The sequence below is a fragment of the Eptesicus fuscus genome, chromosome 12 (genome assembly GCF_027574615.1).
Source record: "Eptesicus fuscus isolate TK198812 chromosome 12, DD_ASM_mEF_20220401, whole genome shotgun sequence".
NCBI classification, from domain to species: domain Eukaryota; kingdom Metazoa; phylum Chordata; class Mammalia; order Chiroptera; family Vespertilionidae; genus Eptesicus; species Eptesicus fuscus.
In genome coordinates, this window is record NC_072484.1 from 52,579,605 (window position 1) to 52,651,693 (window position 72,089).

Below are 72,089 nucleotides of genomic sequence, written 5' to 3' on the forward strand. Positions count from 1 at the left end.
AGCATCGTCCCAGTGAAGAGGGTACTGTACCTTTAACTTAGTAGAATGTGCTGACCAACCCTGATAAACCAGCCAGGGACCCATGTCTGAAGCCAGAAAGTCCTGAAGTCAGACAGCATTCCTCATGGTTTCAGGATCTGTGAGGGTCTAAAGGAAAACAATAGGATCCTCAGAACAAACACTAAGATACAATATTGAGAATAAATACAGATGATAGATAAGGCTTTTTTGCAAGCATGGATTTAGAAATGCTTGTCGATATTTGAGATAAAATGGTAAGAGAGGGGCTTAGCAAAGTTTTTGTTTTCTTTTTAATCTTGCCAGTTGTGTTTCCTTAGAGAATTTCAGGATTGTACGTGCTGTGAGCATTTCTTGTATGCTTCCTCAGAATGAAAGCTGCATTTTTAAATCACTCAAAAGAAACTGGCCTCTTCAACACAACTTTCAAAGATTTCATGGTTTAAAATTAAGAATATTTTGTATATATTTAATTTAAAAGTTAAAAGATATTACCAATCTTGAAAGAAAGGCAAGATTTTATGATTTCTATAGGCACAGCCACACTTCTTGGGTTGATATACTATCAGAAGTCTTCATTTTCTTAAATGTGTAATAAGACTAGAGGCCCGGTGCATGAAAATTCATGCACTGGAGTGGGGGGGGGTCCCTCAGCCCACCTTCCCCCTCTCACAGTCAGGGAGCCCTCAGGGCGGAAGGCGACCCAGCGATCTGGGGAAGGCGACGCCCCCATCACACCTCTGCTGCTGCCACTGCTGGCAGCGCAAGCCTCCGCTGGTCCTGGTTACCTGAGCCTTGGGCAGCCCTGGGCAGCTGGGAATCCACCATTTGAGGCTTGCCTGAGCCTTGGGCCAGCCCTAGGCGGCTGGGGGGCTGAAGGGACTGGGGAACTCTGGAGGCAGGCATGCGCTCCAGCGGGGCTGAGGGGACTGGGCGCTGAGCAAACTGGGAGCCTCCATCTTGTGGCTGTGGGCACCGCCATCTTTGAGGGCGGGGCAGTCAATAGTATATTCCCTTCTTATTGGCTGTGGGCGCTGCCATCTTTGCAATGGCATGAGGGTCAATTAGCATATTTCCTCTTTATTAGATAGGAGATTTATTAGTTAAACATTGGAAATCTCAAGTGTTGCCTTGCTTTGAACTAGATATTATGAGCTCCAGTATCCTTTTTCTTTATGTCAAATATATTTATGTGTACGTGTGTGTGGAAAAACACACATTCATGGTGTTCATAACATTTGTATTGGTTCTAGGATTTTCATTATATAAATTATTTCATGAAAACAGACAGTACATTATAGGACAATTTATCTTTTATAAAAAAACAAATGTCCATGTCATGTTAGCTATATTTCTAAATCTATTAATGAAACAGAAATTCTGTGGTTGTGTTCAGTTTTCAAGAACATGCACAAAATCCACTTCCTCCAAGAGACAGTATAACAGAGACTTGAGTCTTTCCTTCCAACTCAAATATCATGAACTTCTAGACAAGTAGAGGAAAGCACCTCAGCCACACAATGTTGAAATGTGTGTGAAACTATGAAAAGCAGAATCTATATTCATTAAACACTTAACTGAAAGCATCCTCTGTGCCAGGAGTCTTGCTGAGTCCTGAGAAAATGATGATAAACAAACACACATGCACACTGACCTGAAGGACTTGTGGTGTGTTTAGGAGGTGGGCAATCTTATTATTAATTATAATAAGGAAAGAATGAAGATGTGGTTCCAAGATATGGAGGAAGCTCAGGAAAAGAGTGACCAGCTGAGTTTAGTGTGTCAGGAGTTGCTTCATGTTGAAAGGTGAAGGGTGGGATGGGTGGACACCTGATCTAGGGAGGGCTTTGCAGGAAGAAAGAATGTGAAGGCACAGAGCACCCTCCATGTTCTGTGCCCCTTTCTCAGTGTCCCCTAAATCTAAAAACAAAGAAGGACCATGGGGTGAGACCAGAAGACAGCAGGACCCAGGTCGATGTGGGGATCTCTGCTGAGCTTTGTAGCCAGGAAGACGCAGTGTGAAACCTTCCATAATGGTTAACTGTCCCAGACTCAATATCTGCACTTCATAAAGGGACTTCTCTCAGATAACAACCCTTCACTTTCCTTAATTACTGTGATTACTAGTGATCTGGTTGGAACTTGAAGCTTTATTCTTTAGGTAGTGAAAACTCAAAGATCTAAGAGTCATGAAGTTGCATGCACAACTCACGTGTACAGAGGTGCACAACGTCTCAGTGGGGCAGAGGTGGGGTACCAGCAGGAGCAAAAATCACCCACATGCCATCACTCTGCAGCTGGGATTTGTTAGAAATTATGAATCTGAAATTTCTTTGGATGCCTATAGTGTGCCAGGAACTATGCTATGCGTTTCACATGAACTATATCTGACATTTCCCAGAGGATCCTCCCACAAAACAACTAATGTCTGCAACATTGTAATAACTGGATATGTCCCATTAAAGATGAGAAGCAAGTTTGTAAATCTATAATTTACTAATTTAAAGTTAGAACAAAATTTTGGAAAAATAATGAAAGACTAACAATGTGCACAGAAATATATATCTTTGTCTACATTTATTATGAAATAATATAGCCTATTAATGGATTTATTGAAATAGCATTGCCATGTGAATATTGTACATATTGAAGGTGTACAATGTGGTGTTTTGACAAACATACACATTGTGAAATGATCACCACAATCAAGCTAATTAACATCCATCACCTCCCATTGTGTGTGTGGGACAAATACAGAATTTGAAATTAAAAGAATAAAAGAGGTATTTATGTATTGGTGGACTTATTACTCTGGTCTAGATCCTATTTTTTAAAATATAGGTACTCTGTTCTCTGTGTCTCTCACTCACACATACACAGAGAAACACAAACCATCTTGGCTATACCCATTGGGCATATCTTTGCAAACTTAATCCTAACGATACTAATCTATTTACCTGAGAGTGGGAAAAAGAATAAATGTTACAACAGATTAGAATTTCTGCTCTCTCAATATGTTTAACTGGGAACCAAATTAGTGAAAATCGGTTGGAGCCAATTCAGTATCTCAAAGGGTTATGCAAGTCTTTTTATAAAAAAGGGCACTGAGATGTCACGTGGAACAAGCACAAGAGAGGGAACTCTGGAGTGTAAGAAGGTATAGTTATTATGATCCCTTTTATTTAGAACTAGAGGCCCAGTGCATGAAATTCATGCACTGGGGGGGGGGGGGTGTCCCTCAGCCCAGCCTGCACCCTCTCCAATCTGGGACTCCTTGGGGGATGTCCGACTGCCAGTTTAGGCCTGATCTCTGTGGATCAGGGCAGTTGGACATCCCTCTCACAATCCGGGACTGCTGACTCCTAACCACTCACCTGCCTGCCTGCCTGATTGCCCCTAACCACTATGCCTGCCAGCCTGATAGCCCCCTAACCGCTCCCCTGCCAGCATGATCATCCCCAACTGCCCTCCAATGCCGGCCCGATCGCCTCCAACTGCCCTCCCCTGCCGGCCCGATCACTCCCAACTGTCTTCCCCTGTGGGGCTGAGGGGACTAGGAGACTGAGGCTGGATGAGGCAGGGCTGAGGGGACTGGGCGCTGCCATCTTGTGGCTGTGGGCACTGCCATCTTATGAGGGCATGGAAGTCAATTAGAATATTCCCTCTTTATTGGCTGTGGCACCACCATCTTTGTGAGGGTGTGATGGTCAATTAGCATATTCCCTCTTTATTAGATAGGATAGGACAGGAGTTAAGGCACTCTTTGTGTGCCTACTGAAGGCTATCATTGTACCTCATTTTTGCATATGTTGTCTCAACTTGAAAGATATCTCCTAATGTTATGAACCCCAATGAGGCAGATGATATCATCCCTGCTTTACATTTAGGAAATAACTCTCAGAAGGCAGGCACACCTAGCCAGTAACCATGGGGCTGGGTTTCACGTGCTTGTCTCTGAATTCTGAGGTGAGGCGTGCAGACCATCAATGGGCCTCCATTTGCAGTGACCATGGATATAAGTTAAGGACAGGGCCCTTGGTCAGGCAGATGGGTTTCCAATCCACTCACAAGCTCTAATGCCTTGGGACATTAATTCTCTCAAATACTCATTTTTTTTTTTCATGTTTAAAGTGTAAAGAGCAGATTTCTTATAAGGATGAAATAAAAATGTTTGCCAAAGGAGGGCCATGTTTAACAGAGTAAGTACAATAACTGAGATAAATATTTGGTGCTTGTGATTTCACTGTTATCATCAGCTAAGTATTTTTTGTGTGGTTGTTTTGTTTTTCCTACAATATAAGCTCTTTTTACAGTACTGGCCTTGCTATTTCTGATTTATGTCCGGTTCCATTGGAAGGCTCATAAAGAGGCTTTCATGAGCCCAAGAATCTAGTGAAAAGGTGTGCCCAGCCCTACAGATTTGCAACATGTTTGAAAGCTCATGGATTTATTTGTATTCAAGGTTCTCAGGATTGAATATGTGCATAGATTTGTACTTCTGTGTGCATACTAGTAGTGTCTGATTTGCTTCTATCTGGGCAAAGAGGCAAAGGAAGCATAAACCACAGGATAAGACAGAACAAGTATTTATTTCCCCATAGTTGAAACTTCAACAAAAGTAGCCTAAGCTTCTCTCTCTCTCTCTCTCTCTCTCTCTCTCTCTCTCTCTCAGTGATAATTCTAAACCTGTTTTGAGTAAGATCACTAGAAGTTGACATTGCTACTTATGTTTGATTATCTGTGCATGTTGCTTATTAAAGCCAACAGTGGGTCGGGGTGGTGGGACCTCAAACAGGCCTCAGAGGTGCTCACAGTGGCGGCCAAGGAGGAGGTCAGGAGAGGTCCCCTGCCGATGTGCTTGGGGATGAGGCTTGGATCATGCATGGGTCAGGACAGGGCGACAGGATGTAACTGAGACATCGATCCCCACAGGGTTGGGGAGGTGGCTGATACATTTAGGGAAAAGAAGGGCAATACAGGAGAGGAATCAGCAGGTGGGCAGTGAGCATATCAGCTTTGTAAAGGAATGTTATGTCTATTCTATGGGATTCAGCAGGGCCTCAATTCTATCCACTCTTTAGGAATGTCACTGGAGTGTGGTATTACCCACTATCCTCACAGTCCCCTTCGATCTTTCAACAAAAGCCCTTCTCTGGCGATGCTAATATTTTGCTGGGTGCTGAGGTGTTTGACGATGTTTAAGGAATGGCTCCTGTTTCATGAAACTCATGAATTGCTTTTTAGTTATGTCTAAATAATTAACTAATAAAGTGGTTTAAGAAATTTGTGGGGAAATATTAAAATAATTTCTTTTGATGAATTCAGTAGGAATGGTGATCACCGGAGCAGTATATTTTCTAGCTCTAGCAAGCAGCATTTAAAGTTGAGTGTTAATTGTTTGGCTTAAAAGTGTAATTTATTTTTCACTGCTGAATTAGCAATACTTAGGCATATTATGCCTGCTTTGGCAGAGAGAGCAGATTAGTGAAGCTTTAGCACATGATTCTGAGAGGTTTGCGTTTGAAATTGAATGAGAACAACATAAGAGAGCCAACCTGTAACAAAGACAGGAGTTGTCATTACATAAATTAAGCATCTGTTTTGCACATTGCCAAAATTACTGAGCTTTATTCATAAAATATTTACACACTGTATTCATAGCTGCTATTGCTCACTGCCAACTGAATGCGTTTTCTATCTCAAGAAGCAAATTAGTTCCCAACTTGTTAAACTTAACCCTCAATGTCCATATGTTTCCTTTATTGTTGAGTGGTTCATGAATATGAAGTGAGTAGTTTTCATGTGTTATGGTCATGACTTAGGGATCACTGTAATTGTATATGGAAAGATAGATAAATTTAAAAACATATTTATTAATTTCTGGTAGATGAGTAACAATAGGAAATTGTAACCCATCCCACTATTCTTTTGACACTGTTTCTATAAATGCTGACTCTGACTAATATGAAGCTTGTAGATAAACACCATGTTTGTATAAGAATCCTAGGAACAACTTTAGAAGATGCAGACTCTGAACTTCAGTCTTCCAAGTTTTGGAAGATTTGCTGATTTTCAACCATAGAACCATGATGATGTAGAACCTAGAATGATGATGACCAGGATGAGGCACACCAGACCATCACTTCACCAGTATTAAGGTCCTTATCAGGATGGACTCTGCTGGTCTGCAGGTAGAGCACTTTTCAACAGCTCCCTTTGATATCTTTGTTCTGCTTTCCTTCTCCCTCTTGCTTTCCTTCTCCCTCCTTATAAAAGCTTCTGCCTGCTCTGAGGTGGGGAGATGGGATTTGAACAAGACTCCCAACCTTCTGAAGTTACCAGACCTTGATTAAACCTCTTTCCTTTTTAAGCAGCACCTGTCTCAGGAGTATGGCTTTCATGCAAGCAGGCAGCCAAACCTTGGTTTTTATTCCAGATGTACTAGAAAAAAAGGTTACTTGGGAAATTTGGAGTGTCTTTTAATGACTTTCATGGGTCCATTCGCTGCAGAAAATCACGTACTCAGTTATGCATCGTAAATGCTTAAGCATATTTGAAAGTTCTAGGGGGCTATAACATTTTATTCAAATTCTCAAAGACCTATCTGATAAAGAAAAGTAATTAAGAACCAATCCACTCTTTAGTTAGAGTGTGCATAATTTTAAGAAATGGAGATTAATTTGTAGATATACGTCAGCAATCCAAGAAAAGTCGTGCATCATGACTGCAGCTCCAACATTGATCTTCACCAAGTCTCCACAACTCAGCCTTTGCCAAGCATCAGGTCAGGGAGGTAAACACAGATTTCTGGCTACAGATAATCACCTCCTATGATAACTGTGGGGAAATTAGGATAAACCTGAATGTCCCACAACAGGGACAGCATATACACCACAGCAAGCAGAACAGGGTATTTACCAACATGCAAAGCAGCCTGAGACATACTGATAACTGAAAAAATCAACTCAAAAGCACTGTGTGTCGTTTACTGCCATTCATGTAAAATGAAGGAAATAAGGTCTTTGAGTTGCTATTATTTTCTATATTAACAATTTTAATAGGCTAGATTCAAATATTATAAAGTTTTTTACTGAGGAGGAGAGTTGAGTTTGACTGGGAAGATATCTTCATTGCTCCATTCTAAAATTTGGGTTTTATAGCAAACATGAATCAGTATTACTACTTTGATCTAAAAACAAAAATGAGAAAAGAAAAGCAAGGAAGACTATTCTGGTCCTAAAAAAAGCATGGGAGATTTGAGTTCCAATAGTTGTCCTGGGAACCGATATAAAAATGATTGTTTTACTTTGACCTAGTTCAAATTTCAACTACCTAACATGGCAAGTAATGTTTGTTTGATTTTAAATTGGTGCTAATTCATTCAATCTCACAAACACCCACATTCTGATATGCTGACTTACAATGAAGATAAAGGCATGATCCACAGCAGTGACATGGGGAAGGATGTCTTTCCTGCTGTTGGTAGTGCTGTGCAGGTGAGGCCAGTTGCCATCTTCCTGGATGAGCAGAGGTTGAGAATTATAGGCACCAAAATCAACTCCTAGCAAGACACCCTTGTCCTCCATGTTGGGATGGCTATGCCATCCTTCTTCTCTGTCTAGAATACTCTGCTCATCTCTCTACTCAAACACTGTCTCTGTGATGTGTTCTCATTTCTCTCAAGCACAATTACTCAGGTATACTCATTCTTCCCAAACCATAGCATGAATGTTTCCCATCTGCATCTGTTCACAGCATCTAATTCTCTCTATTAAACCATGAGCTCTTAAAAATTATGAATGGATTATGTTTCATCATTTGTGATTTTATTCTTCATCCTATCCCTTCAAAGGAGCTCAGTAGCATACAATGAATAAATTTTTAAAGTCTTGCGTCTTCATGGAATACGAAATTTATCAATGAAAATAAAGCTTTTACCCTCTGTGGGAGACTAGCAGATTTATTTGAAGAGTTAAATAAACAATCAAATTCACCTAAAAATGATGAATTGGTTTTAGTATAATTAACTCTAACCTTGGATATATTAGTAGATCCACAGAAACATTTCATCCTTGGAAGTGGACTTCTGTCAGCCTTAAGGAGGCAGAGTCACAGACATGAACCATGGTGGCACCCATTGCAGAACTGCTCATTGGAGTGCTTTCCCATGATGCTTTGAGCATTTCCTGTCTCTAAAATAGATATGAATCTCTTTATAAAGCACCATACTGATATTTTGATGGCAACCTCAGCTTAACGTGCATCACAGTTGGTGTTAGTTTTCAGAATCTAACTGATGAAGTTTGGGCATTAAGTCTCTGGGTCTTTATGTTGGGAAAACACAAATTCCAGCTGTGTCTCCCTGACTTTCAGAGCTCCCCCCAAGGTCACAGAGGTTCGGTGGCTAGTTCTCTAGATGTGGTCAGAAGTGTTCCAAACCATAACCAGAGATGTGTACCTTTATTTGTTGTTGTATCAATTTAGGTTTCCCTATGTGAGATGCTCAAAACGTTTAGCAACAGGGAATGAATGCTGGCCATAACCCCTGCCATTCCCACGGGCCTGCACTGGATGAACTTTACCTTTGGTTCCACATATAATGTCTCAGGGATGGGTAGGGTAAGGAGAAGAGAAGGTTTAATTGCTTAAAGACTTTAGAAAAGCTTTGCTTTAAAATGCCCTGTTATTCTATTTCTAGCTTTATTTCACTCTACCCATTTCTATGTTAAAACAATATAAATTTGAATTAGATGTAAAAACGGCTATAAATTCAGAAGACAGAATGTTACTATTGACTGAGTAACTAGAAAAGAAGACGGAAAAGCATTTTAATTTTTTTAAGGGCAGTCAGACTTTGAACACTTAAATATAGAGACTAGATTAATTTAAGCAGAAAAGATAAAAATGTTGCCTAATGATTTTGGCATCAGGCTCTGTAGTGAGACATCAAGCATTTAAATTTGGATTTTAACACCAAATGTGTAAACTTGCTAAGTTACACAATCTTTCTAGCCCTCTATTTATTTATCCCTATGATGGGAATACTTAAATTACCTCATAGAGCAGCTGTGAATGAAAACTTGACTTTTTCAGGATCTATGAAAATTCTTGGAAGCATCTTTTAATGAATGATTCAGCAAAGGCAAACTTCATACACTGCACACACTCACACACACACATACACACCAAAGTCTTTCTCACCCCAATTTTTATAGAAAATATATTCTAAAAACATATAAAATTAGAATCAAGCCACACAACCCTTCCATAACCTTCTTGTACATCCACTCATCCCAACTCTGACATGCACCTGGGCAGGAGACAGAGCAAGGACAAAGGCTGACCACGGTAAGGAAAGCCTGGTCAGAGTGATGGAAGCATCAGATGCTGGGGCCTGGGCATCAGCTGTGTAGAATGTGTGCAGACTTTGGGGTGTAGACATTTATTCTTCCTAAAGTCAACTATAAACTGCATTTAATTCTCCAAGCACTAAGGCTTCCAGGGGTGACAAAGTAGATTGTATCATATTAACTCATTTGCCAAACACAATTATGAACTCTGGACAAAACATTAAGAAGTAAATTATTTAAAGGCACTTGAGAGTTATCCAAAAGAATAGAAACTGAAGAGATTTTTTTTTCACTAAAAGAAGAGAACTACAGAAAAGAGAGTCACACTTTACTGTCTTTCCCTAAAGGACACTTCCAATTTTTTCTAGGTCATGAGAGATAGAGCTCAAGCAGAAGGCATCAGTACTTTAGGGCTTAGAAGTCAAAGGTAAGGTTTAAGGGAAGCTAGATCTGCTGAAATTGAGGGAAAGAATCCCAGGAAGGAGAGAGAAACCAGCCCCTACATCTGAATCAAATTTCTCTCAAATTATTGATAAAAATATGGAAATATCTGAACTAATTACTCAAGGGGTAAACATTAATGATCACATCTTAAAATATCAGCTGGAAGACTAAAAAGTTCTGAGAAAAAATATTTCAGAGGCTGCCTGTCACTGGGGAGCCAGTTCTTGTCCAATTATAGGGACTTGCTAAGTATTTCAGGCTTTCCATTAGATCCCAAAGACTAAATTTTATGCATAAGGGCCATGCTCTGGGATGAAAAGCTATGTGTTAGGACTAATGGATAAAACAAAATAGAGTCACTAAAATAAATTGCAAAACCAATCCACTTGGAAGATGATATATGTAATTCACTGGTAATTTAAATGCCTGCTAGAAAAATAACAACACTTTTTAGAGAAAGATAACAGTAACCAGAGTTCCTACAAAGTATTATTTACAATACATACACAGTAAAAGCAAACAATAAAAAATATATTTTAAAAAAAGGAAGGGATTGTCAGAAGGGATAAAAGAGCAAAACAAAATTATGCATTATTTACAATAGTTTTACTTAAATTTATAGACACAGAAATGTCAAGGGTAAAAATATGGAAAACACTAAACATAATAAGCCTATATTAATATCCAAGAAAAATAAATCTCAAGATAAATAGGTTTATTGTATAAAGATAAAAGGTGACTACATCAAGAAGATATAATAATATCATATTGGAGATTCAAAATATTTGAAGCAAACTAGATCTAAAGAAAAAGACAAACTCTCAATCACAATTGAAGATTTTAATACCCCTCTCTTTATAAGTAAAACAGGTAAACAAACAAACAAAACCAAGAAGTATATAGAAGACATCATTGTGAACACATTTACCTAAGCAATGTACATGGAACCCTACACACAGCAATGGCAAGTACATACTGCTTTCAAATGTGCCTGGAACATTACCCAGAATAGACCATCTGTGGTGCCACAAAGCAAGTCTCAATAAATTAAAGTGGTTGAAGTTATACATAGTCTGACTATAACAGAATTGCACAATAAATCAATAAAAATGAAATACTTCTAAAATCTCCAACAATTTGAAAATTAAGCAAGACACTTCTAAAAAAAAGTCCAACAGAAATTTCAAAGAATTGTAACCTATTTTGAGCTAAATGATCATGAAAACATAGCATATCAAAATTTGCAGGATGTGGCAATAGCGGTTCTTAAATAAAAATGGATAGTTTTAAATATTTATATTATAAAGAGCAAGTGTAAATTCCAAGATGTATGCTAAGAAAACCAATAACAGAATGGTAAATTAAACAACAACAAAAAAAAAAAAGCAAAAGAAAGAAAGTAATAATAGAGTGGACATATAATGGAGTACTTTATGCCAATTAACTAAAGAATTAGATGAAATGGAACAATTTCTTGGAGAACATGACAGTGAAATTAATGTTAACTGAGATATAAGATGGTCCAGGTTCAATACAGTTTACCCAATGCCTGCTATGCAAGAGATAGCCAATAACCATTATCCATGGACCTATAAAGTCTAGGTCAGCAAGGTAAAAACATCAACACAAAATGGGTTATAAGGACAGTAAACTTATCTAGCATCCAGTAACAACTTTGAGTTCTTAAACATACAATGAAGATCATGAGGAAAACAGGGTCTCTGGAAATTTTTTTATAGGAATAGGAAGATTTAATAATTCGGTGTATCATATGTTAAAATAGAGATAAAAATAATTTTGTTGCCATCGAAAGGAGAGGATTTAAATAGAACTCATGCCCATTTTTCTCACACTGTGTTCACACTGGGATTTGCAAGGATTGGACATACTTTTCCTGAGTGAAAGGGCTGTTCAACCCACAAATGCTTAGGAGATTTCTCTACCTCAGCATCTCTCAGATTCTCTGATTTGCAAAAGGGCCTGATGAGTCCTCAACAACTTCTATACAGAGGACTTCTTCCTCACCCTAATTGGACCTCAGACCTTTCTTTCCCGTAGAGGATCTTGTGACATTTACACCGTGGGAAACCACCATTTGGGAAGCCCTGTGGTGGTGTTTCACTCTAAGTATTGGATCAGATGTTGGTTCCAGGTGTTTCTTACGGGGTAAAGGAAGCATCAAATAAATATGTTCTTTAAGAAACTTTTTCAATGATGCCCAGAGGTCGATTGAAGAAGCAGCTTTTCTGGCTTCTGCTGTCCCCAGGGCTGCATTTTCCCACCGGGTCCAAGTGGCACCTTAGGATGGCACACACTGGCGCTCAGAGCATCTGTCTGGATGTAGCTCACCTCCGCACTCAGGCAACTTGACAAAGTCCTGATGCCTCTCCATAGGGCACCACATGCACTCGGGGGCCACATACAAATTTACTGCAGGAGCTCTGGGGACATTTAAACATTTTCATTTAATACACAGCAGATCCATTTACAACCAGAGTGCACCGTGCACACATCTCTGCTCCTGCACGCACTAGCTCTGCACCCTATAACCGCCCTCCTCCTGGCTTCTTGGTGCACAGAACTGTGCGCTCATTTGCATCCCCTGTTATTTAAGCTCTGTGTTATGGCATAAGGTCAGATAACGGTTTTTCTGCCCTAAAACGCCTCATGTATTTCATATTCAAGAATCTTAGTTTTAGGGCTTCATTCAGCAATTTTATGTGGAATTCATAGTATCTTTGTGGCGAGGCAGCTGTCGCAGGTCCCCCTACGGGGCGAAAACCTGTGATAATCCTTGCTGGAGAGAATGTTCCAGGCGCTGGAACCAGAACACGGGTCAGCTTCTGTAAACAGAAGGGAAAACTTTCCAGACTCCTGACATATTTTTATTAGTTCTCTTCCTCCGTGAGTGATCGGCAAACACTAAATTAATAGTCAACAAATTTACTTTCTCTTCCCAAATCATTTATCATAACACTGCTATCCAGGTTGTTGGAGAATTCCTTAGTTTTTACATCCTGAAGAGCGACCACATGGGCAGATCACATAGGTCACTTCCATTAAAGAGCAGCTGTGAGGTACAGCCCTGGGAAAGGAACCCCGAAAAAGCGCAAAACATTCAGATCCTTTCTCAGTGAAAAGAGTTCCAGTCTGCTTCATTTTAAATTAAATTTTTGATGATTTTTTATTGTTTTAATAAGTGGAGCATAAACTCTAAAATTAGTTTTCCTAATTCCTTAAGCCCCATTTTAATCACAGTTTATTAAAAAAATAACAATACATTTGAATCATCTCATTGTAAATATATTATACTCCTAGGATTTATGCAGCTGTACAAATTCTTACTGGGAGGATGTGTTATGAATGAGATTCCAGTGAAATTCTTAAAGTCCTATGACATTCTAAAACTATTAGAACAGAATAGTAAATATGAATATTTTTATTTGTTTATTCATTTGTATATGCATCAATTTATTCTTTCATTCAAAAATTTGTTTGATTCTGTGGTTACAGACCTACAGATCTGGCTTAATGGGAAGGATGTGGGTAGGTAGCATCCAGTGTGATGGGGTGTGGTTCCGAGACTCCTGAGTCCAAATTGCTAACACATTCATCACTTTAATAAAAAAACGATTTTCCTGGTGTTGTCATAGGACAATTGTGCAAGAAACATTCATGTCTTTGTCCCTCCTTCAAGGCAGAGGCCACCTGCTGCCCTGCTGCCTCCTGCCCAGGTGACTCGTTCTGGCCACTGGAACAGGAGCAGACACAGGAGCAGGGCACTACACGTGTGCTGGTGGTCGGAGGCCCTTGCGCTTGGGCCACCTCCTGCACGAATAAACCAAGCCTGGGAGCCATCTTCCCCATAGAGGAATTCCTAGAGCCGGCCTGACAGGAGGCGCATGCGCAGAGCGCGCAGAGGTGGCAGCCTGCGCATCTGGGCGAGGAAGGAACTCGGCTGTTCCACGTCTCAGAATGACCATCATTGACCTTGGCCAGGGTTAGGAGGCTGTGCAGTCTGTGTTGAGAGGTAGAAATGATGCAGATAACGATGATGATAGTAATATGAGCTAACATTCATTTGGGGCTGATGGTATCCCAGGCGTTACCCCTCGCTGACTTAATCCTCCAACAGCGCGATGAGAGAAGTACCAGTCTTTCCATCCTGATCTTAGTGAGGCCAAGCCGAGGTCACACAGGAGGCCAGGCCTGGAGCCAGCGCTTTCCAGAGAGCTGAGCTGCATCTTGCAAGCACTAGAACTGGCTGCGTGTGGTCACCTTACCTGCAAAGAATGAGCGTCATACAGAAGAGCCAGGTGGCTGAGGTTTGTGTGGCATGCAGACACCATGTACGTCTCTGTCTCATGCATATCATATGCAATGTGGGCATGCATCTGTGTGAGCATATTTGTGTCAATGTGCCTGTCTACCTAAAAATACACACTATTATAGGGTGCAGAGCCATCTTGTGCAGGAGGTGGTTCAAGTCGAAAGCCTCAGACCACCAGACTTGAAAGAAACAAGTCTTCTTGCTGCTGAAACCAATCCCATTTTGAGCCCATGCTCTCTCCTCTTCCTCCAGCCGTGGTTCTGTTTCTTAGACATCTGGCCATCGCCTGCACCTGTGCGTAAGTATGAGTCCATACGAAATGCTGTCATTTTGGGCTATGATGTACCATTATGTGTCGATGACTGCATCAGCACCCCTCCTAAAGGTAACACTAATGTCCCAAGTCAGGGTTCCATGTATTTGCTACTAAAACTGTATCTAAATACTCAAAATGTAGTGAGCAATTGAGATGATTAGATGCGAAGTTAAAAAACAAACAAACAAACAAACAAAACAATACCAGCCTCTGTTTCAAGGACGCTCTTGTTGGTCCTGTTCTGAGCCCTCTGTGTAATTCCCCTAATTCTGCCTTTCACTGAATTCTCATGACTGCAGCCCAGCAACGCCCCCCTCGTTTCTCTGGGTTTTGCAACTCCTCTTGGGGCTGCATTATGGACTCGGGTCTACGTCTGAAATGCAGCTACACCATTCGTTATACTTGGGGTCCAGCGTGAATTAGCACCATCCCTGCAAGGTTGTGCATCGAACCAGGAAGGAATGAATAACTTCCATCAGACATCCCTATATTTTATGTCAAGGCTCTGCCATGTCGTCTGGAGGAAAATCCATTTAATGAACCTGGCCCTCAGCAGCTAGGTGAGTGGCAGAGAGGTAACCAGCCGCTGTCCAGGACACGGATTGATACCTGACGTGGGGCTGCAGCTGGAAACATGGCGGGTGTTCAGGTGTGCGTGGACCAGATAGGACTCCACGCGCCACCCCGCTCATTACAGGAAAATAACAGAGGATCACTTTGGCGAGCATCCTGCTCCAATTTCACCCTCTCCTGAGAGAGTCGCCTTAGAGTTCAGCCCTAGCCCCTTCTCCCTGTAAAGCTCCCCGTTCCCTGATTCCTGGAGACATTCCGTAGTTAGCACACCCAGAACGCAGAGGCTCAGGGTGACCTCACACCCACACAATCCCTGCTCCGAAGAACCGGGGCCTCGCTCCTCTCTCCACTAGGCTGCCATTAGCGGCAACCCCCTCTTGTCCTTTTTAATTTTTAATTACCATTGTCTGTTCACCTTTGTTTTACCCATGACATCTTCAATTTAAACAGTATCCCAGAGGTTGATGTGCAGTTTTCTTTTCGGCTTAAGTGACTGCAGCTCGTTGGGTTGTTAATTATGCAGGGAGGTTTGCACGGCTGAGGCTGGTAATTTGAATATGCTCTGATGTCAGGTCTGTCTCTGGGCGGCGGAGCCTGGGAAAGGATTATGATGATGTATATATGGTTCATGGCTAAGTGGGCTAATGAAAGGACCTCATTTAATCAAACACAATTAATTAAATTAACTTATGATATTAACCCATCTTTCTGTGCATGTATAATTTATATTAATTGATTTGCTGCATTCCAATGGACCAATCCGGTGGGCTGCGGACAGCCTAAGGAGGAAGGAGGTGTCATTAGCATGGCTTTGATGCAAACCATAATTGATGGGTCAGTGTGTTTTAGGGATGTAGCAAAAGCTTTGCTAATTGTCATAAGAAGTTGAAATTGATTGTGTCTGCATTAGTACATAAATTTAAATTGATTAATGTTTTGTTCTAAAATTAATGTCCATTCTGGATGGGTGATACAATGCTTTATTTATTGGATTCATTAATGCAGTCTAAGGAAAAATAGTGTTGAAGTTAGAGCAGATCATTAAGAGCGAGTTCAATGGGACCTTCGTGGAGTCAACAGCATCCCACTGCTGGCCTGCTCTTCGGACGTGTTTGAACACAAAAGCCTCTGTGAGACCCTCCAGGTCCAGCGTTTCATTACAGCTCTTTCACAGACAGTTACTACTGGAAGACCCCTAAATGTGGAGCACAGTGTGGGGTCCTTGGGGTGAGGGAATCTAGAAACAGCATCCCATTCCAGCGGAGGCCCAGATGTTTACACTGACCTCCCCCACAAAAAAGGGAACGCTCTCAAACTTGCTTGAATGGTAATTTGTATTTTACAGCCAATTGACAGAGATCACAAAATCTAAAATCACAGACACTTTATGAGGGCGTAGAATGCATGTTTCCTACACCCTCTCTCGTGGTGATTTTTATTCTGAAGATTCTCTAGTTACTGTGATTTGCAGCCTACCTGGGATTACGTTTGTAAAACCAGCATTTAATTGGGTGAACTTTCCCAACCTGGTCTCTGATATTTTCAAGACCCGGGGCTAAAACCACTTATATCCAGAGCATAACCCGGAACTTGGTTATTACTAAGGCACAAAAGCAAGAAGACAGTGAGAGACCTACAGAAAAATCAGTTTAATTCATTTATAACTCCTTTTTTTTTTCTTACCAGAGAAAGCTTAACATCTGCTTCTTATAAACCAATTTAAATAGAAAACGTGGAATGCATCCTTTTACCAAATGGTTCTTTTTTTACGGGTGGAATAAAGCGGTGTGGCTCTTGGGTCTTTACTACAGAGCCTTTGTGCTCTCTCAAATGGGACGTCTCTTTTCACCAGACGCGTGTGAGCCTCAGATGCCAGAGAGAAGACGAGATCTGTCTCCTCACTGCCTGTTGAAGTATGAAAGTATTATTTACAGACTGCTTCTCGAGTCTAAAACGGTTGAGTTATATTCAGATATCGCTCCATGTGGTGGCACCATCGAGTAACAAACAGTAATTGGTTCTCAGGAAGTAACTTCTTAACTTTGGGGATTGCGGTCATGGCTGCCAAGTGCTTTTCTATTGTCAGATTTTAAGGACAGCAATTCAAAGCTCGGTCATATTATTGTGTGATGAGCTCTGTCGCAGCTGCAATTGTGTGTGCTGCGTGGGAAATGAAGCTCTTATTACTTGTTTAAATTATGTTTAGTGCCCCTGCTTCCTGTAGTCGGGATTTACACATGCCGAGTGTGTGCTGGGCACATAAAGCATATTTGTACACGCGTCAGCTTCTTGAACAGCCAGCAAGAAGCCAGCTTGGATTGGAAAATTCCCACGTTCTGATTTTTGTCTTCAGAATGAAAATGGGAAGCAGCTCATTGCTTGTTGCACTGGAAATACTTACAAATAAAATCTCCTCTGTCGTTTACAAGAGTGCTTTCTGCAGGACACGGGGTACAGGAAAAGGGTCCGTCTCCCAATACGGGGTTATTTGTCAGTGGTTAATGGGATTGAAGCCAACGGGTGCTGGTGACAGCCGCTTGGGAGAGAGGCGTGCAGGGCAGCCCCATGTCAGCCTCACGTTGCAGGAAAACAACTCGAGGTTGCTGTCACATCACCACGTGCACGTTTCCAGAACAATCACTTTAAAAAAAAAAAAAGCTATTTTTTTTAAAAAATGATTGTCCTGTTGTTGTTGCTTTTGGTGTTACTTGAAAGCAGCAAAGGAGAAAAACCGACTGCAGACATCTTCCCGATTATCGGCCACACAAAACTCATGGGAAGAGCTTGGGAATCAGGGTCTTAAATTTAAATGCTTGCTGGCATTGCTGAAGGTTGGGAAGGTAACAAAGATAGTGATTTAAAATAATATTGTCTTAATCTAGCAGTTTTGTGAATGGGCACAGATGTTCCAAGAGAAAATTAACAATGTCTTGTGTAGAAAACCTTAACTCCGTGCAGAAGGTGGTGGCAATTGGAATAATGATTTTGCTAATCAGATAGTGGTTTATCCGGAGACAGGGCAGGGCTCTCTGCTGGACCCAGTCCCAGGGAGTGGGGGAAGCCCAGGAGGCCGGGGAACAGGAGACCAGCTTCCAACACGTCACGTCCTCTGTTGGTGAGGATGGGAACCTGCTGACCGAGTCCAGTGCTTGCTTTCTGTTTCAGACCCGGCCCCAGACCAGCACTGGCTGTGTTAGAACTGCACGTCAGGGCTGTGATGGTCAGTTCTCCTTCCATCCCTGACGACACTGAGGAGGCCTCAGCGCAGGTGGAACAGCCCGGCCAGCAGTAGGTGTCACTGTAGGCAGTAAGAATTGTTCCAGGAGTTGCTACATAAGGGCAAGGATTTCCAAAGTCTAAAAGCAAGTATATAAAAGAATCATAAAATTCTGGCCAAGTTGAATGGAAATATTTTTAACAGCAGTCTCAAATACGGAATTGCTGCAGTTTGTTGACAAAGTAGAAATAAAAGCCCCCTGGAACTCTTTTCGCTGAAATAAAAGCCCCCTGAAATCCTGTTGAAACTGATGTGGACACACAGGAGTCCTGCTGTCCGTCACCCTGGAAAGCGACCAGCTCCATACCCGCAAGGCCAGGCATCCCTATACCTGCTCCCCTCTCCTCTCTGTCAGACAGGCGCACCATTCACGTCCTATAATCTGAATACCACCCAAGCAAGCAGGACATCTGGTTAGAGATGTTCAATGCACTTCATAGGGAGCCCTCTCCCTCCCCCCACTCTCCCCCTAGTGACTTTGTTATACGACTACCTAAAACTTGAGAAAGAGAGAAAACATTCCTTCGGAGGATGGACATGCCGTTATTATGTGTTTATCTTTAGGGACACTTGGCATAGGAGACCGACGTAACTATCCATGCCGACTTTATCGTGGGCCCGGGGGAATCACAAGATGCTAAAAAAGGTTCACTTTTATCTGTCTTTCCCTTTGGACTCCCAGGTACAGACAATGCTCAATCTAACAGGTAGGTGGTAGTTTGGGCTTCATACAAACACACTTTGTCCATAGACGGCCAAGGTCTTCTTGGTTTGTATTTCTCGCTGCTCTCAGGATAAAGTCTCAGTTTCTGTGTCAGCCCTCTGAGTCTACAACCAAACGCTGTCCTCCTGGGCATCTGGTTCGGATAGGGGAGGGGCACAGTAAGGACTCCAGTCTAATGCTGTCCTCCCGGGCACCTGGCTGGAAGAGGGGAAGGTGTGCTGTAAGGACGCTCTAGTCTAACGGTGCCCTCGGGCCTTTTCTTTGGAAGGTAATCTGTGCAGGAGAAACTGGATTTGTTGGAGGTTGATTTGCCTCAGATACATGTACTACTTATTCAAAAACATTAAAGGACAGATTTATTTCTCCTCAGGCAGGCACGTAACTGTTTGGAATGGCCTGTGCTTCCTCATCCAAGGGGTGGGGGCTGGGGGGAGAATGGAGAGGGTAAAACAGGGATAAATGGTGATGAAAGGAGACGACTTTGGGTGGTGAAATGCTCAATGTAATTTACAGATGATGAATTGTAGAGTTGTACACGTCAAACCTGCATCATTTTATTAACCAGTGTCACCCCAATAAAGTCAATAAAAATGGTTACGATGGTAAAACAAACAAGCCCTCTGAATTCTGTTGTGTTTTCCACACATCAGAAATACCTAGGGGAGGTCTGACCCCTATCTGACCCTCAGAGTAGGTTAAGGATGTGATCTTATGACGGACCGGGGTGGCTGGAAGAGGCACCACTGTGTCAGAGGCTGTGGGCGCTGAACCCCAGTGGCATAGTGAGCAGAGGCGAGTGTTCTCACTGTCGTCTCTCTAAGGCTGTTTGCACCGTCTGGCTTCCTGTCCCTGTTCCTATCTACACAAGCGATATACTGACAAAACTCACACTTGCACCTCAAGTGTATTTACATAAATCAATAACCAGGAAAGGCTTACATGAAATTAAACATTTCACATTACACGTAAATACACTCAGTCTTTAAAAAATAACTGTTGTGCTTAAATCTACCCCATATATTTTATGCTAAAATAAATATTTGACTTCTCTTATAATCTTCATTCTTAATCAAGATGTTACTCTAAAAATAGGATGCTGCCATAGGCTAAGAATATAAATTCCCTGTTTAATTTAGGATACTCTGCAATATGAATCAGAATTTGAAATATTTTATCTACTGACATCGAATCAAAGCTCAAATTTCAAGTGGTCTCTAAAGTTGCCCATTTTTACTATAACTGGACTGTCTGCTTGAATTTGCTGGACACGAAACAGGATCCATTGTGCTCATCTTATCAGCTTGCTGGGTGGGGAGGATCTTTACTTCTCAGCTAGGAAGAATAATGCATGAGGACAGTTGAACTTTGGGGAAGGCTTTTATTTCCATGTGTTGATAATAATGTTATGATTAATTAGTGTGGATTAATTAAATGGAGGAGAGCGAGTTTTTAAATGGCCCTTTGGTTTCTTTTATCTTCAGTGTTTATCATCAGGTAAATACCTGATGATATTTATAATCCGAGAGTCTCAATATAATTTTAAGTGTTTCTTGTATTTCCAGAAATTAATTTCTTTTCAATAATTTGTTCCAAAGTAAGTGAATGGATTGTAAGAAGCCCAATGGCTTTTAAATACAGGCGCACAGCTGGACAGGGATGCCTGTCATTTTTATAGTCATCCAAGGGCCACTTAAGGCTCCCTAGGACCCCGTGGAGTATTTGTTTCTTACTTCGTGTAGAAGAAACCAGACTGAGAGCTAGTATTTTTTAAACGTTCTGTAAAAAGGTAAAATAATAATAATAATAATAATAATAATTGATTTTAAAAATGCTGAGACTGTAATGAAGCTAGACATGCCCTATGCTATCAAAAACTCAAACCCAAAGCAAACCAGCAGAAAGGCACTTAGGTTAGTGATGACATTTTTTATGCCTCCTGCAAAAATAGTTGTAATACATGAAGGAGCAAGCCGAGGGTATAGGGCATCATTTGAACAATTACAACAAAAGCGTTGCCTTTTCTCTACTATAAGCATGCATCTTGCATTTTGATTCCTCTTTTCCTAGTTGACACTGTAACGTTTACAAATATTCATAACTATGGGACATATGCTGATGATAGCATAGTGCTTGTATATTACTGTATGATATGCACACCCAGCCCAAGCATATGGGAGGTATTTCTAGAGTCTGCTGTGGAATTTTTGAATATGTACTTCAACTAAGAACTGCTGCGACCATTATGCTGTGAAGTTCCAACCCTACATCTACACAGTATTATTTCACTTTGACCTGGCTCTCATGTACTGATTTTATGAAGAAAGTCCACTGGATTTGACTGTGGTATTTCATTTAAAGATGCCCATTAAGTGTTAATGCTTTCAACTGTTAAATTAGTGTTTCTAATACACAGAACAACACTGTAAATAAGATGACCCCAGAGTCTCCAGGGGCCCCATGCCAATGTGTTGGACAGAAGCCAGACCACGCTAGTGGGTGTTTTACTGCAGACAAAGGAATGGGTGAGCACAAACCTTTGTTATCCTAAAATATCAAAATGTAAACATTTAAAAATAAAGTTTAAACCCCAAAGTGGAACTCATTGTATATTTAAGAGCCTTTTGATAAAAATATAGTATCGGAATTTTCCTTCTAACTCATCAATGCATGAAATTATAATTTCTTAAACTAATATTTTGGCTAGTGTTAAACCTAATAAGGTTTGTATTTATTTCCAAGTATCGTGGCCAGTGAACAGAGAAACAAATTAGTCCCAAGTGTAAAAATTGCCTTTCTGTATAAATTGGCCCCAAAGGGAAATTTTCTGAATCTGTTTCTTGTTCCTCGACATAATCCAGCCAAAAATCATATTTGTCCCCGTGTCATGTCACCTTAGCAGGGTGAGCTGAGTACAGGGAACAGGTGGCCCTGGGTATTGATCAGAGATCATGGCAAAGAGCTGTTATTAGATACTGAACGTACCAGGAGGGCGTGAGAAATGAAGGGTGCGGGGCCAGGTTATTGATGGCGGCAATAACCGGGCTGGCGGGCCCTGGCGCAGCCCCGGAGAGGGCCAGACACGCACATCACCGGCCGTGCGGGCAGCGACAACATGAAGAAGTATAGGGCACAGCCTCTCACCTGGCAGACTTATTAAGTTCAATGGAGGAAGATGAACTGTTTCAATATGTTAAACACTCGAGGCTGTTAAGAAAGAGTTGCTGTCACAGGGAACACCGTTGTTTGGGGAGCTTGCCTTGTCTTTTTGTTATTTCCTCCTTTTGGAAATTGGAATGCGTTTCCACTCCAGCAAGACCCGTGTGTCTTCGCTCTCTGGGCAGGGTTTGCAGACAGAAAAAATGCAGCCTCCCGGCATGAACGCGGTGAGCCTCTCATTTCTGAAACTTGCTGATCAACCTGGGGTTCAACCAAGGATGTAGGCTCAGCAGTGCTGAATGCACAGAAATATTAATTTCCTCTCCATTTGCTCGGCCATCCGCCCTGGCCAGCTTCGTCGCACACAAACCCCGCCACGTTTTAGATGGCGGTGTGCCGAGCCTTCAGGGTGGTTCGGTGTGGAATGAAGGGTGGAGGTCTAACCCACTTAACACACAGTCAGAATATGCGATTTAAAACCCCTCAGATGTGATTAATTTGGGACCCAAAACAGATAAGAAATATAATTCTACCTTTTGCTGGAGTTCAGCAAGCTCTAAACTAAGATAGACAACACTCAATAGAAATTTCCCTTCAGGGGTAACTTTCTTCCGCTGCTGAAAGGTCACAGGTGACTCGGCGTTTGTAATCCACGACTGCATCGGACTCAGACAGCACTTGATTTCAGGACCGAAGTTGGCCCTGCCCACTGTGGTTGGCATTAGCCGAGTCAAACCTAGACGCAGAGATGGCGGGGGTGATCATGCAGCGGAATCTTCACCTTGGACATAAGGGGTGCCGACCAGACCCTTCAAAGAATTCTCTTGTGGTCTGGGTTCCAGTTCCCACCCTGTAATGGGAACAACTCAACATACCTGCTTACCTTTGCAGGCTTGCCCAGATGAAACAGGTATCTTTTGAAAGAGCTGGTTGATCAATAGTTTTCATGCATTAAAAAAACTAAGCTGTTTCCCAGGTTGCGTGTCCCAGATTCCAGCATCAATTCTAATGTTTCATATGTATTTCTTCCTCCAAATTGCCTGTCAGATTCATCCCATAGTCCCCTCTTGCACAAAATCAGTTAGAATATTATACTCAAATTCCAGTGGGATGAGGACCCCACATCCATGGACTGTGTGTGTGTGTGTGTGTGTGTGCGCACATGTTCATCAAGCATGAGTTTTGACCAAGTTGGGCAAAGCAGCATTCTAATTTGCTATACAGTACTTGATGTTTTTATTTTTTTATTTTTCTGTGTTCTTAAAAAAGTATCTGAAATTTTAAAAATAACATAAAAATTGTGGAATCATTTCCAGGACAGTGGCACCAGTTGAGATTGGAGGCTCTGTGGTTCTGTTCACTGTCCCTAGGGAAGAACTGGTCCAGGGGTCTATTTCAGGCTGGCCATAGCACCATATAAATAAACTAAGTTAATGCCATTTTCTGTCCTAACAAAAATAAACCGTGTCCCTGCTCGGTGAACCCGAGAGCAGCAACTCTATTTAAACATGTTTATCACCAGCATCACTTAGCCGCGTAGAGACTGGGCCTAAGAAGGGGTCCACACAGCAGCACGGAATTGTCTAATTAAGGTGCCAGCCTGGAGAGCCAGGTGGATGAATCACTGCCATTAGCCGCAGCAATTACCAGGTGGTTAGAGAGCCAGGTGCATGCAGACAGGGTGCGGGCGAGGCGCACGGCTGCCACATGGCCCGGAAAGTCACACCCTGGAGTCTCTGCCACAGTGATTCCTCCAAGGAATGGGCATTCGGGGGCAGAATGCGTTGGTCTCTCCCTATGGAAAGCATGCCAAGGACGAATCTAAAGAGTGATTTTGTCGGATTGAAGTGTTGCTTACGTAACAAGTATTCCTTTTCTCATAGATGAATGGTATTGGATGGGAGATTCAGTTGCCCTGTAATTCATATCATTTGCTAATCTACCTCTCCCATGAGGCAGGTGGGGACCGTGCTCACCCTCAGTGCTATGGCAACACCTGCTGCATGACAGTTGCCCGACAGGGAGGACGTGGGACCCTGGGCTTGCACTCCGGCCAGGTCTGCCTGAGAGCCCCTTCGCCGAAGCGCCCTCCACTCTTCCCACCTGCTAGAGCGCTGGGCACTACAATCATCTGTGTGGGACCTTGGAGTGTAGCCCCACACTGGAAGGGATTTTGTCAGGTTTTCCCACAGTTGGAAATGTAGAATCTCTAAGACTGGCTGGCACCCAGTAGGTGCTTAATAAATCTTAGTTGAATGAAAAAACGAGTCACATAATCTGCAGGAGGAACCACACAGTGGACGATATTACCCCATTATATAGATGAGAACACTGAGTCTCAGAGAGGCTGACATGCTCATGGGCACACGCTCATGGGCACACGCTTCTCTTTTAAAATGAACACGTCTAATTTTCCATACTCTAAGATGGTTCACGTCCAACTGAATTCTTTACTTGGACAAGGCCTTTCCTTGTTGAATTGTTTGTGGTTTTGTCTTGTAAATATTGTGAGACACACATGCGCAAGTTTAAATGGGCTTATGAAGTGTGTAATTCAAAGTTTGAATGATTCCATAGATTAAACACACCATTGAACTGATATAAAGAAATATTAGAGCTATTAGGTTCCATTTCCATTCTGATTCCTTTTTTATCATGATGTCATCCTTCGGGACGGCAGCAAAGACTTTGTGCAGGGCTGAACTGAATTCAAACCTGCAGGATGGAACCTCACACAATATATCATGGTCTAAGAAGAATTTCACAGTCATACAGAAATTCTTTTTTCACGACTAAATTTTGACTACTCGAATTTTCTCAGGGACAATCATTATAGATTGCCTTTCTACCATGATTTTTTTAAATATTACATTTTAACTTTAAAAAACAAACAGAAGTATTTCCTGCTCGGGTCAGCTCACACATGGGCAGGCACGTGTATGCACGTAGGCACACAGGCATTGTTCTTATACATGCTTTTTCCTTACTATTTTACCTGAAGCATTTATGCATTTACTGCACATTTTCTAAGGATACAAATTTTAATGTTCAATAGCTTCATGAAACTTGAGTAATAATACACTAGTCACACTCTTGATACGACCATCATTCAGAGGAAGAAGGGGCTTTTAGAGGCAAGTATCAAAACTGCAGAGGATCTGAGCGCTCTCCAAGCCCATGGTGAGGGTGGTCGGCGGAGCTGGCAAAAGTTCCTGGAGCCTGAAGTCTGGAAGTGCCTCTGGATTTTAACCAGCACTCCCTTGCCTGGTAGCTGCCAACCCAGTCCTGCTGGGAATCCATCCTGGGTAGCTTTCACTGCTGGGAAACAATGCTGCAATCATCGCCAGCTCCAAAGAAATGTATGTTCTTTCAACTCTAAAGAAAAGATTGACTTCAGCTACCTGGAGGTGAGGTACATCTTTTATATGTTCACCGTATGCATGACACCGTATCGCACTTCAGTAGTTCTAGCACTTCTAAGTCAACAAGAGGTCACATGATCCCTAATTAAGCAACAGAAACACCTGGGTTCTCTGGGGCTTGTTCTCCTGTGCTTACCGTGATAGCAGTGTGGCTTCTGGCTACAACTTCACAAACACAAGGGAGGAAATGGTTCTTTAAAGAAAAGGAGGCTGGGAGGGCAAAGAGAGGTTTGAGGGGAAAAACAGAAACAAAACCTTAATGTTTACACGGGCTGAAATGGACCACCCTCAAGAAAGAGCTAGCCCGCCGGTGTTTGGCTGTGGGACAAGCATCGCTGTGGAGGACCCTCTCTGCCTGGCTGGAGTCGGCCTCTCCCTCCTCCTACGCTGGGCAACTCTGCCCCGGGGCTGAGCGACCTGGGAGAGGGCACCTTGCCATCCCAGCAGATGGGTGTGCTGGGGGGCCTGGAATCTGGCTCAAACCTGTTTCTTGGGGGCAACTCCCCAGCTAGAGACATTCTTGTTTATGTGAGTGGAATTTTGCTCACATAGCACATGGAATAGTTTCTCCTGTGCCCCATTAAGTTTTGTTTTTACGTTTTGAATCAGCACGTAGAATGGCCATTGAATGGCGTGTATAGCACATGAAGCTATGGCCAAAAGTGACTGGCAGCTTCTCTAGAAGACTGACCTCTGCCTCTGGCCCCGCCCAACCGATCTCCACACACAAAGTGCTCGCCTGCAGCTTTGTCTAGGAGACTCTCACAGAGCTCCGTGGTGAACATAAGGTTTTGGGTAGAAGCTTAGCCCTGAGTTAAATGTCCTAGGAAAACTGGGGAGTCACAGTGGCGGGGGGGAGACTGCATTTTACTGCTGGGATCTAAAGAGAGCGTTTATTTGATGTTTGTCTTATGAGGGGCCCTGATGGCTGGACATAGTGTTGACCTTGACGAGCTCATGGTCCAGGGAGAGACAAAGGTTACACCAGTACATCCAAAATAACATTTTTTTTTTTTTAATCAACTTACAGAAAACTCAGCCCCTCATCTCAGGGTGACTTGACCCCCTGATTCAAGTACCCCCAGTTTAGTGAAAATCACCTCCATGTAACTGATGTATTCTAATCGTGGTTCTTTGGGGCAATTAATAAAAGCTTCTGGCCCTTGCAAAGAATGTATGTGCCCACATGGCACAGCATCTGGCCACCACCAGGGGCCCGGCAGCCACCTTCACCAGGGAAGGGACTGTTGTTGTTTTGTTCCATGTGTGGGACCACTCCCCACCCCCATCGATAATATTTTTTCAGCATATTATAACATTATCAGCACTCAGAAACTAAAAGACTTAAGAGCCAATGAGATTTTTGTCTTTTTCCAATTTCTCCCTGAAGTCAGGGGCCCTCGAGGTCCTCCAGGGTTTCCAGCTTGGCCACATCCCTGTCCCTGTCTCCCCAGAGTTCCCAGCTGTCCCTAGAAAGCTTGTCCTCAGAGACCTGCTTCTGTCTTCAGATGAATCCACACTGGCCCTCCCATCAGAACCTTCCTTTTCTGTTTCAATGCAATGAGATTTTCTTCTCCTTTTTTTACGTTTTTATTGGGGAAGGGAATACATTGGATCCACTTAAGAGAACTGGTAAGATGAATGATACGATTTTTTTGTTGCAGCCACGAGGGAGGAACTCCATTTTAACATGCCTTTTAGGGATTTTGAAATTTATCAAGAAATGAGAAATAATCGAGTTCCCAGAGCCGCAGGCATTGATGGCATGCACATCGTTGAGCATTGATTTTGTGCTCGTGCTAGGGACACGGGAAGAGTCAAAAACAAGAGATGCTGGGATCAGCCCTGCACAATTTTGCAGGTCGAGTTTGCAGGAGAAAAGAGGCATTTCTCGGGCGTGTCCAGCCCCAGCGCGGTATCTATGTCTTGGCTTCTTTCCCCACCCTTTCCGGAGATAAAACACGGAGTTCCTGAGAGTAAGCCCACTGACTTTTAAGGCCAATTCTTCCAGATAAAGTTAAAAACTGCCCTAAAACACTAAAAGACAGCACCCCCAGCCCACCACGACTCACTGTGGAGCCAGCACCTTGGTTTCAGAGAGGCCTCCTTCCCCTCACAGTGGGGTTCTGCCTCTGGCTGCATCCAACCTACAACCACCAGGTACAACCATTTTGAAGAATAGATGCCCAAGGCCTCCCAAAGTGAGGTGTGAATTACCCTCCCCATGGAGACAGAAAGAACGTCACAGGATCCGTATTGCCCTCCACAGGATTGAAATGCACACTCGGGAGCTTTCTATTTTACTGTGTGTGACAGCGGCTCATTCATGTGTCCACCCATTCTCTGTCTCCCATTCATTCCATGGATACCTGTCTCTACCCTGAGCCGCCCCTGCCCGCCAAGAGGTTCTGTTCCTTGGTTCACCAGAGCTGCTACCAGCCATGACAAAGGACAGGGTGTGATAAACTAGTTCCCCACGAGGTGTGAATTACTAATAAGTGCTTAATGTGTTAGCCTTCTTAGGATCTTTGCATTTTAATAGGAGCAATTGCTTAACTGAGAGGAATGGATTTCTAATGGTGTCCGCCCCAGGGTGTTAAAAATGAAGTTTAGGGGGAATGAGGGCGGGCACTTCCAGGATGATTCCAAAGGTGATTCCTCTGCTTCCATTGAAGAGCGAGGTTTTAATAAAGGTCTGACTCACCATCTCACCTCTCAGACACAGTGCACTGAACCCTGGTTTTACGCTGCAGAGATGAGAGGACAGGTAAGGCTGTGGCCAAGTACGATTATAACCAACTTGTTGGGAGGCATTTCATAAAACCCGTAACCTTGGAAAGCACGGAGTATCAGGAAGATACAAAAAGGGTAGGAGAGGAATAGAAGGCCTCCTGGGGTTTAGGAGAAGGCACTGGACATGGCCTGGGTGTGCAGGCCATCTCCAGGAGCGTCCAGCAGGCCGACGCCTTCTTATCCTCAAGCCCGTGTATGGGGGCTCTGATATTTTGCAGCTCCTTGCTGTACGTGGCCGCTCCCTTCATCTCTCCCCAGCGTGGCTGTGTAATGAGACGGGGCCCAACGAGGCAGCGCCCGCGCCCAGGGGAGCCCATCCATCTTGATTCTATTCCCGCCTGACACGGGCGTTGCCCTGTGACACAGGTCGGGTCACAGCGTGGCCATTATCCCTCGTTTGCACACTCCTGCTCCTCCTAACCGCCGTCTGCAAGTCAAAGCCAGATGATTTGTGCCGATTTCATGGGGCACGGAGAGGAACATCCGATGGCTTTCTACACGGCTGCGTTTATACCGCCGCGTGCCCCTCTCAAGCTGCTGCGTCTGTCAAAACACAATTTCCCCTTCTTCTGGGCTTTGATAGAGCTCCGAGGACCCGAGGTCTCAATTATGAAATGTCATGACAGCACCACGCGATTTCACAGTCATTTCACAGTGTCGCTCTGAGCTTCCTCCAGGGCCGCCTGGACACGGCTGGAGGCCACAGTGGCCTCTGTGTGGGGACCCGATGAGGAGTGGGCTGGGGACCGGGAGCCAGGGCCCCAGAGGTCACCTGGGGGACAGAGGAGAGGAAATGGCTGGGGAAAATCTCATCCATGCTCTCAGGGCTCAGCTCCTACGGGAGCCACGCATCATCCAAGTGCCTGGATGAGCCACGCGTCATCCATCTGTCCTTTCCTGCAGTTTCTTCAGAGACTTATTTCAAACGACAGAGTTGACAGGGAGAGGGGGAGAGAGGTAGGAAAACAGGGAGCTTTGTTGTTCAAAATGGGGGGCACTAGGTGTTACTCCCCCAAATTTCTTGAGCCTTCACAACAAGTCAATACCACATCTAATCATTCACATAATACCTGAAATAATTTTTAGGTAAAAATATCTCCCCAAAGCAATAGCTTGTGTTTTTCAATTACTAGCATGTGGGTAGCTCGCTCGGTCTCTTTCTGAATGTCACAACCCAATATCCTGCAAAAGGGTCGATGTCTTAAACCAAGAAGCACACGTTGCGGTCCGTAAACAGGCACCCTGAAACCCGTGGCTGTGATGGCGTATCTCGCGAAATGCTTTCCTGACGCAGGGAAATCCTCATGCTGCTGCAGGAAAGGAGGAAGCGACAGGTCGGGGTCCCTCTCTCCATTAGGTCACGTTGTTTTCCGTTAAGTTTGCTTTTGAGCTCAAGGGAGATAAAAAAAAATCCAATGTTTCTAGTCAAGTGTTACGACTTTTGATGTTTTTAGCTGCAACACCAAACCCTGAACTTTGGCAGCGATGTCCGAGGCATCCCTGCCACTGACCGTCTTCACCTGCAAAGTCTTTCCTGTACTCGGCCTTGACTGTTGATATTCAGGGCCTGCGTTTCCTCCCTGTCTCAGGTCTTCAGGCCTCGCCACTCCAGTGTGGGCCGGATGGCCAGCCTCAGGCCACCGGAGTCGGTTAGAGGAGGAGATGTCAGACCTCACCCAGACCTCCTCAGACAGCATGGACCTTCTCACAAGGGTCTGGGTGGTTATCCTGCCTACTCATGTTTGGGAGGCTCCAGTTCCCACAGCTCTGTTTTTTCAGCCATAAAGAAGGGGGCGTCCTTCCCACTCTGTACCTGGAGCGTCTGTCTCCTTGTCAGCATCTTCCATTAAGATCCGCAAGAATTACCATCGCCAGAACACATTTCCTGTCTCGGGTCACTTCGCCAATTCACTTAATTCTTGACCATTATTTTGTATAAGGAACAACCTCCTGCTCATCTTAGCGAATTACCTTCATCTAACCTGGTCCCTTTCATGAGTAAAGCCACTCTCTGCCAGCTCTGAATTGTCTATTACTCTCTGAAATTTCTCTCTCTCTTTCTGCCAAACCACGTTCTTATGGGGTGAAGAAGACAAGGAAGAAAGATATTGGGAAGAGATCAATGTGCCAATGATTAATGAGCTTTCATTTGGATTAAAAAGCATCTGTCGTTAAGAAAAGGGTTGATTGAGTGAGACTGACAGGTCTGGAAGCGGCCAGACCGAAGCAGGAGGAAGGTTTCCTGTGCCCTCCCCGACACAGCGGGGGTGTCTGCACCAGCCAGCTGGCCTCAGGACATCACCTGTTACCTGTCAGCACACTTGCACACCCCTTTTCAGTGTGGCTGGGCGTTAGGAGTTTGGGGTGTGTGTGTGCTTCTATTTTCACTTTATTTGGGTTTTGCCTGTAAATGTATGTAATTTAAAAATAGAATCCACTTGTTCAGAGTCACTTGCTCCCATCATGATGCCATTAATGTACAGAGCTGTTTCATGCATTTGGGTTCTTGCATAGGATGTGGATAACCTTCTTACATCCAAACCTCTTGGGAACCCTTACAAGAACATCCAATGAATCAATTAGAATATCATGGTCAAATTACAGTGGAACTCGGGCCCCCTCTCTAAAAATGATTGAAGCTCTTGGCACATTGCACTGGTTACCAATGCTTCATCTCCAGATGGCACAGATGAACGAAGCGTAAGTCCCGGCACACGGCTGACCTTGAATGCATCCCTGCTAATGCTTCTGTAACCTGCGCAAACTTGATCTGTGCTTCGTGTCTGCGGCCAGGGAAATCCACACTGGCGGTTTAGCATTTCTGCCCATACACACAATGCCTCATGCGATGTTACATTTAATTGCACAAAAGTAAAGACAGCCTTTTACGCAGTCTTCTCTACATACGAGGTCTGGGGAGCAGATAGGATCACGCTTTGCTATCAGAGCGAAAGGAGTGCACTTAGGCCGATCGATGAGCAATGATTCATAACATCAGAGTTATGATAAGCAGAGATTAGGGGGAAACAGCAAATTCCCGTGTCTGGGAGAGGCATTTCCCCTTGCTCATCCATCTCAAACATCTGGCTTCCTTCCAGACGTATCCATGTCAGCATCGTGCGCTGCAGCCCAGCGTAAACGAATTACGCTGGAAGAAGGTATGTAGACACATTTCTCAGGCCTCCCAGAGCTGCAGGTTTCTGTTATTGAGTTCCTTGCATCAGGGGCATCTGTTATGACTGTCCTGAGATAATATGACCTACAGTAGATGGAAATGATTGTCTACTCAGCGTCAGGACACGCCGGTCCCAGTTCCAAGGGGCAGAGTGCTCCTCTCTTCCCGCCCACTTATCTCCCATAACATTAAAGACTGGGCTGTATGTCTCCTCAGCAGATCCTGTGAGTGCATTAGACGCGTGGTGTCTCAATGTCCTTAGGATATCAGTCTATATCAGTTCTTCAATACTAATCATTTTAACTATAAATGCAAAAATAACAGACTAGTAAGAGAATGTGAGATCATGTGGAAGATACAAATATTAGGTCTAACTATTTTTATTTGCTTACCAATATTTTATGTTAAAATGTTTATATTGATTTTTCTTTCCAAATAACTGCCTCCATTCTTGAGATTAAATATGCTTTCAATTTCCAATGATCAAGTGGTATATACTTAGTTTAAATTAACTTTTTAAAAATGCAAACTCTTGATTTAGATCCAAGTGAGCAGGTTGGAATCCATGGAACGGTTGGGGTGTGGAGAGTCCCCAGCTTACCTGTCACTCACAGAAGTGAGCATTAGAGGAACTTTATGGTCCAAACGTCTTAATTCTGTACAAATGCAAAAATAATTACCTAGAGGGTGTCCTTAGGACACACAGTGGTGCCGACTTAGGACCCTCGGGCTGGGGAATAAAGTGAGCAAGCCACCTCTCTATTCGAACCTTTTGTTTCCTCACCTATGACACATGAGAATCAAATGTGAGGCTGTGCATTTTCATGCCTCTCTACTCACACCTCACTGCTCTCCGCTCCGTCCATGTCCCTTATCCCCACAGTCCACAAAGAGCACCACTCAGAGCAATGGAGATACTGGTGCCCAGCCTTGAAGTCAGCTCCACGTGCCCAACCTGACCCATCGGTTCTGGGCTGAGGGCAGGGTGTGGTGTGAGTTCAAATATGAATCGTTGTACTACTGCTGAAGGCTGGGCCCAAATTCTTTGTACCAGAGTCAGTGTATGTAGTGCACTGAGAGTTCAACCCACCACTATTTGTCATAGGGTGTCTCCTGTTTGGGCGTGGTCATTTACACAATGTTTTCCACCCAGTTGGGGAGTACTAACTGGGGGGGGGGGGTCTGGGAGACAGTCCACAAACTTGACCTAAGTAGTGTGTCAATGAAATTTCCGGATCATAGCTCAATATGCTTGTCTTTGTCCTCCAGACATCTGCTCCACCAAAGTGCCTCTAGCTCTGAAAGAGTGGGTCTATTGGTTAACCTTTAAAAAGCATACTGTTGACTTGTATTTCTAGGTTTTGTGAACAGTCTTGGAGTATTTACCAAAACTTTTTCAGATTGACAATTGGACCCTTTAGTTTAAATTTAAAGGGACTTAACCTAATAAAAGGGGTCTGGAAGTTGACAGAACATATTGAACTTAATATTTAAAATGGAACCAAATTAGTGTGTGAGGACCGGTTCACTATGGATCCCTGTGCGCAGACACGCTGTGTCTTCGTTCACATCCTCCCCTCACTCAGCAGGAAGCTACGCCACATGGAGAAGACCTTTCACCATCCCCTGTGTGTGTTTCACCAGTTATCTACCTGGGAATCCACCCATTTCTTCTTCTGCACATCTTTGGGAAATAGTGTGCGTCTGGGGGAAATGGGTTTGCTAAGGTAGCAGAGTGGCTGTGAATGTTAAAACACATGGCTCGTCTCCTCTCTGGGCAGGGACTCAGCTCATTCACTTTCTCTTCCCCTCAAGTTGCCGGAAAACTACTTTCAGATTGTAATGAAGGACGTCCCAAAGCAGGTTGTTTTCAGGGGCCGACAGACCCTGTTCGTTAGCTTTCGACCTCCTCTTAACGAGGAGGAGGGATCCTACCAGAGCAGGTTCTTATGTTGTGTTTCTAATTAGAATTCAAGCTGCTCTTAATGTCAGTTCTAAAGACTCCATGGTAGAGAATTAGTTGCTACCATAGAAAGCAAATGTCAGGAAGACGCCTGGACAGTGTGAACCCTGGGCTGTAGCTCTGAGAAGGGCATCTACTCGGCAAGAAGCTGCGAGCTGAGAGAGGAACTGTGCAGGGGACCAGGGAAGGGCAGGTCCAGGGCCGGAGCATTAGGGAGCACCCGATGCCTGAGGATTAAAATGCTGTCCGGGCTCTCAGCGCGAGCTGTTGGTGACACGCGCACAGTGTCCTCAAGGAGGCTCTGCAGGCCTCCAACCCCGCGGGAGCTGGGCAGGCGGCCAGCTGGGTGCAGAGCACCAGTACATTACTGTCCTCGTTCAGAAACCTTCTCATCATTTCCTAAAAAACTGACCCCAAGCCCCCCACTGCTTGTGATTTATCAATATTCTCACTTTCAGGTCAGGAAATAGAGGTAACCGTACCTTTGGAATTGCACTTGTTTATTTGGCTGTTATGTAGACTTTTGAGACCTGCATGGCTTAAATTTAAATGATGATTTAAATTGTAACCAACCCATAATCTCACTAACTTAAATTGAAATAATTATCTGAAACATCACCTCATTCCATTTTGAATTAATTTTCTTAAGTCTGGCAACCTAATTGAATGAGAGGAATTGCAGTGGAGAGAGGCCTTCCTCACATTTGGGCCTTTATTTTCCGAATATAAAATTCATATATTTTTCTCAACAATTCATTAGCTGGGGACCCCCTCCAGGGATGGGAGGTCTAGCAAGGAAATTAATTCCTAAATGAGAGGCTCCTGCCAAAACCTCTCCCACAAGATACATCGAGGATCCAAAGAAAGACACCCCCGAATGCAGGGTGCTGGTCAAGGGGTTCACCCGGAGTGTGAATATTTATAAGGCCGCCCTCGAGAACAGCAGCCAGTCATTGTGGGATCCTTTGGTATTCATTATAATAAAATTAATCTTGATTAATTCATTCATTATTAATCTCGCATTCAAATGCAATTCCATAGAAACTGCATTGTGATTTAGCAATTAATTTACACGGCAAGATGGAGAAGCATTTCCTTGGTCCTCCAAGGCACAGCTCTCCATTGTGTCAGGGAGTCAGGGGCAGGCCTGGAAGATGCATTTGTCTAGAAGTATTCCAGGAAAAATAAAAAGGCAGCATTTAAGTTATAAATGCTGAAGCAGGAAGGGATCATTCCTGCCTCATGTTCTACACTATTAAAAAAAAATAATAATAAAATAAATAAATAAAAACAAAACAACAAATTTTGCAGCCTCTCTCAGGAAGGAAAAGCACACACATATACTTCAAGTGTCCAAGTAAAGTTCAGGTCTGTAAGCAGTTTAATTGAATTGTGGAAGTTTCTCCTTTCTATTATCATCTAAATGAGCTTTTAAAGAAATGGGGTTGTAATAAGAAACTCTGAAATGACTAATTGTAGGCCCACGGCACCCAGTCCTCACCCCTCTGCTTGGCATAAGGTGACTGACAATCAGTAGCTCATTTGGTAATAAGTGGGTGTTTATAAGGCCAGTTCCAGTCGTTGGTGGGGAGTTTCAGGGCAGTTCAGGAGCCCAGACTTATCACTGAGGCAGGGAGCCTCGTCTGTCCCTGGAGCTGGATAGCAGGTGGGCGGGGCTTGGGGCAGGTGTTGAGAGCTGGGCCTGCAGCAGGGACCACGAAGGAGGGAGGCGAGTATCTGACCTGGTCTGAATCCATCCCGTGCTCTGGGCTCTGAATAAGGAATGTGGCAGGGAAGACATGACAAGGGACTCTCCTGGAGGCAGCCATGCTGACAGGTGAGGGGAGCAGGAGGGAGGGCCAGGTCGAGATTCTAGGCCCGGGACCAGCACCAAGAGAGCCCATGGAGGGCTTTCCGATGTTCTCTCTTGGGCCCCAACACTGCGATTCTGTTCCATCTTGTACCCACAGTTTCCCGGTGTTGTGGGAGGCATGGGTTGTATCCCTGGAAGGAATGAACTTGGGGGTTGAGTCAATGCACTAACTAACCTTGTCCAGATGTCCTGTGTTAGGACAAGAGGCCCCTCAATGTGGCTTCGGGGGCCCCCGGACCTCTCTCTGTCCCTCCTGCGTGATGGCACAGTGGTCAGTGTGCAGAATCTGCCCCTTCTCCATTCTGCTCTCATCAGACACCAGCATCCACAGGGCAGCGTGCACGCGGCTGCCTGACCGTCAATCCAGACAGGACGGGGCTGATGGCGGTGGCGCCAGGATGATCCCAGGAATCTCACGGAGGAGGAGCGTTTCCTCTGCTTACAGGGAGGTAACTGTGGACTTCCACAGGGAGTGGGGACGGGATAGGCCCCTCGGACATATCGTGCTTCGGAAAGTGGACAGTGAGGGAACTGGGGCCCGCTCTTGTCTGTCTCCATACATCTCCAACAGATCTGTACACATGTAACATATGTTGGTGTGTGTATATGTACAACTTCATATTTTTATTATGACTAAGGGATGGAGGTCACAATTTAAAAGAGCAATAAACAGGCTAACTTGGTTCCAGGAAAATCTGAAAGGGACAGTGAAATGCATTTGGAAAAACGGGGGAAGTGCAGGTGAAGTGCCCACATTGTTTTGTGATCACAGAATCGGTTATAACTGCACCAGGAGAGGCCACATCCCTCCCGATGTGAAATAAGCATGATGGAGAAGAGGTGCTTGAAGCTTCTGTAACAATGAGATGCCGATGGTTTACAGCACAAACTCCTCAGGGTCCTTCAGCAACACTGAGGCCACAGCTGGGGCGCTGGGCTGAGTCTCCGCCTCCATCCCGGGACTCTCCGGTGGCTGTGTGGCCAGGACAGCTTCCTTTTCTCCTCTAGTGAGTGTGTCCTGTCCACAGGTCCTGCAGGGGTGACGGCTGTGGCCTCTGTGTCTTTATCTTTCCAAACCGCCTGGAGAGCTGAGGGCAGGGGCCTGCCCTGTGGTCAGCAGCTGCAGAGTGAGCTCTGCCCAGCCCAGGGAGCACCCTGCTGACCGCAACGGTGCATTTGCTGCGACAGACCCTTTCCTGTGCCAGAAGGTCAGCTCTGTGTCCGGCTACACTGTCATCACACCTTCCACGTTCTGAGGCAGCCACTCAGCGAACTCCCCGGCCTGCACACTGTATATATGTACAACTTCATATTTTTATTATGACTAAGGGAGGGGCGTCACGATTTAAAAGAGCAATTTAAAGGGAAGAAGAGTGAAGGCTCTCCTTCCCTTCACAACAGCCTTCGATACACGTGCTGAGCTGATGGGATCTAATGGGGACGTTTGTGTCCTACGCAATCTAGATGCCCTGTGTAGACTTCCTTGGACTGGACTGACTCCCAGTCTTGTCTGAGAACCAGGTTTGCTTTTTCCAACATTTGGAAGCACAGTGTGAGGCAGACTAAGCTGCATTTAGATGGGACCCCGGTGACCCCATTTACCAAGCCGGATCTGGAGGTGTCCACAAGGACGAATAGCTTCTGTGAACTTCCGTGTGCTCCACCAGCACCTAGAACCTTCTGTCCTAAACAGAGGCTGCTGAGTGCCATGATCAGGTGAGAGCCCCTTCAACTAGCACAGGTGATATTGGCTGACATGATGGAGAGGAACCCCCAGATCAGTGAGGCCAGAGTTACGGACTGTTCAACATTGGCTGATATTTGAAGAGTTGGAGCCCATTGTTCTGTAGGAAGCAGTGATACTGTCATAAAATGTGCTGCGTGAAGTGTAACCAGCTCTGACAGCAGTGGGCATGACACGCGGTCAAGGAGGGAGGGCCTCTCCTCAGAGGCTCAGGGTTGAGATCTCTCCCATTTTCCTATTGAGGGGCGGGCTTCCTCACACACAGAACCTGGAATCAGTGATGCACATCAGTCCCTGGGAGGGCACGGATGAGTGAGGGATTCCTGCATGCGTGCACACAGAGTGCAAAATGCACACACACTTATGTACACACATGGATACACACACACATAGTATATGTATGCATGCACATGTATATGCACACATAGTATATATAATGTACATACATAGTATAAATAAGTATACACACATACAGGTGAGGCAAAAAGTAGGTTTACATTTCATATGGAAAATAATATAATAATAAATAAATAATAATACAAGAATAAACTCTGTTTCATGTACTTTCAACTCTAAACCTACTTTTGTCCATTCTTGTAGTATATTTAATGTACACACACTAATCCTATCTAATAAAGAGGGAATATGCTAATTGACCATCATACCCTCACAAAGATGGTGGTGCCCACAGCCAATAAGGAGGGAATATGCTAATTGACTGTCACACCCTCAAAGATGGCGGCACCCACAGCCACAAGATGGCAGGCACCCAGTCCCCTCAGCACCACTGGGGTGGCAGGCGCACGGCACAACTGGGCCTGCCCCCACTCGGCTCCGGCCACTCCGGAGTCCCCCAGTCCCCTCAGCCCCCCAGCCATCCAGGGCCGGCCTGAGGTGCAGGCAAGCCTCAGATGGCGGCTGCCCAGCTGCCCAGGGCCATCCGAGGCTCAGGTAACCAGGGCCAGCCGAGGCTTGCGCTGCTGGCAGTTGTAGCAGCAGAGGTGTGATGGGGGTGTCGCCTTCCCCTAATCACCAGGTCGCCTCCTGCCCCTGAGGGCTCATGGACTGTGAGAGGGGGCAGGCTGGGCTGAGGGACCCCCCTCTCCAGTGCATGAATTTTCATGCACCGGGCCTCTAGTATAGATATAATATGTATGCACACATATTTTAGGTAATGTACATACATAGTATATATGTACACATATTGACCATCATACCCTCACAAAGATGGTGGTTCCCACAGCCAATAAGGAGGGAATATGCTAATTGACTGTCACACCCTCAAAGATGGCGGCACCCAAGCCACAAGATGGCAGCACTCAGTCCCCTCAGCACCACTGGGATGGCAGGCGCACGGCACAGCCGGGCCTGCCCCTACTCGGGTCCGGCCACTCCGGAGTCCCCCAGTCCCCTCAGCCCCCCAGCCATCCAGGGCCGGCCTGAGGTACACATAGTAGACACAGGTATACATGCACATGCCACACACACACACACACACACACACACACACACACACACATATACACACACTCCATTGTTTTCTGCCTGTGAAAAGGAAGTCAGTCTCTGGCGGGAACTCATGTCCAGCAAAATCACTGTCAGTTGGTTTTCTGCCTGCTGAGACCAAGTCCTGCATCACGTTTTTTCTCCATCCTCTCAGGAACCTGGAGAGAGAACACAGATTAAATTGCTATTTGAAACAAAACGTCTTGGTAAGTACAGTACCCTCCAGAACAGGAGCAGCACACAGACCCTCCCAGCATCACCCGGAGCCAGTCTGCAGGGTTTTGCGTGCACAGGGCACTTCAGACAGCGTGCCAGAAGTCTGCTGCCATACAGTTAATGGATTTATCAAATACCTTATTTCATGCTTTCTGCTTTTGATTTATGAATTTTGATCCTGGAGACAAGGACCCTGTGAGTATTGATTGTGGGAAATGTCAGACTAACAGAAGTTAATTTCACTTGTGCATGTGGAAGTCTCTGATTCCCTGACAGCGCTGTCTGCAGAAGGATCAGCTGTCAGGCGCCCAGTGACATGGCACTGTCACCACAGGCAGCCGCCCCGCACGCAGGCCTGAGCTGCACTGTGTCATGGATTGAAGGGGTGCACAAATGTGTATGGACGTGGGGTCTGGTTGTGGTGACGATGAAGAGGTTCGATGACTGGGATGCCACGAGGGGGTCGGGCATGATGCCATGTGTGGGGGGGTGCCCTGCCCTTTGGGGCTGCATGCTTTTGATTGCAATATGCCTGACAGGATAATGGAATGTCATTCTGCCAGCTCTCAAGTTGGTTAGGGACAGTTTATTTATCGATTGACTTTCTTTGTAAATTATCAATCTTTTTCATACTCCAGTCAGTCAATGAGTCATTACTTATGCAATAATATACTAATGTGGTCCCTCGGCAGGTGTGTCTTTAATTTAAATTTCATGTGACTCAGAGGTCTCTGAGCTAGAAATGAGATGGTCTTCTAACTCTTTGCACAGGCTAACTCACAAGACTGTAACATCTTGGTGGCATTTCACAGTGTGACGTGTGGTTAACTTAACACAGTCATTGATGCAAATGGCTGTGTGTTAGTAAAATGAGCATCGGCACATTCTTTAGTTTAAACATAAAGGAAAAGTAAACTAGAAGTATGTATAACACACACAGAGCATTGTTTTCTGTTACAATGATGGTGAGCCTTATTGCATATTAATTGGACTATAACCTTTTAGTCCATCGATTTTTATTCTTGAGAAAAAAGTATCTAAATCCAAAGGTCCAATAGAAGAGAGTGTAACTAAGGTATGCAGTAATGCCAGCCACTGTGTTACAAGTTTCTGGAAGAACATTGGCTGTTTTCAATACAACGTACTTTTTGGAACAGTGTTAAGTTCACAGCAACCTTCAGTGGAAGGTGCAGAGATTCTCCAAAAGCCCCTATCCTCCTATCCCCCAACCCCACCGCCTCCCACCATCAACATCCTCCCCACAGTGGCGCAGTGGTTGCAATGGATAACCCTACATCAATATATCATTGTCACCCCCAGTCATGGTTTCCATTAGGGCCCACTCTGAGTTTTGTACAATCCATGGGTTTGCACAGACATATGACATATATCCACCATCATAGTAGTTTCACTGCTTTAAAAATCCTCTGTGCCCCACCCGGTCATATCTCCATCCCCTCTAACCCCTGACTACCACTGATCTTTTCACTGTCTCCATACTTATGTCTTTTCCAGAAGGTCATAGAGTTGGAATCATACCATGGATGTGGCCTTTTCACATTGACTTCTTTCACTTTGCAACGTGCATTTAAGGTTCCTCCATGTCATTTTGTGTCTTTAAATCTCATCTCTTTTTATTTTTTTATTTAAAAAAAAATCTTATCTCTTTTTAGTGGTGAATAAAATTCCATTGTCTGGATGAACCAGTTTATGTATCCATCCACCTACTGAAGAACATCTTGGATGTTTTCAAAGTTTTGACCATTTCGAGTGAAACTGCTATAATCAGGGTTTTGTGTGGGCATAAAATTTAAATTTATTTTGATAGATACCAAGGCCCGCAATTGCTGGATCTTATAATAAGAGTATATTCAGTTTTATAAGAAGTCACACTGTCTTCCAAAGTGGCTGCACCGCACTGCATTCCCACCAGCAGTGAGTGTGACTTCCTGTGGCCCCACATCCTCGTCAGCACTGGGTGTTGTCACTGAATTTTGTACATAGAAGATTATGTTGATGGCAAATGAAGACAGGTTTACTGCCTCTTTTCTCATCTAGATTCCTTCCATGTTCTCTTCTTAAATTATTGCACTGCCAGGAATCCCCAGGACCATGTTAAATACAAGGGATGAAAGGATATCCCTGTCTTGTTCCTCATTGTAGGGGGGAAGTCCTCAGTCTCTCACTATTAGGTATGATGTTAGCTGAAATGTTTTCATCAAGCCCTTGATCAAGCTAGAGATGTTCCCTCTTATCCTAGTTTGCCAAGAGTGTTTATTAAGTATGAATGTTGGTTTTGTCAAATAATTTTTCTCTATCTATAGAAATAATAATATAGTTTTCTCTTCTAGTTTGTTAATGGGTTGATTTCAAAATATTAAATCAACCAAGCATTTGGGGATAAACTCCACTTGATTCTGATATATTATCCTATGTCATTGGCTTGGAGTTGCTAACATTTTGTTCAGAAGGTTTGCATGTCTATTCATCAAGGTTATTGGTGTGTCACCTTGGAGTAATATATTTTTCTGGTTTTGGTATCAGAGCAAAACTGACTGCAAAAAATCAGTTGGGGAGTATTCTCTCTTCAATTTTCTGGAAGAGTTTGTATAAAAGTAGCATTAGATTTTCCATACATGCTTCCTCAGAGTTCACCAGTGGAGCCATCTGACACTGAAATTTTCTTTATGGAAACTTTTAAAAATAATAAATTCAATTACTTTAATAAGCATGGGACTATTAAGGTTTTCTGTGTCTCCTTAAGTGGGCTTTGGTAATAATGTATGTCTTTCATGAAACTTCCCATCTTGGTTATCATATATTTAGCCATGAGGTCACCATTTCATGTGTCTTCATTCCTTTGTAGATTCAATCTCACATCATTTATTTCTCTCTGAAAATCTTTTTTAAACATTTCTAAAAGTACATTTCTGGTGATGAATTCTCTCAACTTTCCAATGTTTGAAAAGTATTTCACCTTTCTAAAAAATAGTTTTCCTGGGTTTAGAAATATGGGTTGACAATATTTTTCCATATAACATTAAAAACGTTGCTGTACTAGCCCAGCTGATTGGCTCAGTGGCTTGATTCCTGGTCAGGGAACATGCCCAGGTTTTGGGCTAAATCCCCAGTAGGGGGCATGCAGGAGGCAGAAGATCGACACTTCTTATTGATGATTCCATGTCTCTCTCCCTCTCCCTTCCTCTCTCTCTTTATAAAATTAATAAAATATTTTTTAAATGTTGCTACACTATTTTCTCACTTGTATTATTTCTGACACATATATATATCCTATATAATAAAAGCTTAGGTGTCATCATGCCCACCCTCATGTGACACCCTTGCGCGACATCATCACAAGATGGCCACCACAAGATGGCTGCCACAAGATGGCCACCACAAGATGGCCACATGCACAGTGAAGGCAGAGCCCGGTGGCCACTCTGCACGGTGAGGCCTGGGGGTCCCACAGCTCTGCGCGGCACAGAGGAGGCCAATCCCAGCGTCTCAGCCACCTTGCAGGGAGGAGGCAGGTCCCAGCAGAGAGGGCAGGTCACAGCAGGGGAGGGCAGTTGTGGGCAATCAGGCCAGCAGGGGAGGGCAGTTGGGGGCAGGGGAGGGCAGTTGGGGGCAATCAGGCTGGCAGGCGAGCAGTTAGGCATCAATCAGGCTGGCAAGGGAATGGTTAGGGGGCAATCAGGCTGGCAGGCAGAAGAGGTTAGGGGCAATCAGGCAGGCAGCAGGCAAGCGGTTAGGAGCCAGTGATCCCGGATTGTGAGAGGGATGTCCAACTAAACCAGCAGTCAGACATCCCCTGAGGGGTCCCAGATTGGAGAGGGTGCAGGCCTGGTTGAGGGACACCCCCCCCCATGCACAAATTTCATGCACTGGGCCTCTAGTATAATAATAAAAGGATAGTATGGTCATTAGACCAGACAGCTGAACGACCTTCCGGACATCTGGACGTCCGGACGTCCTTCCTGACAAAGCTTGGGCCTGAGAGAAGCCAGCCAGGGTCCCAGGTGCCTGCAGGCAGCCCAGGGGAAGCCGGCCCAGTTCCCAGGTGCCAGAGGGAAACTGATGTTGGCAACCAAAGAAAGGAAGGCCTATTCTTTTTCTTTTTTTATATTTTTATTGATTTTTTACAGAGAGGAAGGGAGAGGGATAGAGAGCTAGAAACATCGATGAGAGAGAAACATTGACCAGCTACCTCCTGCACACCCCCTACCAGGGATGTGCCCGCAACCAATGTACATGCCCTTGACCGGAATCGAACCTGGGACCTTTCAGTCCGCAGGCCTACGCTCTATCCATTGAGCCAAACCAGTTTCGGCAGGAAGGCCTATTCTTGCACAAATTTTCATGCATCTGGCCTCTAGTATATATAATAAAAGCATAATATGCTAATTAGACTGGACAGCCGGATGACCTTCCAGACAACTTTCTAGATGAAGCTGGGACTGGCAGGGCTGACCAAAGCTGCAAGGGGCTGCGAGGGGCTGCGAGGGCCAAGCCCCTTTCACGAATTTCATGCATCTGGCCTACAGTATATATATACATTCTGTAACCCTTTGTTCTGTATAGTCTATTTTTATCTTTACTGTAGTATAATAATTTGTTATATCAATATCTTTTTTATTTTAATATTTCTCCTACCACTGTATTTTAGCAATTTAATTATGGTGTGTCTTTTGTGGTATGTCTTTTTTTTTTCTTTTTTTTTCCTTATTTTGTTGAGCTTCATGTCTTTTTTCATCAATCATTGTGTCAATTGGATTTTTTAAAATATTTTTCATATCTCTAACTTTTAAACATACTAATACAGTTTTGATAACATTTAATTGTCTTAATCTACTTAGTTTAACATCTGTGTCAGTTCTGAGTTGTTTCAATTGAGTTTTGTTTTTGTTTTTATCATGATGGCTTGTGTTTTTCTTCTTTGTGTGTATGGTAATTTTTATTGAATGCCAGACATTGTGAATTTTACCTTGTTGGATGCTGCATTTGTGTGTGTGTGTGTGTGTGTGTGTGTGTGTGTGTGTGTGTGTGTTGTTTTATAAACAGTCTTACCTTTTTTTCTTAGAAACAGTTAACTTACTTGAATTACTTTGATTCTTGTGGGTCTTGTTTTGAAGATGTGTCCAAAGAGACCGGAACAGTTTATCCTGGGATTCATTGTGCCTCACTGGTCAGGCAAGACCCTGTGAGTATGCAGCTTTCTAGTCTGGCTGTAATAGAGCTGTTCTTGGTCTCTGTGCACACTTGGCTTTCTTACCTCCAATCCTTCTGGGGGGTTGAGTATTTCCTGATATACACGTGCTCGACACTCTGTAGAAAGGGCCCTCAGCAGGGCTTCTAAATGCTCTCTTTGTGAAAATCTCCCATGTCCAGCACCATGTCCAGTTACCTCCAGCCACCCTTCTCTTTTCAGACTTTCTTCTCAACTCGGCAAGACCACCAAGATCCACCCCACCTGCCCTCCCGAGGCCAGGGCCTGAAAATTTTCATAAGGCAGAAGTCTGGGGGAAAACAGGGATTTACCTCCTAGTTTCCTATTTAATGTCCATGATCAATGTCCTTTGTTGCCTGGTGACCAGTGTCTTAAAAATTGTCATTCTATAGATTTTGTCTGGTTTTTGATTGTTCAGGAAGAAAGGTAAATCCAGTACCTGTCACCCTCCCTCAGTCTGGAGCAGCAATTCCTCTCTGCACATACTAATCACCAATTGCAACATGTCCCAAGATCCGGGGAGGCTCTTGGAGGCAAAAGATGAGAGTAGGAAAATTTTAATTAAAAGTCAGGAAGAAATTGAATATATTGGCAGAAGGTTCTTTAAATAGATAATTTATTTTATAGTAAAATTGAACGTTTGTATTTACAGCATTCACCAATAAAACAACAAAGTTTAAACTAATCCAAAGTCTGACATATTTGTTACATTTAGTAAAAGCTCTGTATAACACATATTTATTTGTAAAATTATGTTGAAGTAATTTTTGAGTTTTTGAGATGTTTTTTAAGCCACTGACTAAATCAAAACTAGCATAATTTCTCACCAGACATCTTGCTCTCTGGAATCATAAATTATTATTTGAGCCACTTATACAATGTCTGTCAGTTTTTCTGTAGCATACCAGTTAATATGCTGCTTTCTGATTTAATTGGGAGTGGATAAGGAATTAGAATATGTGTATGTGTATGCCTCTCTGTATGTCTTAAGACTAGTATCCTATCTAATAAAAGAGTAATATGCAAATTTACCATTACTCCAATACACAAGATGGCTGCCCCCATGTGGACACAGGATGGCCACCACAAGATGGCCAGCAGGGGAGGGCAGTTGGGAGGGATCAGGCCTGCAAGGGAGGGCAGTTGGGGATGACCAGGCTGGCATAGGAGGGAAGTTGGGGGCAACCGGGCCTGCAGGGAAGGGCAGTCGGGGGGAACCCAGGCCTGTAGGGGAGAGCAGTTCGGGGGGACCAGGACTGCAGGGGAAGGCAGTTAGGGGTGACCAGGCCTGTAGGGGAGGGCAGTTATGGGTGACCAGGCCTGTATGGGAGGGCAGTTAGGGGCAAACAGGCTGGCAGGGGAGCAGTTAGGCATCAATCAGGCTGTGAGGGAGTGGTTAGGGGGTGATTAGGCTGGCAGGCAGAAGCGGTTAGGGGCAATCAGGAAGGCAGGCAGGCGAGCAATTGGGAGCCAGCAGTCCTGGATTGTGAGAGGGATATCTGAATGCCCGTTTAGGCCCGATCCCAAATGGGCAGTCGGACATTCCTCGAGGGGTCCTAGATTGGAGAGGGTGCAGGCTGGGCTGAGCCCCCCCCCCCCCCACCCGCCGTGCATGAATTTCATGCACTGGGCCTCTAGTTTCAAATATGAAGATAGAAACTTACATTTAATGAGCTTGTGGAGATTGTTAGTGAGCTAGTGACCATGGCAGGTCAGGCATCTCACTCTGATGCTCCAAGCCTCAGTTTCCTCATGTTAATGTGTTAACAGGGGTCTGTAATGAACCACTCAAAATTGTAAATGATTTAGAAAATGTTCAGTACAGCATAAATTCTAAATAGCAGCATGATCCATCCCCTTGTGTTTAGAGCCATTAGGAATGCTGTCAAAGGGAAGATGGCATGAGGCTTGATGTTTTTGGACTGTCCATCAATTTTCAAAGACCTTTTTGGGTGTCACCGAATTTTATAACTGTGACTATCAGTCTGCAATGTACTAGCTGTCTTCTTTTACAAGTGCTAGAGTTAAGAATGGCAAAGGAAATTTCAGCAGTTCTGAAATAGACTTTGGCTATATGTGCCTCATGTAAAGTGCCAACTATTTTACAGTTGGCATATATCAGCGTTACCAATAATGCACCATAAACAATTTTGAGTAAAAACATATATGAATCATGAATAGGGAAGGAATATTTTCTGTGCAAAGACCAACATTAGTCAATGCAAAAACATTTTGTTTGCTTACATCTGCGTTATGGCACCACAAAGCTCCAGGAATTCTCTTTAAGTGACCAGACCATGGAATCTCTTGTTCTAAACATTGCCACTTTGAGGAGCTGCAGTACAAAGCCGTCACATCTGCCGGTTCAGTGAGCATCAGTGGGGATCTCTCGCCCCCGCTCCCGTCCCCTGATTTCTGCAGGGGAGCTGCGGGATCCTGGGAAGTCTTTCCCCACAACCACTTCCAATGTTGTCACCTAGCATGAGCTAATCTTCTTGCCACTGACATTAGTTTAAATATCTTCATAAAATCTAAGCCCAAATGATTCTCAAAACATTTGATAACAACGTGGGGGAGTTGGTCTCTCCCGTTGGACATAAATGAAGCAGCGGCTGCCACCTTGCAGCCAAGAGTGGAGGCAGCGTGCAAGGGCCAACCTGGGAGAGGCGAGAGAGGGAGGAAACTGAGTCATGGTGTGTGTCCCCTAGACATCTCATTTACATAAGCCAGTGAAGCCCATGGCATCCTCATGGCCCTGGTGCTTCTAAAGTGCCTGCGTTCTGTTGTTTTGAGAGATACTGTTGGAGCATAGAGCAGCATTCACACACAGTCTCCACATCTGAGGCGTCTGCCCCAGTGTCTGCCTCCTCTGGGATGTTCCCTTGGGGTCCTCACCTCACTGGCCTTCCTTAACCTGCCAGGCCGACCTGAGTTTGCCCTTTGGAATAGGAAGGATGACAGGACACTAAGAGCACAGGGACCCCTCTCCCCCCACCCCAGGGCAGCAGGTGAAAGAACATGATGTGGGGGTGACAACAAGGGACTGGACCCAAGGCCCAGCGGGAAAGCACCTGCGGGCACGAAGGGGCTCCAGGTGGGCAGTAGCCTCGCATCACAGCAAAGATCCACTCCACGCTGTTGGGCGAGGTTGGTGGATGACAACCTGATTCTAGAAAGGACCCTGAGTATTTATTTCCATCTCCGTTGGACCCTTATTTATCCACGTTCCTGGGACAGTTTTTGCTTTTGTTTGGGAATTTTAATTTTTTCTCTTCCCCTCCCCCCACCCTTTGGCTTTTTTATCCTGCTGGTAATCTCAAACTGACTGGAATGGTAACTTTAGGGGGTTAAATAAAACGCAGCCACACACACAAGAGATGACATGATTCAATTCGATCATGGAATTCACCCCCCTCACCAGGGTGGGTTTCACCCTAAGATTCCCAGGCTCCTTCCCTGAGAGAGCCTTTCTAGACCCCCATTTCCCCTCCCACAGCCTACCCTGCAGCTGCCTGTGGAAGCTCATTGCCCCGGGCAATGGACACAAAAAGCACCCAGGTGGCCCAGAACTTGGCCTCTGCAGCTGCCCCACGCATCGACTTCCTGTCACGTCTACTCACTTACAGTTTGTTGACTTGATTTAGAAAATAAAACCAAACTTGCAATTATTCTTTTTTATGGAGTGAAGACAACTTCTATCTCTAACATAGGAAAACCAGTCATCACATATCACAATGATTTCTGAGTAATTCGTGAACAAATGAAGAATGGTGTTCTTATCAAAGAGATAAGTTTGGACGAGGACAATCCCATTTAAAAGTTCTTGATTCGGCGATGTTCCTACAAAGGCCCCTGGAGAATGTTTTCCAGATGTAGAAATTGGAGACCCGAAAACACAAAAATTCTTCAAATATTTGGAATGATAAAGAGAGGAAGCAGTTGGGAAAAACAACATGGCCATCCTGTGGATGTGTGGGTCAGCGTGAGCATTTGTGTGCACAAGTGTGCTCACATGCATGTGCTTGCTCTGAGACCATGTACCCATGTGAATGTGTGTGCATGCAACAGTGTGCTCACACCTGTGTGCTTGCTCTGAGCCCGTGTACCCACGCGTGTGTGTGTGTGTGTGTGTGTGTGTGTGTGTGTGTGTGCAGCTGGGACCTTATTTTCCAGCTTTCTCTTTTGCTTACTTTGGGCAGTCTACAGTACAAAGAGCAAACTTTTTTTATTTTTTATTTTTTTGCTAAACATGCGAAATAGGAAGAAGATGTGAACACGTGTGCAGGGCCGGCCTCTGTCCTGCAGCTCCGCCGACAGCTTGCGAGGTGGGCATGGTTAACAAGCCCTACAGCTGGCGGATCTGTGCAGACATAATTGTGCACGAGTGGTGGGGGAGCGGGAACCGGGGAAGAAATAAAATAGATAACAAGCGAGGGAAGTAGCCCTGTAAACAAGCAGCATGCTCTCCCCTCCGCAGCGCGCCTGTGGCTGGAGGCAGCGTCTGTGTGCAGCGTGACTCCTAATCCATATCGCAAACAGCTTCCAGATGCTTCCATCCCAACCTCTCGGAATCCCTGCCCTTCACAGATGCCTCTCCAGGAGGGGGGTCTGTCTATGAGGAAAATGGGCGGATTTTACTAATCACTCATTTCCAATCTCCCTGACGGGACTTTTATTAATACACACGTGTCCTCTGCCTCTGGGGCTGGAAGGACATGATCACTTAGTCATGTGGGAGGGAGGAGAGGCGAGGAGGACTGGGCCGTGCTGGGTGCTGCGTGTTGTGCGTTGTGTGGTGTTCTGTGCACACTCTTTGCCGACATGTGCAGGAGAGGAAGGGAATGCACAGGACAGTGTCAGCACTGAAGTTCCTCCTGGAGATGAGCAGCGGGAGGGGCTGGGCATCCTGGTCCCTGAGGCCGCAGAGCCCACCGCCCAGGCCGCCCCTGGGTGCCTGCTGCTGCTCTGGGATGGGCAGGGCAGTCCTTCCGGTGGGAAAGAGGCATCCCCCTCCTTCCCGCCCAGGGCCACCAGGCCAGGCCCTGCCTTTCTAACCAAGGCGCGAGTTTGCGCTTTGTATTGTGAGAAACCAGCGGGAAACAAACCCGTGTTCAAATGCTCAGCTGGGAGAGCAGAAATCATGGGATTTCCTTTCCTTTCTTCCTTTTCCTGGTTCCGTGTTGTTCACTTCAAAACGCTGTGCTAATATGTGCCTAGTGATCATTTTTAAAGCCAGAAGAGAGGAAAGGGTGGTGCTGGTAAGTCCTCTGCACATCTGAGAGCTCCCAATGCTTTCACCCTGTCACCAGGTCTTGTCACTGGGCGTGTCACAGGCGGGACCTCTGGGTTCTCTCTGTGCAGCTGCCTTTCCGGGCAGAGCAGATGCTGGGCTTCCTCTCTCTTAGCTCACAGTCCCCACGCCGCCCTCTCCTTCCAGCCAGAGGGTTTGCTTCCTGCTTCCAAGGAAAGGAGGGTGTTCAAAGTGTGTCCCCACCTGAGGTGTGCAGCAGGAGGGTGAGCCTCAGTGAGTTTGGAGACAGCGGGAAAGGAGCTGAGGGAGCAGAATCCCACCGACAGCCCGAGGACAGGTGAGGGGGGTGAAGAAAGGGAGAAGGGATTAAAAATGTAGGTTTTGAAAGTTACATGAGCACATGCATAGACGCATTGATTGTGAGCTAGCACCGTGAACTCCAAAGGCAGGTGCCCTCATCCTGGTGAGGGGCAGGGCACCCAGAGGGATGTGCTGTGAGGGGCCCTCCTACAGACAAAAGGACAGGAGGGGCCTGGCGAGGCTGCGAGTGGAGATATGGCTTGCTATGGTTTCTGCATGAACCATGCAGAGGACGGGCTCAGAGGCGAGTGGAGCCCCTCCTGGGTAGGATCCTAACCCTGGGTGGGCGAGCAGAGGGGTCCAGGGCAGACAAGTGCTTGCAGCGCGGCTTCGCTGTGAAGCCTTCAGATCTGCTCTGCGGCGGCTGGGCAGTGGGGCTGCGGAATCCGCCTTGTCAGGGCAGAGCCTGTGCTGAACCGACAGGACGCATGAGATGACCCAGCTTCCCCGTGTGACCCAGGATCAGCCTTCAGATCCGACTGTTGCTTCTTATTCTCCATGAAAGAGTGATAGCGAGGAGAGAAACAAACACGGTAAAAATAAGCTGGGAAAAAAATTACTCAATAAAGGGCAAAGATAAAGTAATAAAAACAAGCAGCCCTGGTGAAGACAAAAATGCCCAACTGGACAAGATGACCCCGAAGACCAGGCAGGGTCCTCCGTGTGGATGGGAAACAAATGAGGCCATAAAGCATGTCTGCGGGTCAGCCCCAGGTCTGACCAGCCCCCCGCGGGAAGGGTCGCGGTGGAGGTGCTGGACGTGGCTGCCCCTCAGATAGCCACCGTCGCAGAGCGCCCGCCCTGACCGCTGTGTAATGCCGGAGGGATGTCAGCTCCAAGGGCGAGCGCAGGGTTCCACTGAGCTTCCGGGACTCGGACTCCTGGCGAGGGCGGGAGGACGATGCCAGCACCGAGCTTGCCTCTCACTGTCTGTCGCAGACTCCGGAACCTCCGGCTACAGCTGGTTGGTCAGAAGCTCAGATGAGGACCTGGCCCCCTGACACCTGCAAAGGGACAGGTGCGGGACTAACTCTTCACCTGTGGGACCTGGTGCCGTCTCCAGGACTGAGAGAACTGCCTGGTGGGGCGGAAAAAGCACCCTGAAGGGGGCCTCTCCCCAACCTGCAGACCCAGGTCTCTCCAATTCATCCAGCGTCTCCTACATCCGCGGGCTCCCCAGAAACCAAAAAGGGTTATTCCCTCTGCCTCTGTCAGCTAAGTTGAGTGGGAGACGCAACCCCCTCCTCAGTGGCTCCTTCGAAGTCCTTTTCACAGACTCCTCCTGAGGAAGCTGCTATGCCCTTTGGCGTTTCATCCCCCAGCCCCTCCTAGCACTTAAAAGCCCTGACGCTTTTCAGATCCCTACTGTGGGCATGCCTCCCCCTCTCAGAGGACCCCTTAACCCAGCCGAGGTGGGAAAGGTCGGTCGTTATTTCAGGGAACAAAGTCTACAGGAAGTCACAATCCACACACACACTATTCCACTGAGTTTATGGTAAATTCTATGTCTTTATTCCTTTCAGAAAAAAAACCTTGATAACAATTAATTTTTTTGTTGTTGTTAATCCTCACCTGAGGATATTTTTCCATTGATGTTTTTTTAGAGAGAATGGAAGGTAGTGAGGAGGGACTGAGAGAGAGAAACATCAATGTGAGAGAGATACATCGACTGGTTGCCTCCTGCAGGCACCCCAACTGGCCTGGGGATCTAGCCTGCAACTGAGGTACCCGCCCTTGACCAGAACCGAACATGTGACCCTTCAGTCCACAGGCCAATGCTCTAACCACTGAACAAAACAGGCCAGGGCAACAATTAATTTTAAAAAAAATACAAAAGTATTTTACAGACTTTAATTCCTCCCCCTAAACATTCGCTAATTAAATAAAATAATTACGGCATAATTAAAAACTGCCTTCCCAAAACCCCTAACCTATTTTATTCCAGCTCTTGTTTTCTAGTCACTTTCACTTTTTATCAAGAAAAGGTTTTTGTTGTTGTTTCTCTTTGTGGTAACATATGGCTGATGGTGCAACATGTATTATTTCCTAGTTTGAAAAACAAAGCTGTCAGCGTCCACTTACCTATGACTGGGATCTCCAGACATGACCTCCTTTCGTCACCGATGGCTGGCTCAGAAGAGGAGCCTGAGTGTGGGACTTAAAGCACATCGGAGACGCCACGAGGGGAAAGCAGGGGACATGCACACAGATGGCCAAGGACGCAGAGGCACCCTGAAAGGCTATTCAAAACAATTAACTCCGACTCGCGCTGAGCAGAGACCAACAATCACCCATTCAGGTGGGAATTAGTTCCACTATCTTTATCCAAGTCACCCAAACAAAGTTCTCCAAGTTGGGGCTCTCGGAGAAGCACTTCGGAGCACACACAGCACCGCAAACACAGAGCTGTTTTGTCTGTTTCCATCCCCCAAAGCAGAGATGACATTTGCATTCCTAATTGCTCTTCCAAAACATGCTGGCACTTGGGTGGGTTCTGAATAGCCGTCTAAGTGGCTCTCCAGGCTTGAGCAGGGTCAGGCTCACCAACGGCAAACAAGTGCATCCGTCTGCGAGCCGGCTCCTGTGTGTGAGCTCCAGGGAGAGGTCCCCTAAAGACAGACAGACGGACGAGGGATCTGTACAATGAATAGCCCCACCACGCCTTCCCAGTTTTCCACTCTGGGTTTGCTTCCTGGAGTTACTGTGGATGTGGAGGGACACTGTGGCTGTCCAGGAGGGCGGGGGAGGAAAGGGGGCAGGGGAGGGCTGACATCTTCACATCCCCCTCACGGGACCCCTGCCCTTGCCCTGCTTCTCTGATGTGATGGGAATGGTATAGCACCCATTCTCCCGAGTCTCCCTTGTTCAGGAGATGCTTTGATGGACCACGGGGTCACCCTGCTGCACCATGGCAACCCCGAAAGCCTTGCCTTTGAACTGCCTGGAAAGGTAGGTGAAGTTGGTAAGTGCAAGTTTGGTGGCATAGAGAGTCAAATGATTGGGTTTATACAGTCCCTTTCTTCTTTTGAGTTCATTGCTCGGAAATAAGGATTTCAGACGTGTAGCAATCAGCATCATAGATTTAGAAAAATGTGGCATTTAAGGAAGGATGGTGGGAAGACGGGTTAAGACAGGCCAGAACACAACAGGTGAGGGCTCAGTTCTCAGGGTCACGGCCAAAAGATGCTCAAGAAGCAGCTGGCCTGGACTTCCTAAGACTCTGTGAGTCTTTCTGCCCCAGTTGTGGGGTTGGGGTGAGGAAAAACCCCTAAATCTAGACCAAACTGCCTTTGCTGCAGAAACCCACCCCTAAGCAAATGTCCCTGACTTCATTTGTTTTCCAGGCTTGTTTCATAGACTGTATTTTTGCTCCGCTTAATGCATTCTGCCCTGCAGTTGCCAGATATCCAGGGGTGACACAGTGAATACCGGGATGGCAGGGACAAACCCAGCATTAAACGACAATTACTGAGGAAGCCCACTTCCAAGCACAGACAGGACTCTCCCTTCCCTCCAAACACTGTCCTTAGTCCCGCTGTCCTGGGAAGATTCTGGATTACATGTAGCATCCTCCTGAGCACACCGCCCCCCCTTATAGCCCCGCCCCAAGTCACAGGTTAATGCACCCTTTGTGTTCCAACAGCAAATGCCTGCTGCAGCCCCTGCAAGAGGTGGCCTGGCCATCCAGCCATTTGTCCCTGTCACCACTACAGTGGAAACTCCTTTGGGCATTCAGCCCCGGAACCCAGACCTTCTGTACTTTGTAGGTGCTCGGCGGAAGCTTGCTGCAACATGCTCTCTGCAGCTTCTCTGCTTCCTGCTGGGCACCAGAAAACCTCCCTTTCTTTCTCTGTTTCCATTTTCTGTGTCATAGATGAGGTGGCAATTGTCTGCCTCGCAGACTGAAATTATCAGGAGTATTTCACTCCAAAACATGTTTTCAGATGTGCTGGCTGCAAAGGACTCACTATTTAAAAGGACCTGACAAATACATATCTAATAAATACACTTGCAAATAATTTAAAAACCGTCCTGACCATTTGATGAAGTTCAAAAGTGTAAAGTCATTGTGGCTCCGGTGTATGTTCTATTCGTTTTTAATCATTTCCTAGAATGGAGAGGCGTGTTTCAATTCTGGTACAAAGGGGAGTCGCAATCTCCATCAGACTCATTCTAGGAAAATCAGCTTGGATATAACAGCTTCCTCTGCTAACATCATCATCATTACCTCTGCAAGGCAATGAGATGGGGCTCCAAAGGATTTCTTTTAAAATATTGAGAAACAGGTGCCGTAATTTTAGATACGAAAGCAAGGTCGGCAAGGAAACTAGCCACCTTGGTCACCCTGACCGCTGCACGACGATCCTTGACTTCAGTCTTGGACAGAGTTCACAGGCTAAAGAAGTTGGTTTCTAATTAGATGTGAATTATACTGTGTTCTATGCTATGTTTAATTAAAGAATGAGCGAATAGTTGTGACAACTGGCAAGATGGTTATTTTGTAGCATCTCGGGCTCCGCTACAGCTACAGAGGGCCGCGCAATCAGCACTTGCCTCTAAAAAGAGCACTTAGTATAAAATGATTGGTTTCATCAATTCAGACCCATTTTCTTAAACAAATAGAACTACTAGAAGAGCTTGGTCTGTTCAGATGGGAAGACCTTTTATAACGGAGAAGGAAGACTGTTTAGAATTAGATACTGTTCGTTCTCCTGAAGGGGGCAAACCGCTTCATTTCCCACGATTAGAACTCACATGTACCACGGCCCTGGAGAAGTCTCCTACTATAGAAAAACCTTACCTGTTTGTATTTTAATAAAAACATCATTTAATGTCTGAGTGCTTTATTTAAAAAAAACTGTGTTTGTAAAATTAGGATCAATGGGATTTATTCTAATTGGGAAAAAATATTTGTATTTATATAAATAAATAAGAACTTAACCTTTAATGGAGAGGAAGTAAGCTAAACACATACTTACGCAAACATTTTTTATATGGTTGGGTATATATAAATGAATGTTTCTCCTTGAGACTTTTGAACCATCAGGGAATTGCTAATAATTTGAAAATCACTGACTTTTACCTAAATCATACAATTTTATAAAGATGCATACTGTGCATGAAGAGTTAAGACATATAAAAGTGTTCATATTTAAACTTTTAAAAAGAAAGAAACATTTAAAAAGAAAGAAAATAACTAAAGCTAAGTCAGACAAATTACTTGGGATAATATTGTGAGAAATATGTGCCACATCATATTTTGCACTTTAAAATCAAGTAACGTATCACCTTAACTATAAAAAAGAAAATGAAGTGATATAGAGAAAAAAAAAACCTTTCTTACTTTGACATAAAATTACATGTTGTAATATGTGATTTTTAAAAATTTGAGCCAACCTAACAAAGTCAGGATCATGAACCCTATCGCTAAGATCATTGAACTGCGTGTGTGGCCCCCATCATATAGTTCATTTTACGCCACACGGAGGCCCCTGCACCATGTAAATATGCATATACGTACCACAAGTTCATTCCAAAGGTTGTCTAAAGAAACACAAGGAGTTTAGCTGCAACCTAAAATCCAAAATCTTCCTAGAACCAGGGGAGTCTATGAAACCAATTACTTAAATGCTATTGCAAACCCAACAGTAATTATGTTTGCTTAGGTTAAGTGCTTTTCCATATGTTATTTTATCATAATATTAAAATACTTACAGTGGTTAAGAACAATCTAATTCATTGGCTTATTACATTAGCAAGATATTCACTCCCAGCAATCTGAAATTCATAGAGACTGCAACATTACACTCTTTTAATCAACAGAGCTTGAATCCTTATCAGTGTGTTTTGCATTATGATGGAAGACATTGATTAAGTTGTGCTTAATGGATTATCAGATATTATCTTCCATGCAATTTGTAAAGAATTAGGTTAATAATTTTCCAATCTTAAGTCCAGAAAATTTGGTTTCTTTAATAGGGCATGATTTATTACTTGTACAGTGACTGGTTTGATAGAGTGTGTGGGAATTACATTTAGGAAGCTTGCCTGGCTACCTACGGAAGAACAAACACAAGCAAAATGAATATAATCTGGGCACATATTTCCTATTAAGTATTTTATTGATATTTTATATGAAACAAATATGTTTAAGGCAAGACAACAATAGGCTAACTTTAGAGAAAAATAATACTGCTGAAAATTATTGGATGATGTATACAACTCTGTAAGAATTTCAAAACATCTAATGGAATGATGAATATAAAATAAAAAATACACAGGTTTCTTATTGGATAGTTTAGTGGAATCGACTAATCTGACATACTTAGAAAAATCTAACACTCTTAATACAGAAAAAAATTGTCACATAAGCTAGATGGTATTGCATCTCAAAAATATATACTAGTATATGAAAACATTTTTAAATTATGTTTAGAGAAACTTGGAATTTTAAAAATAGGAGCTATAATGAAAACCTCAGGTCTGCAAAGATTTCAATCTACTTTTAATATCAATGATCGCTTTTCTCTCAATTATTTTCTTTCCCCTTAATCCTACCTCATTTCTCTAAAACTACCTCTGCATTCATTTTTTTTCTAAGAATATAAGGAATATCTTTCTTCTGAACCAAATAATTCTGTTTATTCTCATCTTACTCTTTAAAATTGTGAACATGCACCCAGCTGGTGTGGCTTAGTGATTTAGTGTTGACCCCTTAGTGTTTAGTGTCACAGTTTGATTCCCAGTAAGGGCACATGCCAAGGTTTTGGGCTCAATCTCCAGTAGGAGGTGTGCAGGAGGCAGCTGATCAATGATTCTTTTTCATCACTGATGTCTCTATCTTTCTCTCCCTCTCCCTTCCCCTCTCTGAAATCAATAAAAACATATTTTTAAAAATTAACTTAAAATTGTGAACATAACTATTCACATTGGAATATCACTAAATATAAATATATATATAACATTGGCTACACTAAATATCTTATCAATATTAGTAATAAAAGTTACATGTTCTAATATAATCTAGATAAAGTACAAAAATTCAGACATTCCTTTGATAAGATCAGAATCTCAATATCCAAATACTGGCTTTGTAGAGATTAAACATTTAAACAAGTATTTTACTTTTATCCTCAGATTTCTTAAAAGGTTAATTATAATGTAGCATAAGCAACAGTATGTAGACTACAAATTTTGCATAGATGAACACACATTTAATTGGACTAATTTTGAAATTAGGATGATTTTTAATTTTTTTAAATTTTTCCATTACAGTTGACATACAATATTATATTAGCTGCAGGAGTACAGCAGAGTGGTTAGACAGTTTTATAACTTATAAAGTGATTCCCCCAATAAGACTAGTACTCATCTGAGACCATACATAGTTATTATAATACTAGAGGCCCGGTGCACGAAATTCGTTCACTGGGGGTGGGGGGTGTCCCTCAGCCCAGCCTGCACCCTCTCCAATCTGAGACCCCTCAGGGGATGTCAGGGATTGGGTCTAAACCAGCAGTTGGACATCCCTCTCACAATCCAGGACTGCTGGCTCCCAACTGCTCACCTGCCTGCCAGCCTGCCAGCCTGATCACCCCCTAACCACTCCCCTGCCAGCCTGATCAATACCTAACTGCTCCCCTGCTGGCCCAATCGCCCCCAGCTGCCCTCCCCTGCTGTCCTGGTCACCCCAACTGCCCTCACCTGCTGGCCTGGCTGCCCCTAACTGTCCTCCCCTGCCGGCCTGGTCGCCCCCAACTGCCCTCATCTACAGGCCTTGTCCCTCCCAACTTCCCTTCCTTGCAGGCCTGGTCCCCCCAACTGACCTCCCCTGCAGGTCTGGTCCCCTCTACTGCCCTCCCCTGCAGGCCAGGTCCCCTCCAATTGCCTTCCCCTTCAGGCCTTGTCCCTCCCAACTGCCCTCCCCTGAAGGCCTGGTCCCCCCAACTGACCTCCCCTGCTGGCCTGGTTGCCCACAACTGCCCTCCCCTGCAGGCCTGGTCCCCCCAACTGCCCTCCCCTGCAGGCCTGGTTGCCCCCAACTGCCTTCCCCTGCAGGCCTGGCTGCCCCCAACTGCCTTCCCCTGCAGGCTTGGTCCCCCCCAACTGCCCTCCCCTGCAGGCCTGATCACCCCCAACTGCACTCCCCTACAGGCCTGATCACCCCCAACTGCACTCCCTTGCAGGCCTGGTCCCTCCCAACTACCCTCCCATGCTGGCCTGATTGCCCACAACTGCCTTCCCCTGCTGGCCATCTTCTGGCAGCCATCTTGTGTCCACATGGGGGCGGCCATCTTGTGTGTTGGAGTACTGGTCAATTTGCATATTACCTCTTTATTATATAAGGTTGTCTTAAGGTGGTTTTTTTAAAATCAGAGCAGAACACAAAACACAATGTGCCAATGGCCATCTCAGACACTATATCAGGCCCTCAGGGACATTCAGTGACACCCTTCCCAGTGCTGGCAGTGCTCCAAGCACCTTGGCCCTGAGTGTGCACGCTGGTCCTCCTACACACTGAATTCCATCAGAAACTAGACAGTAGTAGGTTATGAGAAGATCATTTCCCAAAGATGATATTTCTTGATACTTACATTTCTTCTGAGAGTGAAAAGCGGTTCTGTTGAAGTGCATGTATAGACTCGATGTGTTTGCGGGGCATTTTATGTTTGTATTAGAGTCTTTATTTAAAAAAAGAAAACAGGAAAAATGATCTTCCCCTGGAAAGTGTGATTACCACAAGCAATTGATTCAGTTCCAAACATCTGAAACCGTATACAAAACGACAGCTGCATTTGGGTAAATACATCAAATATACAGAAATGTATAAAACTTAATTATGTCATTTATAGTGTGGCTGTTAAGCTGCAAATTGCATTGGGAAACATGTTAAAGAAAATCTGGGAGTCACCTCAACAATCTGCCCACACAGCTCTGTTACGTTCCACTGGAAATAAATTGGATCCAGTCATGACCTGTGCCTGAAAGTCACTGCCTCTGGGCTCACGCAGCGCCGGGGACACCTCTGTCCCAAGTCACCAGGGTGCTCTTTGAGCCGAGGACCATACTGGCCATCAGTTCAGGAGTAAGCTTCAATAAAGCCCTGAGACACCAGCAAGTGGCAGGGGGGAATCATTTGGAGCTAAAAAGACCCCAGTGGCATGGGCCCTGGTCTCGCAGGAGTGGGCGGGGCTGTGGAGGATGCGTTCCCAGGACACTCGTCCCTCTTGTCAGAATCCCTGGACTGAGCAGGACAGTAGCGAGATGCTCACCTGCTCCACACTGGAACGTTTGGGGTAACTGTATGTAGTCACCACTCACCTGTGTGGGAACCCAGGCTATTTGTTTAAAGGTTTCAGATTCGTACATTTATTGAATATCCTTCTCAGGCAGACAAAATCCAGGCATTTGTCTCCACTCCCGGAGCTGCTCCCAGCTTCCAGGATGCTAATTCAGGAGGGCCGGGCCGGGGAGGAAGAGAGGACTGTCCTGTTCCGTCTTGTGCAGCTCAGACCTCAGAAAGGCATCTACCAATCGGGCTGCAGAGGAAGTCTGTGCACACTGATCATTTGGACTATGTTTGCGATTTCTGGAAACTGGGGGAGAGCAGAGTTGCCCCTCTTTTGTTGGAAATAAGTATATGACATCTTTGTGGAACGACTTTTGAAAACTGTGCTGTAGCCCTCAAATATGTTTTATGGCTTTTACACCAAACTTCCCTCAACATTTTACATCCCTAAGGTTAAGTCCAGATTTTTTTAGGTAAATATAAATTTAAAATATACACTGAGTGGCCAGATTATTATGATCTTTGAACGCATAATAATCTGGCCACTCAGTGTATATCCTATATAATAAAAGGCTAATATGCAAATTGTCCCCTCGACCAGAAGTTTGACCAGCAGGCAGGCCGGCCAACCACTCATGTCCCCTCCCCGTGGCCAGGCTGGCCGGACCACACCCATGCATGAATTCATGCACCGGGCCTCTAATATATATTGAGTGGCCAGATTATTATGCGTTCAGAGATCATAATAATCTGGCCACTCAGTGTAAAAGACCACTTGTTTCCCAGTGTGAGGATGCAGGGAATGCTCATCCTTCTCGATTGTTACTTGCTAGAGTCACAGTTAAAGCTAACATTGTGAAGGGCCTACTATGTGCCAGGTTCTGTTTCAGTGCTTTGCAGGTGGTAAATCACTTCCCCCTCCTCCTCCGGCGCTGTGAGGCACATCCTGCTCCTCTCTGCAGTGAACAGATGTGGGGGAAAGAGCCAGTGAGGGTAAGAGACCGGCCCAGAGTCCAACAACAGCTGTGAAGCCAGAATGTGGACACATGACTTCTCCCCAGGGGCCCACCCATCTTCTATGCTGCTTGTCACAGTATGACCACAAGGTGCAAAGTGTGCGTGTCACATGGAGCCAGGTGCATGTCCTGGGAAACAGTCATATTGTGCGCACTGACATCTCTCCTGGTAGGTGGTGTTGAGAGGATCAAACTAGATGTTTGGTGCATCCAGTTCTGGGGGATCCCTGGGTTCCACAGTAGAAACCACCCAATGACTCTGCTTCCCTAAACACCGCCCCTCACCAGGGCTTTTCCCTGGGGTGGGGGGCCTTCGATGAGGGAGTATTAACCATCATGACCCTGACGCAGAGAGGGATCTGTGGGCAGCCTTGCATGGAGTGTCAGGAACCTCCAACACTCCTGGGTTCTCCTTTGAACGGACGCTAGACTCAACCCCTTGTACCTTCCAACACAAATATACCAGCACAAAACGGTCCCCACCCAGAGCCCACCGCAAACAGCGCCTGCCTGCAGGAGCAGCCTCGGCGCGGGTCACTGGTGATTTCATTTGTAAGTAATGTTTTGATTGTCACCGATTGCACACGGCTCCCCTCCCCTGACATTTGTTGTACCGCGGATTGATTCTCGTGCTCCAGTATGAAAAGGTCACTCTGATCAATGCGGTGTAATTGGCACTAAATTAGGATCATATCAGGTGATTTTGCTATTTAATGATGAAATATTAAAGAAAAGCATGGGCGGATGCCGAGCAGCGGCGTGCACTTTAAACCCGCTGTCACGATGCTGGATTCTGTAAGAAAAACATGGAGACAAAAACAACTGAAGTGCAGAAAATGACTGTGATGGATGGGAAGAGGGGCCGGGAATTATATATTTTCCTTTGAGATAAACTGAAAGCCCCAGACACAAAACGCGGACCCCAGGGGTCGGCCCTGCTCCACTGCGCAGGGAGAAGCCTTCGACGGCCTATTGACGCTGGCGCCGGTTCCGCGCCGGAGGTGCTCAGCCTTTTCATCCTGCATCTAGTAATTATGCCTAAAACATGTGCGCGCCTGCACCCACTTATTAGACAGACCTCGGCTTTTGACAATCTGCAACTTGGTTACGGTCCCCCAGGTCCAAACGCGTTCCTACTTCTGGGGAGCGTTCCAAGGCCCGCGCCTGCTTTTGTAGGGTTGCAGCTAAAACCATTACAAGCGTGAGGAGGAGTGTTAGATTCTGTGTGCTCTTTCCTCCATTGGAAGTGGACGGGTCCCCCACCCCGTTATTCTGAAATGTGTTGAGCAAGTAGAAGCTGCACAAGGTTGTACTGTTAGATGCAGCTAACGTTGCAGGGGATTTGCTGGGGGTCTCGCCGCTGAAGTCTGTAATCTTGCTCCAGCGGGAACTTAAATGGCCATAGACGATGTTAACCTCTGTAACAGCTGGAAATGTGGGACCGCAAATATTGATGGAATAATTCCGGGTGCTGTTTGATAAGGAAGGGGGTCCACCAGCAGGACCAGGAGCCAGAGGCGTTGGTGCTGAGGCCACTGAATCTCCCTGGGGAGCCTTGCAACTAGCAGTTCTGGACGTCTGTCCATTTGGGGCCTCAGGGACACATAGAACGACAACATTGAAAAGAGACGTTTCACAGCGGCATCTGAATGGCACTCGGTTCTTTCCTCCAGAAATGAAAAAGGACAGCAATCATTTGGGGTCAGAAGGGTGCCTTTGTTTGTATTAATGTCTTAATGTCTGTTTGGATGGAATTGGGCATTCTCCATCCCGTCCTTGCTCCCCTCAACCCCCTCCCCCCCCAAAAAAAGATGCCTTGAAGCTCTAACTCTTGGGAATGGGGCTTATTAGGAAATAGGGTCTTTGCAGATGTTGTCACGTTCAGATGAGGTCCTACTGGCTTGGGGGTGGGCCCTGATGCCATGGCTGGTGTCCTCATGAGAGAAAGGACAGGGAGATGAGGGCACAAAGACTCACAGGCAACAATGGGAGAAGACCACGTGAGGACAAAGACAGAGGCTGGAGTGATGAGTCCACAAGCCAAGAAATGACAAAGATTGCCACCAACACCAGACGCTGGGAGAGGCAGGAGGGACCCTCCCCTAGAGCATCTGAAGGAAAGGTGGCCCTGACAAGGCTTCCAGGACTGAGAGAATCAATCCTTGTTGTTTTAAGCCCCCAGGGTGTGGCCCTTTATCACAGCAGGCCCAGGAAACTAATACAATATTGAACTTATATTTTAGCTAAAAGGGACCAGGCTTATTACATTTTCCCCAAATCCAGTGATCCCAAAGCCACCCTATTTATTTTACTGGCATTGTGTTTGGTGGCTGTTTGCATTGATTGGGATTTAACGGGAAGCATCCTTGAAACGTGCTGGTCCGAGGACACAGGGGTCCCTAGTGCTGACATTAACACATCTCTACACAATTCATTCATTATTCAGCACATATTTATTGAATATCTACTATGTGCCAGGCAGTATGCTTGTGCTGGGACTGGATGGTAAACAGTAAACAGTCCTCTGAAAGCTTGTACAGAGCAAACAATAAAAAGTTAACTTAGACACAATGTGATGTGTGCTCATGGGGGCACAGTTTGCGGGCACGCTGTACCCGGGAGAGAGCTAGCCAAGAAGTCTCCATGCACGTGTGCATGCTTACACACCCAGAAATGGCTGCTCACGGGGAGGGTGGGGTGTAATCAGATGTGAGCAGAGCAAGTGAAGGGAGCCCAGGAGAGGAAAGGGGCTCGGGAAGCTCCGAGGAAGGAAGGACAGGCCTTGGAGAAAGTCCCTGATTTCAGGGGAGGGACTAGATGGTGGTGCTGGAGGGCAGATGGAGGTGAACCGGGATGGAGAATGAGCTGGTCCAGGTAAATAAAAGGGAGCCTGCACGATGGTGACTTTTTCATGTCAGTTAGACTGTGGTGCCTCTGAGCTGTGAGCCTCCCCACACAGGTGCCCGCATCCCAGGGTCTCAGCCACTTAGATGCTCCATAAAGCTGGTGCTTCTGTCCTCAGATTCTGGTGTCACAGAGCTTTGGGGGCATTTTGTGTGGAAAGAAGTTTCCCCTAAATCTGTAGGTGTGTGCCCAGAGTATTAGAATTCTTTCTTTGTATTTTTTTTCCAAGATCTTCAAAGTTTGAGCAGAGCAGTTAAGGGCATAAGCAAACGCACCTTTGATGTCCGTGGAGCATACAGTAAATGCACAGTGTAATTACAGTTATGTAAGATGTCTTCTGAGATCTCTTACTACGGAGGGTGACTCATGGTGTCTTATAAACAAATTGGAAACAAGCAGGCAGTTTTCCAAGTGGAGTTTCTGTTCACCTAGTTTATAGCCCATGCGATTCTTAGGTTTTTGACTTTTCAATAAGCACACAAAGACTTTTCCAAAAATTATATGGTTCCAGTCATCCAGAGTGCGATATTGCAAAAGCTAGTGTCAACTGGTGCTGATTTCATATTGGAAACATAACTTTTGTGGGAAAAATTGCATCCTTTAAATTGAATTGATTTATTTTTATGGAAAAAAGTATGGCTGTATTAAGGTTGTACTTCCCAGACATTTACATAATACTGGTTTATTGTTTAGCTGCATGGTTTGTACTTAAACACCAAAACAATATCTGGCCGAGTCACTTAAAAGACATTTAAATTATATGCTAAGACAGAGACAGGCACACTGATTATGGGGAAACCAGCCTTTCTATGTGCAAACGGCGGCTGTATCTGGCCCAATTTGGAAAGCTCATTTATGACCACTGAAAACTGCTTTGCAAAGAAGTTATTCATGATTCATGTGTCAGTATTTCTGACTTGAGATAAGAAGAAATAAGATGATGCAAATAAGATGATACTGGGCATTGCTGGAAGTGGAACTACCCTTCTCATTCCAAAACCTTTTAACAATGCTATTTTTCTTTATGATAAAAGAAATATACGTACCTTTAATAATTAAGTTAAATTAGACAATTTTTTTTAAAATTTAAATAATATAAACTAGCAAACTAAATAAAACAAGCATAATTCTATAACTCACTTCTCAAATAGGACCACTATTCATGTTTTGTTGTAAACATATGTGATATATTTTTGTCTTATGCCACACAGTATTTGGTTCTTTCAAATTTAAAGTGATTTTATTTTTATTAATTAATGTGTATGTAATTGTAAAATAGTTCTTTAAGGATTGTTTTATGCCCCTTCTCCCATTTTAACCACTTCCTGGGGGCAACTACTTTGAATACTTTTAGCTAATTATTTTATACTAGAGGCTCAGTGAATGAGATTCGTGCACTGGGGGAGGGGGGAGTCCCTCAGCCTGGCCTGCACCCTCTCACAGTCCAGGACCCCTCGGGGGATTGTCCACCTGCCAGCTTATGCCCAATCCCCCCAGAACCCCACGCTCCTTACCGCTCACCTGCAGCAGAGGCAGGAGAGGCTCCCTCCACCACCGCTGCACTCGCCAGCCATGAGCCTGGCTTCTGGCTGAGCAGCACTCCCCCTGTGGGAGCGCACTGACCACCTGGGGGCAGCTCCTGAGTTGAGCATCTGTCCCCTGGTGGTCAGTGCATGTCATAGCCACCAGTCACTCTACCGTTCAGTCTATTTGCATATTAGCCTATTATTATGTAGGAATAGAGGCCTGGTGCATGAAAATTCATGCACTGGAAGTGGGGGTCCCTCAGCCCAGCCTGCCCCCTCTCACAGTCCGGGGCCCTCAGGGGATGTCCTACTGATGGCTTAGGGTAGCAGGCCTAAGCTGAAGTCTGGCCTCCCTCTGCGGGAGCAACTGGGCTGATCAGGGGAAGGCGCCACCCTCATCACATCACTGCTGCTGCCACTGCCAGCCACTGCAGCCGCCAAGGTGTTTTCATCAACACAGAGTCCAGTCCCTTCACCATGAAAAAATGACAAACTTTCTTTAGGCATTTTCAAGATGCCTCTGTCATAGGATATGACAGTTCTTCCTTTCTTTCTTTCTTTCTTTCTTTCTTTCTTTCTTTCTTTCTTCCTTCCTTCCTTCCTTCCTTCCTTCCTTCCTTCCTTCCTTTCTTCATATCCTCATCTGAGCATTTTTAGAGAGCATGGAAGAGAGAGGGAAAGACAGAGAGAAACATCAATGTGAGAGGGACACATCCATTGGTTGCCTCCTGCATGAGCCGTGACCTGGGCCCCAGCCAGGGAGGAGCCTGCAACCTAGGTACATGCCCTTGACCAGAATCAAACGTGGACCCTGTGGTCCACAGGCCGAGGCTCTATCCACTGAGCCAAACTGGCTAGGGCAGGATATGACATTTCTTAGCCCCTCCAGCAGCAGACCTTCATATTTTCCTCCAGGAGTGAACTGGAAAAACCCCAGATCACCTTCTTGGATTCTTATTACTCAATTTACCAAGAACACTGTGAGTGGCGTACAGGGAGCTTAGCCAATGAACAGTCAGAAAAGGTGTTTCCTCAGCAGCTCACATGCAGAGGCATGACTGCTGGCGCACCACAGCTGGCAGGCCCTGTTCTCTCTGGGCCTGCACCATCTATGGCTTGCTTCACCATGCACGCAGTCCCCTCCTGCCCACCTGCACATGCAGCCTCCTCCTGAGTGGTCATGACGTTATGGCATCCCGGACAATTTTCATATTGCCTCTTTATAGATAGATAGATAGATAGATAGATAGATAGATAGATAGATAGATAGATAGATAGATAGAGAGATACCTGCATGTTTCCTAAAAGCATTGTCACACAGGTGGGTCCAAGATATGGGCTTCAATACAGAGAGGAATTTATTCAGTGAAGTAGACCCCTCTCAGATCACCAGGAGAAATACTGAAGAATGAATGCTGTACCACCTTCCACAGGAAACTAGACGTGGTGTCAGTGCAGATAGCACATGGGAACCAGATGTACATGGGAACCATTCACAGATAGAAGCCAACTCTCTAACTGCAACATGTGTGATGATAGAGAATCCACACAGGAGAAAGATGAACGACCAATAAAATATGAAAAGGTGCTCTCCTTCACCAGTAAGCAAATAGCTACAAATGAACATGACCTTGGAATTTTGCTTGTTCTACTAATATGTCATCCTGAAAGGAAAGACAGAAAAAAGGGGTAACTTCTTCCTTGTGGGCCAAAATGAGGATAAACACAGATAGTTCCTGGGTGACTTAGAAAAACATATTGAAATGACCAAATTTAAAATAACCTTACCTTTACAGTCATGTTTGATTCTGATATATTCAATGGGAAGAATTAAATAAGTCAAAAAATGATATAAGCACAATAATGTTCATTACAACATTATTTATTTTAGAGGAAATTGGAATCGACCTGAATGTTCATCAAAGGAAATCTGTGAAATAAATTAGAGAACATCTATAGCACTCAGCTATTAAAAAGAATGATGTAAACCCACATTCGCTGACTTGGAAAAATGTCCAGGAGCAAACAAAGCAGGTTGCAAAATGGTCCACGATGCGCGGCCCCACAGCCACGTGGTTTCGAGGGAGAGGGAAAAATAAAAGGTGAAACCGCCCAGTTCTGCCTTCAGCCTCTCACAGGCCTGCGGTCGGAGCACAGCAGTCGGCTTCTTTGATGAGTGGGTGCCATAATCACTTTCCTGAACCTGTTTCCAAAGCCTGGTAATTTTGCAATAAGACATTTATCATATTTTCTAATTTGGGTCATACTTCTTGCTTCCTTTTATTTTAAAATAATATGGTTTTTACCTGTTAAAAAAATGTGAGAGCAATAGACCATTTAGTGTAATTCACCTGAATTCATCGTGATAATTGAAAAACACAATCCAACTTGCAGCGAATACTGTATGACATGTTCATTATAACTTCAATGCTAATCACAATTATTTATGTAGAAATAGTTTCTTTTCATACAATCTATTCTCCTGGTAGAATTCAGACCTGTATAATTTAATGGTATCATTTGAAAACATTAAATGTGTTCCCTGGGACGCAAATATTGCCTGTGCTAGAGTGAAATGGTGAGCTAGACGCCAGGTCTCCACGGTGGGAAATGCCAGCGAATCCACTGCCCTGCTTCCCTGGACTGGAGTCAGTGGAGAGAGGATGCTGTGATGCATATTTATGGATTTGCTTGTGCAAACAGAGAAGCATACTGGTCTCCTCATGCAGCAAATCTTATTTCCGATACAAATTTGAAAGTCTGTGAAGCATGATAATATTAACTCTGAGATCTATGACCTCCCATAAAACAAAGGGGGATGAGTGGTGGGTTAAAAGGATTCGAATGATGCCTTTGGACTCTTACGTCCCGGTAATGACTGGGGAAGATTTATACGCTCTCTCGAGGTATAATTAGACACCCACAAACCATCTGACCCTGCTGGGGTGAAGGGCTCTTCTGCTTTTTGTTTCCGCAGAGGAATCGATACGCATGCGTTTTCCACTGTGGAGTGAAATTGAGGAAATGAAAATCGGATAATTTTGCTCCCTGTGCAGTCTAAACAGAGGACAGCCGTGTTCGCCTTTGACAGGAAGATCTATTTCCAGTTTCTCAAAAGGCTGGTGTCGATTTTGAAACTTCTCCAATGATTGATTTTCAGTTTTGGTGAAAAGGATGCTTTATTAGGAATATTAGTCCCAGCGACCATGGAAGCTGGTATCTCACTCACAAGTGGGGGACCTGTATTTGCATTTGGGGTCTGTGTGGGTCTGATGTGCAGCTCCTGTGTGGGGTGATGGTTGAACCCAAGGTCACAGGTGGTCAATCAGCTGCACCTGTGCTATTAAACAGGCAGGTCTCTATTGATATACCCATATTTAGCCAATGTCAAACTTGTCAAATTGTTCATCTCTCCTAAATATTTTAGAAACAGTTTGTCGATGTCTGTAAATGTATATTATGCTTGAAAATGCATTGTTGGCTTTGGGCCTTGAGAGCTGTAAATGTTAACATCCTCAAAACAGGCACATTTACTGACCCATATGGAAATGTATTGAGTATATTTTAAGGACGCCTTGTCAGTGTTCAATTTGGCATTAGCTTATCCTAAAATGCCCCCTTGTCTCTGATGCTAGCTATCATTTTTGTGACCCAAGTAAGCGTTCCTTCACATGATCCTTCAGGCTCATCAGCCCTGCCCTGAACTTACAACCCTAGGTGTAAATGTTCTCTTTCTTATCTCTGCCTCCTCCCTAAAATGGAAGTGTCCATGAGAGAAGAAGTGTTTTATTCCTCTAACTTGGTAGGGCTTTGAGGGGCGTCCATGGTAAGGCAAGAACTCAACCTTCATCCTTGGTAAAGACGTCGTTGCTGTCCATCCTATGAGGAGGCATGCAGATTAAATATATTTGGGCTGTTACTGGCTTTTCTATGTACACTGGGCTCCTGAGAAATACAATATTGGGGAGCACATGAATTTTGAGTAGCCAGTTAGATTTCTGTTTCAGTCTGTTCAGGTAGCTGTAACAAAGTATATGGCAGACATTTATTCTCCAGTTTGGGGGGCTGGAAGGCCAAGACCATGTGCCGGGAGATTCACAGTCAGGTGAGAGCCCCCTCCTGGCCCACAGATGCAGTCCTCTCAGAGTATCCTCACCTGTGACCTTTAAAATGGCAAGAATCCCATTCAGGAGGGCTCCCCTCTCCTGCCCAGATCACCTCCCAAGGCCTCACCTCCTAAGACTATCACCACTCAAGGACTAGGGTTGCAACATGTGGATTTGGGGGATACAAACATTCAGTCTATAGCAACATCACTGTTGAGAAAAACTGTGTGTTTGATATAATTTTATCTGTTGGCCTTTCTGGGATAAAGACGGGATGATGACAATAACGTTATTTAAAATGTGAACCACAGAACGCATAAAGCAAGATGTTTCTCTTCTCCAGTTCTTTCACTGCACTTTTTAATAAGTGGTTAAGTCCATGAACAAATTCCCCCAGTGTCTGAGAAACCCTCAGAGAGAGGTTTTCTACAGAACCTTGTGGGTATAAGGTTCTGCTGGAGAATAAAGATTATTCTGTTTCTTTCCAAAAGAGACACGATTTTGATTTCTGCAGCGGTCATATGAAATACAGACCACAGAACATCTACATGTATGCCTCACCATTATTCTTCCTACCAATGGCATTTCATTCATGCACCAGCCAATGAGCACTCTGGACGCACAGAGCCTACTCTCAAGTTTACCACATCCCATCGGTCTGTCCTGGGCCACTTGGTCACCGGCCACAAAGACCAACTCTGAATCTTGTGATAAATGGAGGAGAAGTGTGCCTGTGGGTTGTAGGGGTCACCTCCACTTGGGTCTATTTGAAATCACACATATGGCATGATGACTTCGATGGAATGCGGTTACTGACAAGCTGCTGTGAATTTATGTTCATCAAAAGCCCTGAACCTTGCTCTTTAATCAGTCGATGAATTTACCTAATGCATGAAGATGTCTCCTCCGCAATCTGTGGTAGACCAAAATCTAACTAACTAATCCTAATTCTTGTTTGTTTTCTAATTTTCCGTTCTGATGCCTGCAAGTACTTCCAACTCTGGTTGGATGATTTGACACACATTAGCTCTTAACAGGTGACCTGCACTCCCTCATCAGCACGGTGTCTCTCGCCAGGTGTTTCCTATCAGATACAGACTGTGCTCCTCACCTGTAAGTCATGGAGGTCCCACCAGGCCTGGCGACTTACTTAAATGACATAGATTTTGATTTTCCACTTGTCCTTTTATAAAATATGGATCCTCTCGCAATCTGTTTTCACTGTGCCTCTTTAAACATCAAAAGTTCCGAGGAGCCCATGGTTAAGAAGCCAATTTGCATGGGGGTCGTTTTCTTTCAGCAAATTACTCTCTAATGATTTGAAATGTGATTTTGTTTTTGCTTTTGTCTTCCACATGTTATTTCACAATAAAAAATGTCACCTGGCCAGCATGGCTCAGTGGTTGTGGGTCGACCTATAGACCAGGAAGTCACGGTTCTATTCCTGGTCAGTTCATATGCCTGGGTTGCGGGCTTAATCCCCAGTGTGGGGTGTGCAGGAGGCAGCCAATCAAGGATTCTCTCTCAACATTGATGTTTCTATCTATCTCTTCCTCTCCTTTCTTCTCTGAAATCAATAAAAAATATTTTGAAAAAGTGTCTCCAGTGGCGTGGGAAAGGAGTCACAGGGGGGACAATTTGCATGAAGCAAATAAAAGAACAGTAAGAAAGTTCTCACTTTGAGGAATCTGTTTTAGAAATGGCACCATAAAGTTTTCTAATTTGGGGTGAGACACTTACCACCTGGTCTGAGGACTACAGAATGGAAGGAATGTTAAGAGTTTCTTTTTCTCTGTGTGACCATTCTCCTTTCTCCCCTCAAAGTCACTGAAATAGCAGGTTAGTGTTTGAGAAACAGTGAGGCCCAGGTTTTCAATTTCATTTAACTCTCACCTTTGCCTCCAAAAGTTTCCAGATCAGGCTTTCCATCAGACAAGTGCACACACACTGCCCACCTGGCCTTGTGTGGGCGGACCTGGCGACCAGCAGTAAGGGCTCTGGACTGGACCAGGCTGCATCCTTTCCCAGCCAATCCCTGACAATGGGTTGGCCAACAGGCATGGACTCTAACCGGCCTTCCGACGGACGGATCTGACTAAATACTCTCCTTCTTTGAGGGCCACTCTCTGAGAGCACATTACCGTTTGCAGAAATGACATAAAATGGAACCTTAATTGACCTGGGACCTCATCATCTTTGTGTGAGATGGGCAACATTCCTGCATTGAAGAAATTATTTTAAAATAACTTCCAATTACAGAAAGTGTCATCTCCATGAGACTCGTAAATCTAAAATAAATAATAATAATAATAATAATAATAATAATAAAAGAGGGGTTCAGTTTTTAAAACTGGTTTCCAGTGCCCATGACTTTGCTCTGTTACTATGCTGAGGACAGTGGCCAGTGGTATCCATGAGTAACCGTAACTCTTTGTTGAGGCAAAATATTTTTTTTTTTGAGGCAAAAGATATTTTAACTTTTAACAAATGAAACACTTTCTTCTCAGATATGCTAAAGAAATAATTTGGGGGTAAAAATGTGGTTTATGGTCCATAATGTTGTTCAATTGTGACCACGTCATTTTCCTCGTTCACACCGTTGGCCCGTTTCCATGAGCCCCGTCTAGGAGGAGTTATTGCACTTGGATGCTCCTCACTGTGGCCCAGGACCATGGCCAGTAGGCCCCTATTCCCAGCAGAGAGACCCAGAACATTCTGAGTGGATTCTGACATGACACAGCATTGTAGCTCAGACTACAGCATAAAGACCACGTACTTTATAACATCCCTAATTATACGATTGCACAACAGTCCATAACAGCCTCTTACGGACTATGGAGCAAATAATATGCATTTCTAAAAGTCCATGATTACGCAATTATGTGATAGCCTATAATCAAGGACTATTGGGTAAATGTATAATTGGGGAGTTTTAAAAATCCATCCTAAAGTACTTCAAAAAAATGTGACTGCAATAAAAGAAGACAAAAAGAGACTCCATGTCGGAACGCCATATTTGAGTATTTCAGATTTTAGCGAATCTCACTGAATCTAAGTCAAAGCAATTGACCCTGGGCCACATCCCCCTCTCCCTGGTGGCCTTTCTCTGAGTCAGTCCAGCTGTGTGGGCTCCTGCGTGAGAGTGGCAAGAGAGAAGCATGGTGACTAACCACAGTGTGTCCCCACAGTTTGAACTGAAAAATAAAATCACACAGTAAATCTTAAAGTAAATTTTAATCCATAAATCTTCTAGAAGATATTGGGAAAATATCTTCTCAACATTTGGATAGGCATAGAATACTTAATTACCATAATTCCTACTTATTAGATTGTAAAACCTCCATGCATTAGAAGACACTATTTTGAGAGTATAAACGTAAGTCACCGTCTGGGAGAATATATGTAACAATGCTCTTAACTATCTAAGGACTTATAGTTGAAATAAAAGAAACTCCCACAAACTAAAGAAGAAAGGGACATACAGCTCACTTTTGAAAATTGGCAAGACTTGAGTAGTAAGTTTACAA